The sequence below is a fragment of the Aythya ferina genome (genome assembly GCF_964211825.1).
Source record: "Aythya ferina genome assembly, chromosome: 1".
NCBI lineage: Eukaryota > Metazoa > Chordata > Aves > Anseriformes > Anatidae > Aythya > Aythya ferina.
Window position 1 is genome coordinate 181,755,591 of NC_140296.1, and position 72,089 is coordinate 181,827,679.

Genomic DNA, 72,089 nt, shown 5'->3' on the forward strand with positions numbered 1-72,089 from the left:
ACTAAGTTTTAGGGAGTTGACTTCAGCCCTGTCTTTATGTCCTTGCTCCTAAAGTTTTAGAAAATATGACAGATTTCAAAACAAGCTAAAAATGTTATTTTGTTTTGTTATACATTTGTTTTTTGTAGAGCTATTTTTGTACATGTAATGGATTTCATGAACATTTTTTGCATAATTGCAAAACTTCATCTTGTGTTGTATCTATTGAGGTGTTCAGCTGAGTGATAGCTAGATTTTGAAATATTTCTTATGGATATAATTGGACTCAGAAATGTGTAGCCAAAGCTATTGGAAAGTCTATCTACCTGCAAACTGAAATCTAAAATTATTTATTTCATATTTTTTTTCAGTGGGCAACTTGTACAAATAATAATAATAATAACAATAACAATAACAATAATAATAATAATAATAATAATCACACATGAAAAAATAAGAACCACATCTGCATTCATGATACAAGTATTTTTTGGGGAAGACAGGCAATTAGAAACTTGGAATGTATACTTTAATTTTGGAGATAAGCTGTAAGAAAAAATAAAACAAGAGGAGACTTATCAATGATAAATCTTGAAAGTTTCATTCTGCAAATGTAACTCAAATATAGAACTTAGAATGCAGGTACACTTGACGTGAGTAGAAGACACAAAAGGTCTGATTTCTTTTTCAAAAACTCCCTGCTAGATATATGATTTTACTTTTTACCTTAAATTTAGAGAAAAAAAAAAAATGTTGGATTTTTGTAATAAGCTCTCCGTAGTATGACAGAAAATATGATTATACTGCTGGATTTTAGACTTTAAACTTTGTGATGAGGAATTAATTTTGTTAAAAATGATTTTGCTCATTAGGACCTTGATTCTTCATTTACAAGCTCTAGCTATTACTACAATACAAACAAACAAACAAACAAAAACCAACAACAACAAAAGTCATAAAACTTCTTCTAATGCTCTTTCATAGTTATATAAAGGAAAACATAACATAGTAAAACAAGTTTATTCATTTTGGAATGTTGTTCAGTGGAAAAAATATTATTTTAAAATTAAAAGCTTTCTACACTATATTCTATTTAGCATTTTTTCCTTATTGTCTGCATATAGTATACGTTGAGGAGATTAAATGTCATCTGAAATCAGTGTTTTAAAAGGCTGCCTGGTGTTTCAAGATATTGCTTCCCTATGGAAAACAAACTAATACTCTCAAAACCAATTAAATTTATGACCTTGTTGTTGAAAAGATTTTTAAAAAGCTTTAAATGCTTTGTCTTTGCTTACAGATTTTTCATTTAGGACTGGGAAAATTGTGGTTGGTGCAACAATACCAAGTTCACTTATAGTAAACTTGCAGTGAGATTAATTTACATATTAAAACATATCGATGCATATGTCTGCATATAAATGTCTACATGTGAGCTACATGGCTTTTGCACTCCTTCAGTTTTGCTCCTCTATGCTAGTAGTGTTTAATTTGAAGTGTAGCTCATCAGGTGAAACTGCTGGTGTTGTTGGTAAAAAAGAGAACTGTAGGAATGAAAAGAATGTTTATGTTAAAGATTAGGTATTTAGTGAGTTTATGAAATTCTGTGATGAGCAACAGCTCAATAACTAGAAGTCTTTGCATCATAATTTAATGTTGAATCTTTCAAACAATAATTACAGTCTGTTTTGAATAAGTCTACCTTACGTCTTTTTCTTGGATTGTAAGACTGCCATTTTGCTAGGTAGCATTCTGAATATTTAAATAGAAATTATATTAAGAATGATTTCAAGTATTTTACATCATATTATGTTTTGTTATTCAGAATTTATCTATACATTTCTTCTGGTTTCATTCTTATCTGATCTTTAGTACATATTTTAACAATGTGACAGTAGGAGTACATAAAAATGTCACTAGTTGATCAGATCCAAAGCTTGTCTTAAGGTCTTCCTCCAGTCCAAGCTGCTATTTGGTGTTTTGGAAAGCAATGGCAACAATCTAGTAGAAACAGAAAAAATATACTTAGTTATACTAAATCCCAGTTATACTAAATCCCAGGTTCTGTCAATCAGCAAGTTAAGGATTTCTTGAGACAGATGTTCTCCTTCAAGAGTATGTGAAATGGTCATTGATGGTTCTTCAGATTTGTCTAATCTTTCTCTTAGGATCTTACTGTTAGATATGTTCATCTGATTCGTGTCAGTATGGAACAGTACTAGGGCCGCATGGTATGATGAATGTGGCCTTCCGTCTTACAGACCCTTGTATAACCACAAGTCTAAGAAAAACAGAGTGGTTAATGTATATAATTCTTGTATCTTGCAAAGGAATGTTTTAGCAATTCGTGTCAATGGAGAGCTTGAAGGGAAATGTATTTGTAGGTTTTTCCTGGAAGTCTCTGATATCTGGGGGGGTTCAGAATAACTGCTAACTATTATGACTATTGCATGGGACACTATGCAAGTCTCTGATATCTGGCCAGGAGATTAAGGAGATGGGGAGAGCTGAAGAACAATTAAAAGACAAAGCTTCCAGGGGATGTTGCACAAGTCTCTGACATACAGCCAAGTTGGACAAAGGAGAAAGACAAGAGGGAGGAAGACTATGAGCCTTCAGCACAAGAGATCCCCAGAGACTCCCAGAAGGACCACCGGAGACTGATACGCATGCTCCAGTAGGAGGGTTTGGATTCTGGATTATAATTATAATAATTATAATAACCCTGTTTTTATATGTTTTTTTTTTTTTTTTTATATAATTATAATAATCCTGTTTTTTTTTCAGAAGTAGTAATGAATATGTATCAGCCTAGGAGCATAAAAATCAGCTGCTTGATGTAACTGGTGTGCGTCTTGGTGGAGCAGAGACTCCTGGCGCACCCAGCACTGTTTGCTTACCTCAATTCCTTTAATAAATTGTAAACTTTGATTATAGTCCCATTTTGAAGACTGAGCCATTTATTACATTACTATTAAGGCAGAAAAAAATATTATTTTGTTCAGTGTATGCCCTTCTATAAGTTTTCTTAGGATGTGAACTTCAGTCAGATTTGACAGATCAACAAAAAGCCCATAGATTTATTTATTTATTTTTTAATATTCAATTTATAACGTATTATGGCTCTACATTTTCCTTGCATTCACTGAAGCCAAGGAAATGAAGTGAAGCAGCTTTCAGAATCCTAGTGGATTTTCAGTTAAATAAGTGTATGAAGACAAACTGTTGTCAAGGCCTAAAAGGCTAAGAATAAAATAACAAAAAAATCATATCTCATGAGATCCAATCTAAGTGGAGACAGCACTCTAAAAATTGTAACCTTCTGTCATGTTTTAGTCAAAGACTAAATTCAAAATATTTCTCTGCTTTTCATTAGTATTACTGGTTGTTTTTAAAAAATGAAATAAAGAAGTGAATATCCTTGACTGTGGTGTTATCATCTTTTAAGCAACCTAGAGGACAGATAAATTGAAGAAAATACAAGTGAAAACTAAGGAAAAGTATCTCAAGAAACAATATGAAAATGATCATGAAAAGATATGCTTACCTTTTCTGGATACTAGTCTTCATTCCAAAATAATTCTAATAATTTCCACTTTTAGTTTTAAAATAAAAAGGCAACTTACCTATTATATCTAAATAATAAAATGACATTCACACAAATAAATTATTTTATTGTTTTTCTCTTTGACTTGCAAGGGAAAATAATGATAAAAAGATGATTGTCATCAATTGCTAGTTTTTGTCGTAGATGAAACTGATGATTCTAGGTTGCAAATGCTTTGAATCGAAAAGTAAATAGGATATTGACTTCTTGTCACTGGATGGGTGACAGGTACCTTCCATAATGAAAGTCAGTTGTGCCTCTCTAAAGGTCAAATTTTTTTTTTTTACTGAAATGTAACTATAGATGTTTTGTTTGAGAAACTTTTCTGCTTTTAACAGTTCTCAAGGTCTCCTGAGCAATCTAGCTAAGACAAAGTAAGCCAATATAATTAAACTGGATATCGCTCTTTCATTGACAGTGAATGACAGTGTTAAAAATTACATGTTAAAAACCCAGATGATTTGGTGTCATCTGTGTTTGCATCACAGTCTGATCTATTAGTTGGCATGGAGGTAAGCTTTTCAGTCAGTTATACATAGGAAAGAAGCATTAGTATTATCACTGTACTAAGAATCTGACATATTGCCACCCTAGCAGTGTGTGAGCAAACAATATTCTGTCATGAAAAGCAAGTACACCTGAGAAATGGGTTGTGTTTTAACTGGAATAACTATCAGAGTGGAGGAAGATGGGGACAAAAATTTCACCTGAACTTAGTGGGTTGATAAAAATAGGTCTGATTTGTCTTCAGGTTGGGAGAGAGATTGTGGCAATTTAAAGTGGATACACAATTTCCATTATCATCAAAATGTGAGCTCCATGACTTAAAAATATAAAGCATCAAGAAACACTTATGAATGTTATAATTTTAGATTATTTGTGATTTAGGAATCTATTGCATTTCTAGCTAGAGAGATAAAAGAATCTAAGTGACTCTAGAATAGCAAGTAATAATTAGCTAGAAAACTGTTCTTCAGCACATAGGCTTTGTCTTTGTTTCTGAACATACAAAAAAATACTTTAGAGTGCTGCATACATAAATGGAGATATAAAGCATTAGGGATAATGTGATGAATTTGAAAGATGAGATACACTCTTTGTCTTCCCTTATTGCTTAACTGTTATCCTATTGCTTTGCTTCACTCCCCTTGCCAAATAGTAAGATGGACAAAGTTACATATCAGTTGATTTTCTGGTTGTCAGGACAGATGTCTTGAGAACAGGAAACATTGTAGTGCTCAAGGTGTTGCAGTATCATGAGACAGTTAACATTAAAGGTGTCAGAAGTATTGAAGAACATGCTTTTCATAGTTGTTCCAAAGAAAAGAGGAGAAGAGCATGGAAGAATCATCTTTGTTTCTACTAATTTTGATTTAAGTCAGTGACATCCCAAATCAAAAATGTTAATTGCAATTCATCCTGTCAGCCCTAGTAATATAGATATATATTTATATTTGTTTGATATCTACAATTATGAGTTTATCTACAGCTACTACAATTATAGTTTTAATCTATCTTTTGCCACAAAACAGTAGATTTGTGTGTTTCTAATTTGAAAATAGATTTGTCTACAAAATACAATGCTTTTGCCTCCTAGTTGTTGGTAGATGTGGCTAAGCTCTAGTGATAGCATTTACTATGTCACAGGATGAAACAGGGATGTTCAGGGCTGATTGTCCAGATCAATCACTATGTATGAAGTACTGAGATGTGAAGGAGATTAATAGAACCAGATCAAAAACAAAAAAAGGAATTTTATTGACTTTGTTCAGCTAAGCATTGCACAGCTGTTTGCTCAGTCCCTGAACACACAGCAGGATTGGGGAGGGAATTGGGGAAAAAAAAAGGGAAAACTCATGGATTGTGATAATGACAGTTTAATAGGATAGAAAATGAAAGGAAAATAATATTTATTATTATGATAAAGGAATATAAAAAGCAAGTGGTGCAGAATGCAATTGCTCACCACGTACTGACTGATGTTCAGCCAGACCCCAAGCAGTGGCACTCACCCCTCGGCCAGCTGCACCTTGTTTTATTGTTCTTCATGACATCATGTTGTGTGGGATATTCCTTCAGCCAGTTCGGGTCAGCTGTCCTGGCAGTGTCACTTGTGCATCCCCAGCTTCCACGCTGGCAAGGCAGCATGAGAAGCTGAAAACTCCTTGGTATGGCGTAAACACTGCTCAGCTAAGTCGTTAACATAGCACCAGACCAGCTACTAGCAAGAAAATCAACTCTGTCCTAGATGAAACCAGGGCAATATTCACACCTTATTCTATACCATGTATGCCCTGTGCAGGTCCCACACTTTCCAATAAATCCCAATGAGTGAGAACCTCTCCTGTCTTTTGATATACCCACACACAGATTTCATTCCCTTAGTCTATAGGCCATCCCTTTAAAATGCATCTTGATTTCATTTAGTCCATGACTTTGAGCTCAATCTGTCATAACAGTCCTTTAGGGCAGGAGAGATGGAGTGTGGTGTTGGATTGTTTCATGCTGAATCTATTCTGGTTCCATCAGTGCTTGTCTGGTTCTATCACTGCTGCACTTTGCTCAGTTATGTCAAAATTAATTTTTGATTAATCTGAATGATTCTTACTGTAATACCACTGAAATGTCATATAGCAATCATAGAAATGATGATATATGATATTATAAAATAATTAAGAAAATACAATTCAAATCATCAGTTATTCTCACCCAACATTAAAATTGTTTGAGGTATGCATCAGACTTTCCCATTACCCACCAAGTGTATCCTGGTACTTGAGCAAAAGTAATCCCACAGATGGGTTTGTCTTTTCCTGAGTAAGGAATATAACCCAAGCTGTCTTCCCCAGAATGTTCTTTATGTGCATTAATAGGGAGTTTATCCCCTTCTACAGTACATAAAAGATTTGATTGTGCAAGGTCAACCAATTGGCAGATCCTCTAGTACTGATTAACCAGGTGACTTTTGCTAAATGTATGTCCCAATGTTTGGGTATCCCAAAAGTTTAGAGTCATTGGACCTCTTGGGAAAGTTTCTCTACAGCTGAGACTCAGACCCATAGGGAAAAAGAGAGGCATTCTTTATTCTGCCAGAGCTGGCTAGTCAATTTATCCACCATGACTTCCTCTCGGTCTTTGCAGGTCATTACTACCAATGAGTTGGTATAGTGGTGCACTCCATACACACTTAGGTGTATGGAGTGTGTACGGAGTGCACAGCTGTCATCTGTTCTTGACTTCCTCTGCATCTTTGGATAGCTGTTTGTTCTCTAGGTCATCATAAATCAAATCCAGCACAGCTAATTCCCTCAGGTACAAATTTAGCTGCAGGGCTTGACTTCAGGGTTGGAGTAGCCACAGAGCTTGTTTCAGGATTAGAGTAGCTGCAAGTGCTGTCACAGGGGTTGGATCGGATTCAGAGATATTTTCCTTCTGCTAGAGGTGCTGAATAGTATTGAATAGTGTTCAATAATGCAGGTCACACCCCAGCACAGTGCGTCAAGCTGTAAATTTCTGGCATTGCCTAGATCAGGGCATAACTTTTTAAATTATTCTGTAAGTTTTTTAGGATTCTTCATTTCTTCTGGGAAAAAATTGAAAACCCTCAGAGTTGATAATCATGATAAATACCTTTCCATATCCCCCCACACACATTGCCATCCACAACCATCATGACTCAGGGCAACTCTCTGGGTGTATTTTTAAATAGTTATCTGACCATAGATTAAACTGGAAACACTTGTAGGAGATATAGCAATAAGATCGTGCTAATTTGAACATTCCAAGAATGTCCAGTTTTCAAAAACTATTTTAACTCACCTGGAGTAAAGAGTGTACTTGTTAGTAGTTTCCATAGTAAGGTTCCTGAAGTGCAAAAGTGAAGGTCATACTGAGTACAGATACTGGATTAAGTTTATGGCTGGGGTTATACGAGCACATGGAATATACAAACTGGCAAAACCATAAAGAAACAGACCAGTCCTCAGAGGTGATAAAAAAAAAAAAAAAAAAAAAAAAAAGAAATCAAGCAAAACAACCTCAAAAAAAGATGAAACCACATTGCGAATGACAAAATCAACAATAACCAACAACTATTACACTAATAGAGTGTTTATAACAAATCTCATTTTAACATGCTCTGGTCAGATCTGTCATTGTCACAACACTTTGTGTCCAAAATTGGGCACCAAAGGACTGTTGTGGTTTAACCTGGCAGGCAGCTAAGGACTACACAGCCATTCACTCACTCACCCCACCCACTGGGATGAGGGAGAGAATTGGAAAAAAAAAAGGCACAATTCACAGGTTGAGATAAAGACAGTTTAATGAAACAGAAAAGGAGGGGAAAATAATAATAATGATAATAACAATATATATATGTATACACAAAAGAGGTGATGCACAATGCAATTGTTAACTGGTTTCCTAAGAATGGTTCTTACATGTATGTCTTTTTTACCAGTGTATTGTTCTAAGCCATCTGGGACAGAGTTCAAAATTTATTCTTCACAATTATAATGAAAGCTGAACTTTAAAAATGTGTTGCCACTATGTTCTTTCCTTGCAATTATTGTTATTAAAATAAGCTCAAGGTGCAGTGTGTTATATTTCATCATTGCTGTAATCTTTATTATAAGAACGGAGTAGCGCAATTTTAATAAGTATTAAGGTATAGCAAATACTGTGGTCTAATGTACCTAATCACGTGTTTAGTTGTTCATATTTAGATAAGCTATGCATTCCACAGCCATCATTAGGTACATTTGCTTTGCAAAATGCATGAGGTATTAATTTCATTCCTTTTGTAAAGGATATAAGAACACAGCATGTCACAACGAGAATCTGTCCACATAAACTAACAGTCCTCAAGTCTCATCTTTTCTAAAGGTTTTGGTTTCACTACATTCTTGATTTATACTTCCCTCTTTTACAAATCAATCAATAAATAAAATTGTTGGAGCAACCCAGTTCTGCTCTGAAGTCATCTTCAGAGAATGGGAAACCATGATCAGACTCGCTCTGAACTTACTGTTCGTATTGAACACGAGGGATAGGTTACTTCTCCCTCTCTCAGGTTCTCCTCCTTTCCCATTTCTCCAGAAAACTGTCATTCTAATCACTATAATCTCATCGTTGTTAGACTTAAGATCAGTGGATGCAGTTAGTCTTTATATAAATGTGTATATATATATATAAAAAACTATGCATGTATGTGTATATTTAACAACTGGATGTATCAGTACAGGCTGGGGGATGACCTGTTGGAGAGGAGCTCTGAGGAGAAGAACCTGGGGGTCCTGGTGGATGACAGGTTGACCATGAGCCAGCAGTATGCCCTTGTGGCCAAGAGGGCCAATGGGATCTTGGTGTGCATTAAAGAGAGCATGGCCAGCAGCTCAAGGGAGGTGATCCTCCCCCTCTACTCTGCCCTGGTCAGGCCTCACCTGGAGTACTGTGTCCAGTTCTGGGTTCCCCGGTACAAAAAAGACAGGGATCTCCTGGAAAGAGCCCAGCAGAGGGCCACAAAGATGATATGGGGCCTGGAGCATCTTCCCTATGAAGAAAGGCTGAGAGACCTAGGTCTGTCCAGCCTGGAGAAAAGACTGAGAGGGGATCTCATCAATGTGTATAAATACCTGACGCATGGGAGACAGAGGGATTTGGCCAACCTCTTTTCAGTGGTTTGTGGGGACAGGACAAGGGGTAATGGCCACAAGGTAGAGAACAGGAAGTTCTGCACAAACATGAGAAAGTTCTGCACAAACATGAGAAAGAACTTCTTCATGGTGATAGTGACGGACCACTGGAACAGGCTGCCCAGGGAGGCTGTGGAGTCTCCTTCTCTGGAGATATTCAAGGGCCGTCTGGATGCCTACCTGGGCAACCTGCTCTAGGGAACCTGCTTTGGCCGGGGGTTGGACCCAATGATCTTTCGAGGTCCCTTCCAAGCCCTTCAATTCTGTAATTCTGTCATATATATCACAGAATCACAGAATTTCTAGGTTGGAAGAGACCTCAAGATCATCGAGTCCAACCTCTGACCTAACACTAACAAGTCCTCCACTAAACCATATCACTAAGCTCTACATCTAAGCGTTTTTTAAAGACCTCCAGGGATGGTGACTCCACCACTTCCCTGGGCAGCCCGTTCCAATGCCTAACAACCGTTTTGGTAAAGAAGTTCTTCCTAACATCCAACCTAAAACTTCCCTGGTGCAACTTTAGCCCATTCCCCCTCATCCTGTCACCAGGCACATGGGAGAACAGGCCAACCCCCACCTTGCTACAGCCTCCTTTAAGGTACCTGTAGATAGTGAAAAGGTTGCCCCTGAGCCTCGTCTTCTCCAGGCTGACCAAGCCCAGCTCCCTCAGCTGCTCCTCGTAAGACTTGTTCTCCAGAAAAATAAATGTATTATTCTCCTTTATCTTCTATATGCTGTTCTTTTTGTCCATCAGTACCTCTAGACATAGTTTATGATACTTTTTTTTTTTTAAATAATAAAAATAAAAATTAAAAAATGGAATTAAGCTTTGTGTGTGTGTGTATGTGTGTGCATCTATGTGTGTGTGTGATTGACACAGAGACAGGGAGGATCTGGCATCTCTTCTGGATCTGAATTAAAAAACAGAATAGAAGCTTTAGAATTAATAGATTCAGAATTAACAGAACAGAATAGAAGCTTTAGAATTTTTTTATTTGGTAGATGATAGAATTTTTTTTTGGTAGATGTTTCCTTTAGTATACCTTGATGGACCATGACCATGACCACAATCATTACTTCTTTTTATTTATTTATTTATTTATTTATTTATTTTTAATATTTCTTTTGATTGTATTATCCCTTCTTCTCTCTTCCCGCATGACTCTGCCTTTTTTTACATCCTTTTTGGTTCCTTTCAGCCACTCATGGCAACTATTGTATCTCTGTCAAACATTCATTTAGTTTATAGTTCTACTTTGTCTTATTCACCTTCCCTCTATAGTCACAGAAGGATATCATGCACACCTTATGCAAGGCCAAAGCTGAACATTTTCTAAAACTCTTCCTAATTTTCACCATATTGCTTGCTTTGACATATGTTGCCAAGATGACTTATCTTCAGTTATTATTATTAACGGGGACTGTGGTCCCCATTAGTAGCTCAGAAGTTATCCTGATTACCAGTGTAAGCATTTTAAAGGCTTAATAGAAAAATATTCTTTCACATTTATTTAATTCCATTGATTTTTAACTGTCTTGTGGAAGACCAAATGAAAGGAGGATTTGGGCAACTATTTTCATATACAATTTATAACTCCTTATAAATATATTTCCAAGTGAGTGAATTTTAACTATATATTTTGATTGCTTATTTTTATTTATTTACTGTATTCGTTTGCCACCAAGTATGGTAACAGAACTAATCTTACATTTATCAAGGAAAGACTCGTGGGATGCAAGCAATATGCCAACCTCAGGTTATATTTGAACAAGAAGCAAAACTACTGTCAAATTTTCAAGAATTATATGACAATAATATTTTGCTTAGTAACTATTCTGTACAAACTGAAAAAGATAGATCAACTGTTCTGAAACTGCAATGATAAACCCATAAACAATCTGCGCAATCAAAAGAAGACACAGACAAATGTTGAACAAAGCAAGTAAAATACTGCAATGTGTCTGTGATATTTCCTATTAAGTAGATGGATAATTTGGGGGGATTTCTCACACCTTCCTTTCACACAAGTCTTGCACTGTCAATATTCTATCAGCAAAATAACAGATATGTCTGTTATGTAACACTTAATCATATCTGAGATTATTTAAATATCTAAAGTTTGATTGGATCTTACCTTCTCTTTCTGTACCTTAGGGTACTTTCTTATCATCCCTTCATCTTAGTTAAGTGGCTTTCAGTCTTTCTTGCAACTATTTCTACTACACCTGTTATGTTGGTAAATTCATTAAAGCTTGTGAATTGTTTTGGTAACATGATAATGGCGGACAGTATCAGATACACAGCAACAATAGTTGTTTTCTGTATATTCAGCTCTGCCATTCATTTCTGTCTTTGTGCTTTGGCTTATCCTGGTTTTTAGACCAGAGGAATTTCTACCTCTCTTAACTTTTTGGGTGCATTTTCTCTCTTGTTTGAAGATGTAATACAAGAGTTGAAAAGGACTGAAGTTTCCATATTCATAGTGATACCCATCAAGCTGGATAGTAGGAAATTATTTCAGAACTCTGTTTAAAAAGTTCCCTTAGAAGCCACAAGAATTGAAGACAATCTCTGTTGAAGAATTTTTGAAACAGCAAGGAGGCCATGACTTGCTGCACCTGAGCAAACCAAGCTACCAAGACGACTACAAGTTCCCATGACAATGTTCCCACATTGACCGCTGAGGAATTCAGAAAAATATTGTTGCCAGTAGCTGGCTTCAAGGATGAGATCTACATGACTGCTAATCACAAGGGGGTTGTTTTCTTGCAGGTGGGGTTGTTTTCTTGCAGTTGTTTGAGTGCTTTCGACCAATAATCTTGTGTGAGACACTATCCACCCCTGTTAAATTTGCTATAAAAGTCAGGCTATTTGGGTAATATAGAGTGAGCATGATCTGACCATACTAGTGTCTGTCGTGTTTTTGGCCGTTCTTCCTGCAACATACCTCTGAAACTTTTTGATAATACTGGCATATAGTGGCATATACACTGTTCATGTAGAATGTTCAACACTGAACACATGGGATTATCATACCAGCACTGGAAAGTCTGGGCATGGAACAGGGGAGCCTAGGATTAAATCTGGACCAGCAAGGAAAATGTTTGTTATACACAAGAATTTGTACTCCTCTGAAATGAATGTAAAAAACTTCCACTAACTGCAGTGACCTTTGAAATCAGAGATATCAAAGGTAGACGAATGGTTTTCCTTAAGTCTACATGTATTTCTCCTCTCCCTGACGTACCATAATCCTCTGAATATATTGTAACTTTAACTAGTCTCTCACATGTATTCAAAACATTCTTATTATTCAGTGTGACACAGTAAATAATTTGATATTAAAAGAAAAATAAATCTACAAAGAGATATCCCATGGAAAATATAATAAAAATTAAATACAGAATGTTGTAGTGTAACTTCTCAATATATTCTAGAGAAACAATCTGCCTAAAATTAAGATTAATTCAGAAAAAAAGATTGAAAATAATGAAGTATTGCAATATGTATATCAGTGGAAAGTACTTAGCTACTATAGTGAGTTGGCAAATATTGAGAGATTTTTTATATTAGTTAAAGAATGGATACTTTTCATACCGTGCACAATTTATCTTTGCAAAATATATATAGACAAAACAAACAAACAAACAAACAAACAAAAAAAAAAACACAACTTAAATCTAATACAGAGCTTAGAAATTTAAAAATGTTAAATAATATTGTTTTTATTTTGTTAGAGCTTTTAACAAATAACCACAACAATTCTACCTACACAACTAATGGATTAAGATTTGTTTTGTCCACCATGTGAAATCAATTTATTTAGCACTTAAGAAGAAGTCTCTGAATAACAGGCAACGTGTTTCACACTCCTATGTCAGAACCACTTATGGGTATTGCTGTCCAGAGAATCATCTCCCAGCCAAAATTACAGCCAGCTATAGCATAGCTTTCTCATTTTGGCGGCCTTAACCTGACTTTACCCAGATACAAAATGTTTTCTACGAGAAGTCTTGTATTTTGCTTGTGTCCTTTAAGAGCTCCTTTCCCATATTACACATGCTAGCTGGAGTTTCGTTCTTTCTCTTTTCTCAGCTCTGACCCTAATCTGAAAATTATACTTTCCCTCTGAGTAAGATGCAACCATCTGTCGTGGAAGTGCTGAAGGAAACTTAGGGCTGCTGAAGTAACACTTACCCAAGGAAATTCAGCCTTTGAGAGGTTACCAGGAATACACATATAATTTATATGAGAGGTTTGTTTAGAGTTATGTTATGTTATGGATTAGAAGAATGCCTGGAGTTCAATATGGAGAAGGTCTGAAAAATTGCTGCCAAAGGAATTCTGCCCCAAGGAGTTCCCAATCTGGTTAAAGTCTGGGGTGCTCAAGAGGAAGCCCAGAGCTCCCTCTACAGGGAGAACAAGTCAGTGGACACAAACTGAAACACAGGAGGTTCTGGCTGAAACAGGAAACACTTCATTACTAGGAGCGTGACTAAGCACTAGTAACTACTTCCAAGAGAGACTTTGGAGTTTTTATTCTTGGAGATATCCAAAAGTTGTCTGGACATAGTCCTAGGCAATGTGCTCTAGCTGTCTTTGCATGAGCAGGAGGGTTGAACCAGGTTACCTCCAGAAGTCTCTTCCAACCTCAACAACTCTGTGCTTCTGTGACCCAGTGGGAGTAGACTGGAAAGAAGTTCTCTAGATAAGGTGAGTAATAAGAAAGTATTTTTGTTTGTTTGTTTGTTTTTCCTAAGGAATGTTTAATTGTTGAAAATTTCAGGCATACAGATCAGCCACATGTTAGCTTTTAATTAGGCCTAGGGTAATGATTATGACTATGGTTTGGGCAGTGAGAAAAATAAAGCCAGGAAATGAGGTTGGCTTTGGGCTGGAAATAGCTACCTAAGGGAACTGCGGGCTACAAGCTTTCTTTCCAAAGGATTCTTTATCTGTGAGAACTTGGTTATGACTTTTTTTTTTTTGATGCTCACCACAGAGCTGAAGATAGGATTACAATGGAGAGAAAGATCAAGGCCTGGGCTCCCATTGAAGAGCAACTGGAAGAATTCTAACATAGGTAAAACAAGACTGCCAGAACTTTCTCACCTGAAGACCTTTATTATTTAGAGGATCTGGGTTCACTTGGTCTGTGACTCAGCCAAGATTGTCCAGATTGAGTGGAGCTTGAAAGAAGCTAAGAAATTAAATTAAGGGCTGTCAAAAATTTCCTCCCAGCAATTCCTCATCTAAGCAAAGACTAATGTTGCTATGTATAAAGACCAGATTAGGTGATATATAGGTTTGAGGTTGTTTGAGGGAAAGTCAAAGCCCATTTATTCACTTGAAAGTGTCTGGAAAAGTGTTTGCTAAAGAAAAAAGCCTTAAGGCAGAGGATTCTCCTTTAGTGGAAAGTCTCTGGAAGGTCTCCAGTTTCTGGCTGTAGGACTTATTGTTGAGAAAGGCTGTAGCTGTACCTAAAAAGGGGCTGTAAATGGCCATTCAGATAAATGTAATGCTACCAGAAGATTTCTCTTCAGATCACTGTTTTCTCTGGGTCAGATCTAGGGTTTCATGTGCAAACTATGATTAGAGTCAAGGGCTAAGGCTGAGAGGATAAGAAAGCCCAGAGCAAAAGTTACAAGGGGGTGGAAAGCTGTTTCCAAAGAAAATGAGGGCTGATAATAATGAAGCCCTTCTGTCTTCTTTCAACCCTAAATCTTATTTTCACCCAGGTGCTGGGCTGAGCCTTATAGGTAATTCTCACTAGCAGATAATTCTCCAGGACACAGAATTTCTTCCACCATCCTCTCTGTAAACCCTCCCAGATTGCAGTTCCTGGCTTTATCTTCCATGCTGCCCAATTCAAGCAGATTGTTATGTAGAGTTGCTTTTTGGGACCTCTTGTTATTTGTGACCATTTTTCTCTGTCTGCAGATATATACACTGTTACTTTTGCAAAATAGTGGCAGCTGTTAGAATTCCAGATTGAGATGAATTTTTGATTAGCTTTATTTTCCTCTTTACATATGTGCCTATTTCCACTGATGCTGACCTCAGTTTATAACTGTCTTACTTTGAGTTGTCTGTGAAATAGAACAGAATGGCAGCAGGTGACAACCTGTGTGCTTTCTTTTGTCATTCTATAAATTAAAATTGCTAATGTGGACAGGTGTCTGAGTTCACTGGTTTTCCATATTACAACACTTATCTCATTCTTTATGTTATTTCCACAACCAATTATATTAGGTGTGACAAAGGCAAACACTGTGTTTTACTGAAGACTGTTTTATTCTTGTCCGTTAAACTATTGTGCGTGGTCAAACATAACTATATGTCATACACAGTGTCTGGCAACAATGAATTTTAGAAGCATGATTGCATACTTATTTATCTGTAAAGTTCTAATAAGAAAGAACACTATTGAAAAGCAATTGAAAATTTCACTCATAGATATATATGCAGAATTTGTTCCAGGGATATTTTTATTCTACTTTAGAAATATATAAATATGTATGGTAAATAGATATTAGTCATTAGCTGAGAACAATATGAAGCACCTCTTAATCTTTTTAGTTCTTCATTACCTTCCTAATTAACTTTCTAGAAATTTAAATGTAGTTATCTGTAACATATAAGAAATATTACCCAGATGCTTTTAATCAACATCCCATCTAATACTGAGACCACCATTTAAAATAATCGGATTTGGAATAATTCTGTCTTTGCTGCCATTCCCTAATATCAAAATTATTTTCTTTTAATATTTCTTTTCCAGTGTCTCTTGTGCTTTTCTCCAAGTTTGGACAGAATTGTTCAGCCATATTTTATTTGCTATTTAAGTGATATATATAAGATCCCTCTTCAGTTTTGCCAGTCTTCTAGTCTTTCTTATATAACTAATTGATAAAGTATACATTTATATCAGAAAATAAAATCCTGAAACCCTTGGGGAATGGAACAAGCTGTTCAGACACGCTGTGGAAATGCCAGCTCTGGAGATCTTCATGACTTGAGTAGAGAAAGCCATAACTGACCTCATCTAGTGCTGACAAAAATCCTGTTTTTAGTGGGACCTTCAACTAGATAACTCCTGGAAGGGGCTTCCAACAAATATTTCTGTTGTTGCATAGTTGTTCCTCTTGTCATAGTCCTTCAAGCTATTGATACTCAAACATCTTTTTGCCATATTCTGTTCTTATCAGAGTAAGCAACATTGCTCACATTTCTGTAATACTTTTCCATAGTTAATTTTCTCCGCCCATGTCAAGGTGAATTTAACTTACATTTCTCTCTCATATTTCCAGATAAGATTTCCTCTGCCATGGCTTCTAACACCACCAGTTTTCCTTTCACCATATTTTCATAGTGTGCGTTTTAGTTGTTTAGTAATCATCCAGAAACAAAGAGTTGAATTAAACTGCGCAAACTTAAAAGATGTACACTTCACGTATCTAAGTAATGAACTAGACACACACAGAATAAATGCATTGCATCTATTTTAGATAAGTATGTTACGATGAAATGAACCATGCCTAGAAGTGTCACTGTCTCTCTTCTCTCCAGTAACCTGAAAAAATATCTAGACAGCTAGTTCAGATGCAGACATGTAAATCTGATTACATGTTGCGTGTTGCATTTTGTTAATACTCTACTACATGGACTGTTTTTAGTTGCTGTGACATCATGCTATAAGCAATAATAGCAGAAGCTATGTGGCCTGATAATCATGAAACCTTAAGGTGAGGAAATTAACTGCTTTTTGATCAAGCTGTCTTCCTTAAGATTAGAGAAACATTTTGCATGTATGTTGAGAATTGGCACAAAGGGCATGGACATGAGTCCGTGGAACAATTGTTCGATCTGAGCTTGCTTTAAGCAACCAGGAGTAGGCCTTAGAAAATCTCATGGCCTGCTGTAGCTGAGCAAACCAAGCTACCAGGGCAACTATGAGAAGCTCCCACGACAGTGTTCCCACATCGCCCAATTGAGGAATTCAGAAAAATATTGTTACCAGCAGCTGGCCTCAAGGACAAGGTCTACGTGACTGCTAATCACAAGGGGGTTGTTTTCTTGCAGGTGGGGTTGTTTTCTTCTAGTTGTTTGTCTGAGTGCTTTTGACCAATAATCTTGTGTGAAACACTGTCTGCCCCTGTTAAGTTCACTATGTAAGTTAGGCTATCCAGATAATAAAGTTGAACTATGCTTTTCCACTCATATTGAGTCGGCTGCATTTGTTCCGTCTGCCACGCTCTAACACATGTAGCAACTAAAAGTGAGGGATAAACTATATGAACACAACTGATCATGGCAAGAAAAAAGGTATGTAGTCTCCACTGCCATGAAATGGCACAAGTGGTGTCCCGCAGGGCTCAGTATCAAGGCCGGTTCTCTTCAATATCATTTTATTAATTATTTGGATGAGGGGATCTAGTGCATCCTCAGTAAGTTTGCAGATTACACTAAGTTAGAGGTGAGTGTTGATCTGCTTGAGGGTAAGAAGGCTCTGCAGAGGTATATGAACAGACTGGATTAGTGCGCAGAGACCAACTGTATGAGGTTCAACAAGGCTAAGTGCTGGGACCTGCACTTGGGACACAACAACAAAATACAGCATTACAGGCTGGGAGAGGAGTGGCTGGAAAGCTACATGGTGGAAAGGGCTCTGGGGGTATTGGTGTGTAGCCAGCTGAATATGTGCCAGCAATATGCTCAGGTGGCCAAGAAGACCAGCAGCATCCTGGGTTGTATTGGAAATAGGGTGGCCAGTAGGACTAGGGAAGTGATTATCCCCCTTGATTCAGCTCTGGTGAGCAAACCAGAGGCCGCACCTCTAATACTGTGTTCAGTGTTGGGCCCCTCGCTACAAGAAGGACATTGAGGTGATGGAGCATGTCCAAAGAAGAGCAACGAAGCTGGTGAAGGGTTAGAGAACAAGTGTTATGAGGAACAGCTGAGGGAACTGGAATTTTTCAGCCTAGAGAAAAGGAAGCTCAGGGGAGACCTCATTGTGCTGTCTAATCACCATAAAGGAGGCTGTAATGAGGTGGGGATTGGTCTCTTCTCCCAAGAACCAAATGATGAGACAAGACGAAATGGCCTTAAGTTGTGCGAGGGGATGTTTAGGTTAGATATTAAGAAAAATTTATTCAGTGAAAGGTTTGTGAGAACAGTTCTGCCCAGGGAAGTAGTTGAGTCAATATCGCTGAAAGGTGTTCAAAAGATATGTAGATGTGGTGTTTAGGGACATAGTTTCATGGTAGACTTGGCAGTGTTAGGTTAATGGTTGGATGTGATGATCTTAGAGTTCTTCTCCAACCTGAATTATTATATAATGCTATGATTCTTTGAATTGTGGGGTCATGAAGCAGGGGTTACTGGCGTACTTTCTCTTTGGCAGACATTTTTGTGATGTGCACATTATGAGTAATCCATTAATTTATATTACTATACTCATGTATGTGGAATTCCTCTTTCCCTATCCAAAAAGTACACAAGAAAATTGTTTCCAAGGTTCCTTCAGAGAATAATCTATAAATGAATATACATTAGTGCCTGCTAAGAGCAAGTACTTTCTTTATCCACATATTTTTTTCCTTTTGAGTTGTTTATTTTCTATGTTCCATCCCCTATCCTGCTTCTTCTTTGTTGACATTAAAATCTTGGTGTCTCAATCTTCCTGACACCCTACCCTCCCCACCCTACCCGATTCCCCCATTATGACGTGAGCAGTTCTGGTCCTTGTAGTGGCTTCCATTTTTCCTTGTATCATTCTGTTCCTCACTGTCTATAAAATTCCTTTATCTTCTTTCCCTTATTCTCATAACTTGGATTTGCTATTTCACTTATTTTCTAAACACTTGGCATGCTCTGTCTTTCTTTTGTTTCACCTTGTCTTGCCTTGTTGTGGTTTAACTCGGCTGGCAGCTAAGCACCACACAGCTGTTTGCTCCCCCTTCCCCTCCCTTTCTGGGATGGGAGAGAGAATCAGGAAAATGAAGCCTGTGGGTTGAGACAGAGATAGTTTATTAAGACAGGAAAAAAAAAAAAAATGATAATAGTACTGCTACTACTAATGTGTACGGAATAAGTGATGCACAATGCAATTGCTCACTACCCGCTGACCGATGCCCAGCTTATCGCCGAGCAGACGGCCCCCCCATCCCAGCTAGCTACCCCTATCTACTGTTTAGCATGACATCAGAGGGTATGGCCCTTTGGCCAGTTTGGGTCACCTGTCCTGGGTTTGTCCCCTCCCAGCTCCTGCTGCACCAATAGCCTGCCCACTGGCAGGACAAATCGAGAAGTTGAAAAGTCCTTGGCTTAGTGTAAGCACTGCTCTGCAACAATTAAAACATCAGTGTGTTATCAACATTCTTCTCATCCTAAATACAAAACATAGCACCCTACCAGCTCCTAGGAGGAAAATTAACTCTATCCTAGCTGAAACGAGGACACTTGTCTACTTTGCCTTTTTTTTTTTTTTTTTTTCAGTTTGTGGTTCCCTTAGGTATCCACCTATAAAATACTTTCTCTCTTCTTTTCTTATTTTTTTTTCTCCTGTTTTTCTGCTTTAATATTTCTTTGATTTTTTTTCTTAGATTTTTTCTTTTTCTTAGATTTTCCTTTAGTATGTAAAATCTTTGGTCTTTTTCAATCTGGCTTTGTTCTGGTTATTCTCATGAGAGAGCCCTCACTAGTTATTTATTACTTGCTTGTGGCTTAACCCAAAAGTCATACTTAATTCTTATCTCACTTGACTTATTAAATGTTTTTGACATGGTGGATCATTCTTGTCCTTCATTGCCTCACCCCAATTTATGGATTTTCTGACTAGGAATTCTCAGGCACATTCATCATCTCAGACTGTGTGGTTTTATTTTCCCTTATAGACCCAATTATCTGTTATTGTTCTCACTTCTCATTTTAATTTCTATTCAGAAACATTTCTACTTATTATAATTTCTTTTAAAATGAAAGTTTTTTTTTTTTCTCAAACTTATGAAACACGTATTCATTGGTGAATAAGTCTGATGCATAAAGTCCAAAGGTCTATTGAATTCCGATGTTACTGCTTTATAGGTTAATGTTCTGACAACCTGATATATTTTTGGCATATCAAAAGGGCATATAAGAATGTTTGCAAAGCTTACATTTACTGCTATAAATTGAGTGTGAAAACTCGGATTTATTCATTCATATAGACATATACACTTTATTCATATCATCAAGACTGTGCAATAAGTGTACTTAATTTTAGGCTTAGGTACATAGCAGCACATAGGTAAACACTTGCAACTCAGAACAGATTTAGTAAAAAAAAAAAAAAAAAAGAGGGCCCTTCATTGTTCCTTAATTATGATTCTTTCCTCCTCTGACAATTAAAAAAAAATGTTTATTTTTTTTCAAATTCTAACAGATTAGATATTCTTTCCAACAGGTGAAAATACATCTGAAGGATAACTTTAAAAAACATTATTTATCACAAATAAACACACTGAATGCCAAAAATTTGCAAATGTATATTCTTATATCTCATTTTTTCCTCTGAATGCTGTTTCATTTGGACTCTAAATTTTTATGTCAAGGTCCATATCAGTGCCACAAGAGTTTCTTAGTAGTATACTGCAGTTTAATTAAGCCCCTAGCTCCATTCCCAAGTCTTAGACAGAAAGAATTTGAAATATATAAGAATATTGTACCTCTACAAGTTTAATTATTACAGTATTGATTTTCCCAGTATCTGGGAAAATCACACAGAGTTGTGATGCTACTTTTCCCTCAGCAGATCCTGTTTTCTCTCTGTCCCTCTAATGTTTCACTTGGTGACTTTGATCCCAAAGATGTGATATTTTTAATCATGCTGAGTAGTCTTCCATTGCACATTAAGATCTTCAGTGATTAAGAAAGTGAATAGTTTGGAATAAGACATTTACAGTGTCTCTCAATTATATAAATTGTAATCCAGGACAATTCACACTCGGAAAACTTTTTTTTTTTTTTTTAATTTATTTAAGTTGATCTTACACAATAATCAGAACACCATTTGTTTATTATAGCCATGTATAGTCAGGCATATGTATTATAGCCATGTATAGTCAGGCAATAAAATGCTACACCATTTCAGTTCTGAATACAACTAAATGTGTAAAATCAAAATCTGAACATCAAATTCCAAGTTATAGTTTCACCTTTTTTGGAGAAGGGAAATAATAGGTTTGGTCACATCTCATAGAGGTGTTTGTTTGTTCTCTCTTTTTTTTTTTTTTTTTTTTTAATAACCAACATCTATTTTAAAAGACAACTTCCAGTGATTAAAGCTTTAGGAAAAGTTGTGTTGTCATATATGAAACTATATATGACAAATACATCCCACGATGTTTCAGAAATGAGTCCCGTTGTCTGACTCAGTTCTTTATGGGGTGCCATGTTGCTATATGACTTACTTTTCAAGGCTCAGGATAGTTTTCTGGGTGGTGGTGTGGGGCACGGGATGTATTTCCAGCCATACAGTTGTTGCTTTCACCAGTGTAAGCCAATGACACTTAGTGTATTTGTAGGAGTGTGATATAATCAATTTGCCAGGCCTCCCTGTATTGATATTTCAGTCATCATCCTCCATACCAGAGAGGCTTTAACCAATTGGCTTGCTTGATTGCAGCACATTTCAAATTCATGGATCACCTGTGCAATATTGTCCGTGGCCAAGTTCACCACTTGATCGGGAGCCCATCTGTATGTAGCATCTCTTCTTTGATGGCCTGAAGTGTCATAATTCCACTGAGCTAAAAATAATTTACCCTTATGTTGCCAGTCCAGATACACCTGAGCCACTTCAGTCTTAGCAGTCTGATCCACCTGATGGTTGTTTTGTTGTTCTTCAGTGGCCTAGCTCCTGGGTACATGAGCATCTACATGAAATATTTTACAACCAACTTCTCTACGGAGGTAGCAATATCTTTCCACAATGTGTCAGATTTCACAGGTGGCTCAGATAGGTTTGCCTCTGTGCTACCAGTTGCTCTTCTTCCTTTGGGACTTGCCACTGTCCAGAGCTGAGCTGATAAGCGATGTTGTTTGCACCTCAGTGAGAACAAAGTTAAGAAAAAAAACTGTTGCACAGCAGCAGCTGGGAGAGCAAGGAGTGAGAAACAGCCTTGCAGACCCCAAGGTCAGTGCAGAAGGAGGGCAGGAGGTGCTCCAGACACGCAGCAGAAGTTCCTCTGCAGACTGTGAAGAGGCCCCTGGTGGAGCATGCTGTCCCCTTGCAGCCCATGGGTCTCACGGTGGAGCAGATCTTCATGCTGCAGCCCGTGGAGAAACCCATGGTGGAGCAGGTAGGTCTGAACTGAAGGAAACTGTGACTCATGGAGTGCCCCTGCCGGAGCAGGCCTCAGGCCAGAGCTGCAGCCTGTGGAGAGGAACCCATGCAGGAGCAGCAGATCTGGGGGGAGCTGCCACCCATGGAGGATCCACATTGGAGCAGTTCTTGAAAAGCTGCAGCCTGTGGGAAGTCTACGTAGAATCAGTTCAGGAAGGATGGCATCCCGTGGGAGGAAACCCATGCTTGTGCAGGGGAAGAGAGTCACCATGAAGGAGTGGCAGAAACAAAGTGTTAGATACTGACCACAACCCCCATTCCCCTGTTTCCCTCTTCCCCTCTGCCACTTGGCTCCCCAAGGAGGTGGAAGAGGGTAGATGGAAGATGGAAGGTGTCTTTAGTTTTTTTATTTGTTTGTTTGTTTTGTTTTGTTTTGTTTTGTTTTCCCACTGGTTTACCTTGTTACTAATAGGTAATAAATGTTATTAATCTCCCTACACTGAGTCTGTTTTTCCCATGACGATAATTGCCGAGTGATTTCTCTGTCCTTGTCTCAACTCTTGAGACCTTTCCTTGGTATTTTTTCCCATTTTCTTTGAGAGAGCAGTTGTGTTGGAGTTTGGCTGCCCATCTGAGTAAAACCACCACACTTGTGCATCTTCCCCTCTAGACCTTTCACAATCTTATGTTGCTTTCCATTGGGCAATCTCAAATGATTTCATGTACTTATATTTTGGCATCCAAAACTGTACTCTGTACTCAAGGCGAGGCCACACCTGCACAGAGTACAGTGGGACAATCCCTTTCCTTGACTGACCGGCAATGCTGTGTTTGATGCACCTAGTTATATGTTTAGCTCTTTTAGCTGTCAGTGCACACTGTTGACTCATTCAGCTTGCCATTAACCAGAACCCCACATCCCTTTCTGCAGGGCTGCTCATCCCCCACTCAGTGTTGCCCCCTCTCAGGTGCAGAATCAAGCACTTGCTCTACTTAAACTTGTTAAATGACTATATGTATAAAGGATTACTGACCGTTTGCACAGGACAAGGTTTATTTCTTCATGTTGGGCAACTTCATCTATAAGATATACAAATAAAAAATGGTTTATTTGTTTGTGTGTGTTTTTTTTTTTTTTTTTCTAATGAAAAAGATATGTAGAAATAGTAGCTTCAGAAAGAGTTGGAGATTTTTGGTCCTGGTAATTATTATGACATCACACTGTTCTGATGATTTATTTTATTTTATTTTATTTTATTTTATTTTATTTTATTTTATTTTATTTTATTTTATTTTATTTTATTTTATTTTATTTTATTTTATTTTATTTTATTTTATTTTCAAAAATGAAAGAGGCACCAGCATTCATTTGAACAAAATTGATGTCCTACTCTACTAGATTCCATGAATGGTGACACCCACTTCTAACAAAAGAGAGGTGTGACTGTGGTATAACTTTGTCATACTTAGCTCTGAATTATGCCATTTAGATCCATAACTCATTAAGATCATGAATTAATTTATTTTGTGGTGATCCAATTACTAGTAAGGAAGATATTTCTGGAAAAAAAGAGGGGCAGATAGATTTTGGAGACTTGAGTGTGCAATAGATCAGATCCTTGAGTGTGCAATATGGTTCAGCCTTACAAAAGTCAATAACATAGATTTCAAAACTTTCTCTGTTCTGCCAAATTGTTTTTTGTTAGTCAAAGTTAGAAGTTTGTAAATATATATATCTATATATCTATATAGATATATATCTATATAGATATATACCTATATATAGATATATATATATATAGATATATATATATAGATATATATCTATATAGATATATATCTATATAGATATATACACCATTTCTTGGTATCACTGTCTTTCAATTTAAAGATAGGCTTGGAGAAACACAATATATATTTCAAATTATCTTTTGATGCCTCTGCTATATTAATGGAATTGGAATAATACATTGATCTGCATTACTGTATTTCTTTAAGAAAAAAGAACAGTGTATAAAAAAAAAAATCTTGTGTGGATGACATTAAAGGCAAATTTATATAAGTCACTAAAATAAAACATAAGTGGGACAAAACCTGTGAGGACCACACGGTATATATGGATATATACGGATATCTATGGGGTATCTGTATGTTTTCACTAGAATTTGTAGAGTTGACTCACTTGTGTTCTGTGTCCTACCAGTTATCTTTGAATTTTGTAGCACTTTGTGTTCTGTAAGATAAAACATCTTCCTAGACATCTTCATCTTCTAGGTTGCTAGAAAAACATTTATCAAGTAGTGTGAGGATTTCAAATTATTTAAGAACTACTTTTTTCTTTGTTGATATATTTCTTTATATATTCATTTTATTACTGTGTTAGCTCCGTTTCCCAATGACCTCAATTTTACTTTCCAAAAATATTTTGAATATATTATATTACATATATAATTATAATATTTTAAAATATATTTAAAATAATATTTTAAAACATAATTAAATGAATCACTTTTATGCTATTTTGGTTCATCTCTCTGATTTCTCATATCCACTTCAAAGAAAGATATGCAAACAGCAGGTAAATTAGATTTTTAAAAACAGGATGCAATTTAGATAGTTACCTTCCTTTTATTATGTGTATGATATTTTTCTATGTTTACAGTAATACATCTCTAGAGTGATAATGCATCCCTTCACTGAGGTATGACTTGCTTCTAAATTTTTACTTATTAAAATGAGAGTCTAGTAGAAATTTGTCTTTACCACAGTAAAACAAATCAGTTCTGTGTATGCTTCGCTTACAGCTGTGTCCTCTTCATGGATATTTTTACACACTCATACCAGAGGTTTTTTAAGTCTAAGTACCAATCACTGTGCATGTAGAAGAATCAGACAGAAATCTGATTTGTCAGCAGTTGCCCACTCTTTCACAGAACACAAATCTCAGGCAGCTAGGTCCTCTCCATTTACATTAATACCAATGAGTTTGGACCCTGAATTTCTTATTCATCATGTTAGCAGTAAGTTCTATGGAAAAACATTCTACTTCTGTTTTCATGAATCTTTTAGTTTGTGCTGCAAGACAGTATAAAGCATAAAATGTGGTAGTTTCAGGGATCTCCTGAACGAGCACCATCTTCTTCACTGATTATATGTAGGATTGCAGGATAATAGAAGTTCAAAAGAACATTAGAAAGTCTCCAGGGCAGCAGTTTTCACTAAGCACTCTCATCTCTGAGGTTAGGCCAGGCTGCTCATGGCTTTATCTAGTCTACTCTTGGTAGCCTCCAAGGATTGAGCCTGCACAACTTTCTCGGCCAACCTGTTTCACTTATTGACCATCCTGATGGGAAAATGTGCCTATCAGCATGCAGTCAGAAACTCTCATTTCCCTATTTATGCTCCTTGCCCATCATATTTCCACCAAGCACTCCTGGAGGTGCTTGGCCTTGTCATCTTGACTTCTCCAGAAATATTGGGAGGCTACTGTCAGGTCCCCCTTAAGCCATGTTTTCTCCAGGCTGAAGAAGCCCAGTTCTCTCAGCCTATCTTCACAGGGCTACTGTTTCTTTCTCTGATCAGCTTGGTGGCCCTCCATGAAACTTCACCAGTTAATGGACTGGGAATCCCAGCTCCTCATGGGCTCTAGACATGTACTCTAGATGTAGTATCATGGACATTGAGATGTGGGGGAATCAGTTTCTTGAGCTACTGTCTATCTGGTAGCCCAGAAAAATGCTGACTCTTTATGAAACTCTTTTAGCATTAGCAGTCTTGCTAATGTATCAGGTAGACTGCAAGCCCTTGTAGTAGGATTTCCCAAGGATAGACCTCTTTTCTGTTTTTAATGTACTGAGATTTCTCTATTTGCTGCCTTCTAAATCCCTCTTAGCCTGCAACACTGAAATTGGCACAATACCTTTTGTGTCGGCAGTATGCGAAAGTAACAGATGGCCATACTAGTGGACAAGTTATTTGCATTAATTTTGGTTAGGATGGGCAGAAGTCCTGAAAAAGCCATCAGTGTAGAGATTTTCAGCTGGTTGTTACAGGCATAAGTCATCACTGCTGCTGCCCAGAGATGCAGCACGGAGTATCCCAGAATAGCTTGTGTCTCCTTATAACATGTTTCTGCTCAATTGGATTAGATTAATTTTGAGACAGAGCAATAATATTTAAAATTCTAAGTAAACTTCTCTCAGGTCATCATAGCTACCAGTAAATGCATTTCCCATGTAACCTGTAACTCCTTTGTGTCACATAAATTCTTAATATGTTTTTTTTTTTATTATTATTATTATTTTATTTTTTTTTCAAACAAGCAGTCTCCTAACAAGTGCAAGAATATATATATATATATGTATATATTTCTTTTTCACAGGCACATTTTCCAATGTAGATAGGTAGATAAGTGGTTAGATAGATTGAACCTTCTGTTTGAAAAATCTCAAAACACAATTCCTTGTATGAATTCCTTAAAACTTTTTGTATGCTTTACCTAAGTGGCTTTTATGCTTGAAAGTTTAATTTTATTTTCTTTTCCAATTGTAATGGAAACCAATAAAATTGTAATAAGAGTTTTTGAAATCAGGAATAAACAGGAAGTCTATTTTTGTTCTAAATTGTAAATGCGGGACCACTCTAAAAGTTATTGCCTATCGTGATTGTGTCTTCATTCAGAGATTTGTGCTTTTTGTGGCCCCACTTAGGGACAATACCTTCTGAGTTATTTTAAACTACGAAAGCTTATCTTGAACTGTCAAAATAAACTTCATTTTCTAAAAACAAGCTTTCATTACAATGTATTACACCTTGCATAAAGGTCTTATTTTTATGTCATTTTCACCTTTTTTCCCCCCTTTAAGTATAGTCTGTCCCAGCTATTTTATTTTTTTAAGAGTAAAAAAAAATTAAAAAAAAAAAAAGAGGAATATCTTTTGGAATGATTTGATCAAAAATGTAATTGAATGAATTCTGGGATCTTTGTAGATTTTGGGAAGTGAAACAGATAATAAGATTTATGTTCACAATGATCACATTATCTTTATCTCTAAATCCACTGTCTTTTTAGGTAACTTTATGGTATGGGTAAGTGTATTATCCTGATAGAGTACACAGCTATGGGACAGCATTGTTCTTTGTTTTACTGTAATATTTGAGAGCTTTTATCTAGCTGTGGATGCTGGCCAGTGAACAGTGAGGAGGGATCTTCTTTTTGAAGCTGATTACTGCTGCATTGTCAGTATGCATCAAAGTGATACATATCCCCAACAATATAATTGCCTTGAAAATGAACAGAACTCTTCAAAAAATGATCAGTGAAAGAGGATTGGAGGTTTTTCAGTCGAGGAAAAAAATAAAATAAAAGGAAAACTGAGACACCACATGGAAACCATCTTCAAAAAAATGTCAGGAAAAAAAGGATTAAAACATTTTTATATAATGGGTATAATGGATATAATGAAGAGTAATAGGCTTTAAGTGAAGCAAGGGGGAGGTAGGGGATTCACTAGAAGAAAGTATTTTAACAGTGAGGATGGTTGAACATTGGGATAGATTATCTGTGTGAGTTTTGCAGCATCCATCACTAGCGGATTTTTAATAAATGTTTAAGTTAATGAAATAGAGGTATGTCTAATGTTTCAGTTGGAGATGGATTACATTATCTGTCCAAGTTTATTCCAACCCTGCTTTTCAATTATTATTAAATACCTTATCCTCATATAGATTTCCAGTTTGTTTTTCTTCTTTAGCTTACAGTGATATATATTATGAGATGAAACACTCTAATTAAAGAAAAAATATTACTTTACATTGGTACAGAACATATATATTAAATGTATATAAACATGGGGGAATAAAAAACTCCTAATGCAATGTGTTACAAATTAGATTGTAGAAATCTGTTGTCTTTTTGCAATTTCACATAATAATACAACACCAACCATTTATTTTCAGATTGCAAAATATTCTGAGCATATCACTGCGTTGATATGAATTGGAAAAGATTAATCACAGAATCATGGAATCATTTAGGTTGAAAAAGACCTCTAGATGATCAAGTCCAACCTTAAACCGCACACTGCCAAGTCTACCATTAAGTCATGTCACTAAGTTATACATCTCCATGTTTTTTGAAGACTTACGGGGATGGTGTGGTGGTTTTACTCAGCTGGGAAGCCAAACTCCACCACAACTGCTCTCTCCCTCTCTTTAAAGGGGAGAGAAAAGGGGGGGAAGAAAATACAATGGAAGTGGCTGAAGGGTTGAGATAAGTAGAGGGAGATTACTCAGCAATTATCATCATGGGCAAAACAGACTCAGCATAGGGAGATTAATAAAATGTATTATCTGTTAGTAACAAGATAGAGGAGAGAGAAACAAACAAAAAAATGAACTGAAGACATCTTTCCCCTCCACGTTCCAACGCCTTCCCCCAAGCGGTAGAAGAGTACTGGGGAATGGGGGTTGCGGTTAGCCTGTAACACTTCGTCTCCACTGCTCCTTTACGGTCACTCTGTTCCCAGATTCAGAGTAGGGTAGAAGACAGTGTAGAAGATAAATTGGTCATTTTTGTTTCTTACATATCACCAAAATCCAAACATCACTTTACGAAAATGATATTATAGTCTACAGAACATCTATAGTGTCTCATAACTAGAGTGAGTGTACACTTCCTGAAAATGATTCAAACCAGAAATATTTGAGGTTACAATCTTTTTTAACTTTGTAGCTCCTGCTTTTTTTACCTATATAAGTATGAAATATTAACTTGTCCTTCTCAGTTTCAAAATGACTGATTAAAAATCAATGTTTGGTTGATTTTCTGAGCATTATGTTCTGTTTGTGACCAGGCAGTAGGAGTTACCATATACTTTGAAGAGCTTAGTCTAAAAAAAAAAAAAAAAACAAACATAGATAATAATAATAATAATAAATAATGAGATGTGATTGAAGACTGAATTTCAGTGTTACTCCAGTGTTACTTTTCTATAGGAGCAACAATTTCTATTGGCTTGCCAGAATAGATGTCAAGTGCAATTGAAGCTATGCCAAACTCACTGTTTTTGCCCTATGGGTGTGCAATAAGTATAGAAAAAATTGAAAAACTCATGAAATAGGACACTTGGGGATTTCGTCTCTGGAATGTCTCATTCAACTGATCCCCAGCTTGAATCACCAGACTTTCTTTAAAAACCACAATGCAGAGTTAAAGTTCTAGAAAATTTGAGTGTACACAAAGGTTTTAGATCACATAAAAGATTCATCTCTACTTAGAGATGAATCTAGACTTGTCAGTAATGACCTTGGAGCTCCATTGTAATATTGCTTAAGATTAATCAGTTGTATTTACTGTGTTACCATGATCTTCTGCAAAAAGTTATTCTAGAAAAGAAGTCTTATTATGAACATATGGGGGATGAAAGGAAAGGGCTTTCCACATTCCTCTGTAACACAGAGGATGCGTAATATGTCTAATCAGGAGATATAGGTCTCTTCCAAGGGGCAAGTTTCCCCAGAACTGAACTCTCAAGAGTTGCAGAGACAGCAGTATATAAATAGACAGGAAAATAGATACTTGATTCCAGCACACGTGGATGAGAGGAAGGAAATTTGAGAGCTCACTCAAAATTGGTGTCCCATCTCCTCATGTTCAAGTCCCTCACCCCCTCATTCTTATATATTTCCCAAATTATTTTTCCATTTCTGATAAATACGGTTCCCACGAGTTTCCCTGCTATTCTATTCTCTCTTCCATTTATCCCATAATCATAGATTCAAACTTCATGTTTCTTCCCAGCATTTTGCTTACACTGCACAGTAAATGTTTGTCTCTGATTTTTTTTTTGTGCACCTCATAAATTATTGTCTTCCCAATAATTAATTTTCTTACTCTAAACTTGCTTTTCCACAGAGTTGATCATAGTAATACATATATGCACTTTCCTCGCTTTCTTCAAAAGTCAAGATCAAACTTATGATCTTATATTGCTTATGAACTTATATTGCTAGGAAGCAATACCAACATAGTCATAACATCATGGCCCTCAGGTTATTTATGAAGCACTTCAAAACAAATTTTTTGCATATATGTAATTTGGAATGTGTAAAGCCCAGGAAAATGTGAATACAAGCAAATAAACCAAGTACAATTGCAGAACTAAGTGAAATTGAAGAAGTTAATCCAATAAGGTATCAGAACTGTCGTCTGTACATCAGTGGTGTGAATACATACACACAATAAAGTAGATGATACCAGGTACAATGGATTTTTTTTTCCCTGTCTTTCAGACATGTGGTTCCCAATACCATATTTAGATGATTGATGGTATTTCTTACCAGCATAATGTGCAACAGGTGTCAAAGCAATTCATATAATTGCATACAATAGTAGGCTTTTTCTTGTGTTGAAGGCTTCATAGTCTTCCTGTCAGCTGTTGTTCCACTATAAAAAACTTCTTCACTGTGTCTGGTAGAAACAGGAGGTGGCTTTAAACAAGTTTAATTATCCTTTTTCAGATTAGTATGACTTGGGAGTTATTATTAAAGATTGTCAGAGGTATGCTGGCAAGCCACTGTGTGTAATGAGAACTGTCAGAGTATTTCCTCCACAACCTTTTTCAGGCTGTTTGGAAATCTGTTAGAGGAAGTTGTGGTGGCAATCATCAACTATGCCTGAATGCTGACCGTGGGACAAGAGCACAGACTGGGTGGAGAACTCATTGACAGCAACCTAGCAGAGAAGGACTTGAGGGTTCTGGAGAATGAAAAACTTGACATGAGGTAGCAGTGCAAACTTGCAACTGAAAAGGACAACTGCATCCTGGGCTGCATCAACAGAGATGTGGCCAGCAGGTCAAGGGACATGATAATCCCCCTCCACTCTGCCTTTGTGAGGCCACACTTGGAGTACTGCATCCAGGTCTGGGGCCCCTAGCACAAGGGGACCTACCTGTGGACCTACTTGTTAAATCAGGTGCAGAGGAGAGCCAGGAAGATCAGAGGGCTGGAGCACCTCTCCTGTTGAGAAAGCCCGAGAGAAATGGGGCTCTTCAGCCTAAAGAAAATAAAGCTCTTCTGTGACCTTATTGCAGCTTTTCAATACTTAAAGAGGGCTTATAAAAAAGATGGAAAATAACTTTTTGCTGGGGCAGACAGTGACAGGACAAGAGGGAATGGTTTTAAACTGGAAGAGGGGAGGTTTAGATTAGAGGCTAGGACGAAATTCTTTACTCAGAGGGTAGTGAGGAACTGAAACAGTTGCCCAGAGAGGTTGTGGATGCCCCATCCCTGAAGGTGTTCAAGGCCAGGCTGAATGAGGCCCTAGGAAACCAGATCTAGTGGGTGGCATCCCTGCCCAAGGCAAGGGATGGCAAGGGGAGTAGAACTAGATCTTTAAGGTCCTTTCCAACCCAAGCCATTCTATGGTTTTCATGGTGTTACAGAGTTGTTTTTTGTTGTCATTGTTGTTGTTTTTATTATCTAGAGTTTCTTCTCTTTCAGGTTAGCTTTTAACACTAACAGATCCTCACCATATTACTGTGATAGGACTGAATTCTGTGTTAAGTATCATTCTTGTAAAAAGACTAGATTCTATACAAAGTTAATTTTTATGTTTTTATGTTTTTGTTTGTTTTATTTTTTTATTATATATATATATATATTTTTTACTATTCCAATGCTGAGATATTTAAAATGGGACCATATGAGTAACACAGAAAAAATTACGAATAATGGGTATAGTGAAATAGTAATGGGTAAATGTAAATGGGTAAAGTGAATAGTCTTGGTAACACTTCTGTTTCAAGAATAGTCATTGCCATGCATTTTAAGAGATGCTCAGGAAGAATTTTAACTAGAGCAGACGATGAGCAACTGACATTGTCTACCTGGACTTGTGCAAAGCATTTGATAGCATCCTGCACAACATCCTTGTCTCTAAATTCGAGAGACATGGATTTGGCAGATGGACTGCTTGGTCAATATCAAGTTGGCTGGATGGTATCACTTAAAGGGTTGTATTCAACAGCTTGATGTCCAGGTGGAGACCAGTGACAAGTGCTGTTCCTCGGGGCTTGGTATTGGGACTGATCTGATACTATTTGACATCTTTGTCAGTGACATGGACAGTGAAATTGAGTGCACCCTCAGCAAGTTTGCAAGTGACACCAAACTGTGTGGTGCAGTCAACAGACTGGATGGAAGGGATGCCATCCAGGGGGACCTTGACAGGCTTGAGAGGTGGGCCTCATGAAGTTCAACAAGGCCAAATTAAAGATCCTGCACCTGCGTCTGGGCAATCCCAAACATGAATACAAACTAGGCAATGAGAGAATCCCTGTGGTGAAGGACTTAGGGAAATTATAAAGGAAAAAATGAATGTCAATCAATGCAAGCAATGTCTGCTTGCAACTCAGAAAGCCAGCCATATCCTGGGCTGCATCAAAAGAAGAATGACCAACTCGTCAAGATTCTTTCTTTCTACTCTGCTTTTATGAGACCCCACATAGATTATTATGTTCTGCTCAGGGCCCCCCCAGCGTAAGAAAAGTCCAGAAGAGGGCCTTGAAGATGATCAGAGAGATGGATCAACTCTTCTGTGAAGAAAGTTGGGGCTTTTCAGTTTAGAGCAGAGAAAGATCCAGAAAGATCTTATGGCAGCCTTCCAGTACTTAAAGGAGGCCTATCGGAAACATGGGGAGAGACACTTTATCAGGGACTGTAGTGATTGGACAAGGGGTAATGGTCTTAAACTAAAAGACATTTAGAATAGATATAAAGAAGAAATTCTTTACTCAGATGGTGGTGAGGCACCGGAACAGGTCACCCAGGGGAACCTCTGAATGCCCCATCCCTGGAAGTTTTCAAGGCCAGGTTGAATGGAGCTTTGAGCAAGTGGAAGGTGTCCCCGCTCATGGCAAGGAAGGTTAGAACAAGACAATCTTTAAGCTCCCTTCCAACTCAAACCATTCTATGATTCTATGATATTTTGGAGGAGAAGTGAAAAAAATATAAAATCAGAATAAGATAATTTAATTTTAACCCTCTGTCTTTTTAATTATTCATTCATGAAGCAGAAACAATGCTTGCAACTTGGGTGACTACTGATAATAGAAATTAAAAAAAAAATCGATGAATAAGATTTTTGCCATTGAGTATTATTTTATTTCATCAAAACATTTTCAATTAGATTCTTTAAAAGAACTGTTTTTGTTTGTTTGTTTGTTTGTTTTCCCCCCAAAAAACTACAGTGTTATGACTATGCTCTGCTGTAATGAATCAGTCACAGGCATTAGTAGTGCATTTAAAAACTGTTTTCATAAATTGGTGGCCAGCACCAAGTCTGATTCTTCAAAAAACAAAGTGATTCCAAAATATTTTGAGAGAAGATAGTGGTGTTATCACTGAGGTGATGTATTACTCAATGTAAATGAAACTGGTACTGTGTGAAAACTGGCAAATACAAATGAGTCAAAACAGTGCTTAGAGAAATGTCAGATTAGCCAGAAAGGGAAAACAAACAAACAAACTTTTTTTTTGCAAATTTATGAAAATAATTTGTTGTATGATTCTACTCATCCCATTTAATGCAGGTGGTTGTGAATACGGATTTCTAGGTGTGAAACCATTCAGTGCTGCTTTCTGTCATAGGATTTTTTTGTCTTCTGCATTTATGGTGCTGCGAAGAAAAAACCAACTTCATAGAATCATGGACTGGTAGGGATAAACAACTGTAGAGATTAAAGTCTTATGCAGCTGAGATTCATGGGGTTCACAGGACATATTATTTGTAGCACCACATGCCATCAACCCCAAAACTCTTCCTAATAGTTTCCAACAAACAAACAAAAACTATTGTGTCATTTGCAAGGACTGGGCAAAAACAAAACTGCTGCAATTAAGTGAAAAATACAAGTGTGAAATTTGCAGTTCCAGAAATTTAGCTTTAAAGAACTAAACATGACATGAACATTTAGGGCTCCTAAAAAGTCTGCTGGAGAAACAGAAAAGCAAGATAATCTGTTCTGTTAAAGCTGAGCTAAATACATATATACATGTATATACATATATATATGTCACAGCTCTGAGCTGTTTAAAGAGAAAGAATTTTCTGCTTATTTTCACTGATTTTATCACCAATAAAAGATTTCTATGAATCTTTCATATGCTGCCTGAATCTTGGCTTATTAACTGCATAGTTGTGTATTGATCAGTCTTTGCAAAGGTCAGTAGCACTGAGAAATTTAAAATTCTTTTAAGAACTGGATGGATTAGAATTCTCTGTGGGATGCAATAGTGGATGTCTCTTCATAAATAATATACAGACAATCTTACCTGAGTTTCCATATATTCTCTACTATTTAGGCAAAAATTATATTTATCAGAGCCACGGGAAGTGTTTTACTTTTGATAAAGACATCCAGTCTCTCTCTATGCACTTATTTTCCACACAGTTGGACAAATTCAGCCAATTTAGAAAACAAAACAAAACCCAAACATCTATCTGCAAGAAGGCGAAAAGTGTTATTTCCTTTCTATATCAGCTGGGAGGTTAAACTTAAATTTGCATATCTTAATAAACACATCCAGCTGTCTTCTATTTTTTTTTTCTACCACATACTGAATGATGTAATTATAGTGTGCACAAGAAAGTATAAAAACTCCACAAGACTAAAAAGCCTTTGTTTAAACTGTAAGGCAAAAAGAAACAAACTCAACCCTTTGTTTTCCTACTTGAAAATATATTCACACAATCATCTTCATAATGACTTTTACTATAGATAGTCTGTATAAGGCTGTGGCACCATAGCCATACTTATAATTAATTGAAGCAGTAAAGAAATGACCCCACTTTGCTTTCAACGATGAAGGCTTCTTGAACAAGAAATAAAATAGAAATAAAATCACTGAACTAACCTCTGGGACTGTAGACAAGCCAAAGTGAAATAAGACCATACCGAATGAGTGCACCAGCAAACAAGATATAATGAATTCAACAACAACAAAAAAATGATGTGAGCTCTAGATTTTAAAGGAACAAGAAAAAATATTTCAATTTGAAAATTTGCATTCCTCTAAGGGCCTCTGAAAAAATGAGAGACAGATTTATTACACTTAAAGATGGTTCTGCAGCTGAAGATGTCTTATGCATTCCACTTCACGAAAGTAAAGTTATCTGGCTGTGCTACGAGAATTATATTAAATGCACACTTGCTGTGTTTATCAACAAAACTTGATTTTTTCCCCTCCCGTTTTCTACCTAGATTGTATTGTTCATAAAATCAGTTACATGTCAGATAAACCCAGGCAGACATAAGCAGCCTGGGCAGGTACACACTTTGAATGTGGCTCAGGAATTCACTATAACTCTGTACTGTGCATTTGTACCATATTGCATAAGAGTCAGACCATATCCAACACTGAAAGGGTGGATACCTTCCAAATTTTCCTCTGGCACAAGGGCTATTTCCTTACAAAACACATAACAGATAGTAGTACAGTATAGTCATGGATGGCTGTAAGTGGTAAGAAAAAACAAACCATACCACATGAACATAGTGCATGTTTTGACATCTTTTTATCTACATTTGTTGCGGACTGTATTCTCTTTTATACTTTCCCTAGTCTGCACTTGAGTCAGGTAATAAAAGTGTTGTTGCCCTATTTCCTGAACTGACATTTTACATTCTTGTCTTGAGGATTTTTTCTTTTCCTACACAGCTTCTGATAATTCAGAATGCATAATAATCACCATTCCAAACCATCTTCTTTTGCAAATGCTATTAGCAAAACAATTACAGCAAAAAGTTCAGAACTCCTAATTACAATGCAAAATTTAATATATTCTGCCACACTGACTGGGAAGGAATACTTGGCATTTTCTAAATCTCATAATTACTGGACTAAACAAATGGACAGAATCTATAATAACAATACTATTAAATTCTGAAAAGGGACTCTGGAAAAAAAAAATATTAATATGTTTCATTAGTGGCATAGATTCTACCTCAAACGGTGTTTTTTTTTTGTTGTTGTTGTTTGTTTGTTTGTTTTTGTTTGCTTTGTTTGTTTACTTTTCCAGGATACCTTCCTTATCTGAATCTATTCCAGTCAGTACAAAAGCATTATTTCAAAAGAGAAAATAGTATGATTGCTTGACTCCTATTAAAACAAAACAAAACAAAACAAAACAAAACAAAACTTTCTTTTTTCCAGCAATCTCTACTTCAGTTCTGAAGACAGACATTCAATTTACATTGTACAATTGACTCTTTCTTGTCCTACTCAAATCCAGAAATGTTGAGAATGAACAGTTACTTCTTCCCATCTCCATTGCTTGATACAACCAGGTAGTGACCCAGGTGGTATTGAGCAACCTGGGTCGAATTAACTCAACTTTATGAGGTCTACTTCATGGAACTCAAAATCTAAAACTAAATTTAATGCCAACCTCATTTGTGCTAGCCTCTCTGATAAGAAATCCATTCATTCAGTAAGTTATTCTACCTTATCACTGCTAAGGTCACTAGTACACCATCACAATGTAACAGTGATCTAGAAATAGATCTAGAAATAGCACAATATCTTTGGATATTTGCAAACAAACTGAAACCCTTAAGGTAATTAAGAGGAAGGATTGGATAACATATATATATATATATATATATATAATATATTATATACTATATATTATATATTTTATATTTATTTTATTTATATTTTATTTATTTATTTATATATTGTATTTATTATAATTATATTAGATATTATATTATATTTATTTATATGATATTTTATATTATATGATATATAGTGTCTAATATTATATATTATAATATAATAAATATTATACTATATATTACCCCCCAAAAATGAAATATATATATATCTATTTGCTATATATATACACATAAATGTTATATATGTGAAATATCTATAATTAAATATATATATAAATTATATGTATATGTATATATATATAACGAAATATATATATTTCAAATAAATTTATATATTTTAAATTTTTATTTTTTTAAATTTAAATTTATATATTTAAAATAAACTAAGACAATGGATATGATGTGTGCTTTTAAGATTGGAATTTGACCTTCTATGTAACCAGTCACTTTGTTAAGAAACTGCCCTTTTATTTAATCCATGCGCAACAAATGAACATACCATTGTATCACCAGTAAGAAGGCTACAGATAGATGGCATACCTTCAAAGATCTCATTTGGCCTATTTAAAGAAAATTTCTTTTTTTTACAATAAAGAGTGTAAAGTGATAGAGATTTAAATAACTTGAAAGCAGTAAAAGGAATTTCCACATTATGACAGGAACTCAATTGCAAAGTAATAACCTCTGAAGTATGCAGTTCTGGAGGATTTTCAGTTATTTACTTCATCCCTTCAGAATAACAGAAATGTGAATTATGCCAGGACTCCATCTTGCAGTGCATCTGTTTGTCTGTCCATCCTTCTTTCTCTTACAAACACATAATCACTTAGAAAATCAGAACAATAGGACAAATATGTATTTGCTGCTGAATTTGTAAACTACAGCTAAACTTGTTTTTGTGATATCAGTAAAACATTTTTTTTTTCAATTAGAAAAACAATATAAAAAAGAAATACCAAAGTAGGGATACAACAATGGTTAGAATCATAGAATAATAGAATCACAGAATCATGAAGGTTGGAAAAGACCTCCAAGGTCATGTGGTCCAACCATCCCCCTACCACCAATATCACCCACTAAACCATGTCCCTAAGGGACATGGTGCTACATGCTCCTTTATTTACATTTACATGTTCTTTTACTGCCCTCAATACTCAATCTTTGTCTTTTCTGCCATACATCTTCCAATCCTGGACATTTCTTGGGTAGTTTTATATTATTTTTCCTAACCAATATTCATAACCAATATTATTTTATTGTTTAAATGCAATCTCTTTTTTTTTTTTTTAATTGTAATATAACAAAAAATCTCCCTTCTTGCTCTATGTCAGAATAAAAAAGTTACAAAATGTCTAATATGATTAAAAAAATGTATAGAAGATATTAGAATGATATTAAAAAATGCCTACTGTAGGTTAATGTTTACAGTATGCTAGAGGTATAAATGATGTATTTGTACAAAATCTCATGTTATTTATGTTTTCTGGAACAGCCTCTTAAGCAACTTTTCAGTGTGAAGACTGAAGTGAAAAAAGATACTTGAAAAATCAAGTGATGCTGATACTGGTGTTATTTCTAGGGAAACTTAAACAGGAAAAGCTATCTACTTCACATGCTGAGCTAGAAAAAATAAAATACTGACCAATTTTGCACAAACAACTCTGAGATTAAAAAGATTAGATTGTTTTACATTTCTCCCCTCATCAAATGTAATGAGCGTTATATGGTTACTGCCTTTGTTTGCTTTTATTTATTAATTTATCAGGTTTATCTATAATTGATGTAATCAAATAATATTCAAATATTTTCTAATAACATTTTTAAAGCCACCACATATTGATTTTAGTGTAGAGATTGCATTTGTGTTCGTATATACTCATGTTATGATCTTTGATCCTCTTTGATCCAAATGATTAATTACTTGAACTACATAAATACTTGCTCAGTGACCTTCAGATTTATGTTGGCATTCTAAACATGAAATATGCTTTGACAATACCCACAGTCTGTGTGAAATTGTTCCCTTTGCAGGAGGTTCCATAGCTGTGCCAGATTACAGCCTGAAGCTTATGCATGATAAGGGAATGGTAATCTCTGTGATGTATGTACACCTCCAAGCGTGTACATACTATGGGTCCCGTCACATAACAAGAACTAGTCATGATTTCTGCTAATAAATTCAGAATCCAATCAGAACAGTGAGCTGGCTTTTTTGTCTTCAAATTATCAGAAATTATTGTAAAAAAAAAAAAAAAAAAAAAAAAAAAAAAAAGTTTATAAAGGCTAAAAGCTAAGGATGAGCAATTTTGATTAAAAAAAAAAAAAAAAAAACACGCATCAGGAAAAGCAGTAAAATGTTCCTGTTTTTATATTATACATTTAAGGTTATTGTATATTTTCAACAGAGATCCCAGAAGGAATACATTGATTTTTTCCCTTCAAATTTTCCTCCTTTTCCTCCTTCCTTCCTTAATTTTCAATTACTCTTTAAATGATTTAACTTCTTCAAAAGCTACTTATGATCCAAATTCCACTATAGATTCCTGGATTTGCTCCTCCTATGAATGTCTCACAGAATAATTGTTCATATTATTTTTGTTCAGGATTCTGTAAATAATCTGTGTTGGGATTTTTCCAAATCTGAGAGAGATTTATTTCCTGAGAACCCCTTATTGCGTTTGTCTCCCATTAACATCTACCTCCCTATGTATTTGAACTGGTCCTCAAAGCATCATATTTCCAAGCTCTCTCCCACAGTCATTATTCTGCCTTCTGCAAAATGGGTCTGGCTAAATTTTCTTATAATACTCTTTTCAATTATCTACCCACATTTTGAGCAATGGAAGATTTTTCTGGGAAGATGGGATAGCTGTTGAAGCAAGGCTGTTCCCATATGATTCACCATTGCTCCTTCAGCCACAGTTTGGACAGGAAGCAGCCATGAAGACTGGTCATAAATAACCAGGATATAGTTCATTCACTTTCCAGAGTTGGAGCAGTCAGCAGCAGTTTGCTTCTAACTATGGGGATGGTTACAAAGAGATGGGATAAAAAATTGCCTGCATCAGCAAGGAAGAGATTTTCTTGGGCCAAGACAGAGTAACATATACTGCCTTGTTTAAAACTTCCAACAATATTAATACATACTTGAAACAAGGTATTACAAAAGGGAAATACTTCAGTACAGTGGAGGTAGGCCATATTTCAGCAAAAAATGATGCCAGGAGAATGTGACTTTCAGCAGCTTGTCCTCTTTTCTCCTTCAACCCTCACCTGTTTGCTTGTTTGCTTATTTGACTTTTGACTACTCATTTATAAGGTAAAGTCACTTTGATGTTGGGCTGTTAGATTAAATGAAACAATAAATTCCCTATGTGCTAATATCTACACCCTGAGTCAACAAGGATGCCTTTTGTCAGGAAGACAGATAATTAAAATACCCTTTCCCCAAGTAAACAGAGTTTTGATCAAGAGATGCTTTCTTTACAGATTTTGAAATGAGTAGTGCATTGTCCCCTACTAAACTGTCACTGTCTTTAATGAATTCACATCTTAAAGTGACTTTCTGGTGTAGTTAATTTAGCTTACTATTAAGGATGGATTTATGGAGGACTGTTTATTGAAGATAGGAAAGTTTATCATAATAAAGAGACTCAGCATTAGTTATATCTTTTTTATTTTTAAAAAAGTTTTGAGTGATTTAATGTTAATTAGAGATGACAGATTACAACAATAGAGATTGAATTCTTCTCTTAAAAGAACAACAAATAACTAGCAATGTTCCTCAGTCTTTGTCAGAGCAAAGCTGGAGCACATCTAGGGACAAAATGTTAAATTCTAGCCTAATTTACTCCAGTACATTGTGAAGAGCAGTGATGAAATTGCTTGTTTCTAAAGTAATATTTTTTATCTGAACATGTGGATGAAATTGAGTGATTAATTTTCCAAAATGCCAAAGGGTGATAATATGACTTGAGAATGGATACTGGCATTAAAAACTTTGTAAAATGCTACCTCAGGGAAGTAAATGTATTAAAATCACTTGTTACTTTCTCTCCAGAAGAATGGTTAGGGGTACAATTCTGTTCTGTAATTCTAAAGGAAACTTCTCTTTTGGAGACAAGGAATCAGCCCATATGTAGATAAAGGTTATTGTAGTCCTCCTGGATTTCTGAAAGGCTTTTAACTAATTCCCTTACCTTTGGAAGTTAAGGAAAAGGCGTTGGAAGTTAAGCCACAGTGAGATAAATTGGGAGAGCCTTTTTCTATGCATAAATAGTTAGCTGAACGATGATTGATAAACGGTGGGGGTGTGTGGACTTATGATGTTCCTGCAGTGGAGTGACCATGACAGTTCTGGAACAAAAAACCTGAAAAAAGGGTGGGGATAGAGAGTGGAGAGGGTAGTGAAGTGAAGCATGTAATGGTAATAACACATTTTTCACATTAAGAAGTGAAGGAAAACTGTGAAATCTTGCAGAAGAACTCTGTGATACTAAGTGAAAGGTCAATAAAGTACCATCTGAATTCAGGGTAGAGAAATGTAAAGTAATGCATATTGGAAAAAAAAATGTAGTTTGACATAAATTACATATTCTGTGTTGACCATTATGGATGGGAAAATTTTTAGAAGTCATGATAGGTATTTCCATAGTGTATATTATTCAGCCAAAACATACAAACAAACAAAAACATTAAATATTAAAAATTCTTAGGAAAGGGATAAAGAGCAAATATACATTTATGCCATTGTATAAATCCATTGTTCATTCACACTTTGAATGTCCTATGCAATTCTGATATCAACTCAAAAAGGAAATGATTCAGAGAAGGGCAACAACAATTAGGAGCATGCAACAGGTCTTTAAAGAAAGCTTAGGCAGAGAGGTCTTGTCAGCCTGGAAAAAGGACAGCCTTGTACCATGTGATTGAAGTCTGTAAAATCTTTACTGGCATGAAGTGGGAAAAACGGTCTCTTTTACTTAAAAAATGTAGAAGCTATCAAAGGTAATTTGTAGGAGTCAGGTTTAAAGTGAACAAAAAAACTGACAAAGTGTAGAGCCGTGGTACTCCATATCAAAGAACAGTGTGTCTACAAAGGGTGTGTAGGTCATGGGAAGATTGGGAAATAACTGGAAAAGTGATAAAATGAGGGTTAGAAAGGAGGCAAATCACAAGGCTCAGGGCAATCACAGCTCAGCCCCTGAGCTAAAAGACCAAAGAGTGACTAGAAGAGTATTTGAGGGAAATATCATATATAGATACACTGTTCTTGTTTTCTTCCAGAAGTCCATTTATGACTACTAAGTAGAGTTGGAATGGACTGACTGGACACTAAAAAATATTGCAGATAGGTCCACTATGTGATTACTGGTGTCCAGTCTTCTATTTTTGTATGTTGTTTGTTAGAATCTAAATTCCTAGTTTTATATAGTATATGATATGGTATGATGAGGATTTCTTTTATAATGTGTTCCATTATAAATAGATATGCCTCAAACACTAGAAGGAAAAAGGAAAGCTGCACCTGAAATTTTAGGTAGTATTAATTGAACATTATGAGATCATATGAAAGATATGTGTATGTAGTATGCATCAGTCATGATAACAAATTGGACCATAAAAGCAAACCAAGTTAAACACCTAACAAAGAGTACTCTGGACAACAGCTACAGAATTTCCTAAAAATTTTGTATCAAAATATATATATGAAAACATAAATAATTATATCTGGGCTTCCAGCTGGACTTTTACATCACACTTGTACATGTATTTATTTTTATTTTTTTCTCTTGAATGAGTAAACCTCTTTTTAAAGTTTAAAATAAGTTTATGCTCTATATTATATGCAGATACTCTAAATCTCACTTGTGCACACCAACGGTCCTGAAGTACAGAACATTCTCAAATCTCAGCAGAAGATAACAAAACAGGATGACCAAAGTAAGAAGAAATTAAAGTAAATGAGAAATAAATGAGCTGATTTAAATGAACTGAGTTTCTCTACAGTATTTTGTTGATTCATGTAAATAATTACAGTGCTGTCAAGGTTGATTATCCAGGGAAAAATGAGTGCGCTCGTGTTAAGCAATAGAAATTCGCAGCAGTAGGCTGTTCTTAGAATCATAGAATCATAGAGTGCCCTGGGTTGGAAGACACCTTAAAGACCACCTAGTTCCAACCCCCCTGCCATGGGGGACACCTTCCACTAGACCAGGTTGCTCAAAGCCCCATCTAACATGGCCTTAAATATGTCCAGGGATGGGGCATCCACAGTTTCTCGGTGCAGCCTGTTTCAGAGCCTCACCACCTTCTGAGTAAAAAAATTTCTTCCTTATATCTAATCTAAATCTACCCTTTTAGTTTAAAATCATTACTTCATAAAGGGAAAAAAATAAATAAAAATAAAAGTAAACAAACAACAAACTAGCATGACAGATAAATGAGCAAGGAGTAGGTATAGAAATCAAAAACAAAAACAAAAAAAATAAGATAAAATGATTGTGAAAGATGTAGGTAAAAAGGAATGGAACCAATAACAAGATAAAATAGCCTGCTTTGCTGGCTCTGCAGCCCATCCTGATAGTTAAGTCTCTTGCTGTCTTTATCAGTAAACTTTTCTTTAAATGGAAGAATTTTCCTGGCTCCTGGCTTTCCTTCCTCTTCCCTCAGCATTTTGAGTATTAAACCGGAATTCTGTGTTCACACAAATGTTGGGAGAGAATACCCCCCATAAGACCTTTCTTTCTCTCCTGTTATTTTTCTGCAGATAAAGAGCGGAGAGAAAGTATTGGCTTCAAATAGATACAACTCCAGGGTTTCTGTATACAATTCATCTGAGATTTAAAATATGTTACATTTTGAACCACCAATCTAATCAGTGTTGACTGTTCTTTATCTTTTACCAACCAAAAAATAATGTTAAGATCACTTTACTCAGTTCTTTATTGGGAAGATGCAGGTGAGCAGATTTTCTTAACCATCACGTCAAGTTCTTACACAAACATTTCTTATAATATATCCCTTAACTTGTCCTGTCTCACTTTCAAACTAGCCAGATTTGTTCTGTAAGATTTTCCAGAGCCTCACTCATTCTTCCAGTTTCCAGCCTAAGTTTTCACATTTATACCCATTTGTTCTTGTGTCAACCTTGTCTTTTAGTTTAAATAGCTTTCTTCTTCTTTAGCATTTATCTACCTCTGAAGTATTTATAGAGCGCAATGATATACCCTATCAGACTCCATTAAGTTATTTTAGACTCCTTTTACAAGATAAGCTCTTTTTCTTCCTGATCATCTTAGCAGCCATTCTCTGCAACTATTGCAGTTTAATTAATCTTTCTTAAATACAGGCTATCAGAACAGTGTATGCAATATTCCAGAGAAAATCTTACCAGTGCCTTGTTTAATTGCATGAATGCTTCCTTATCTCTAACAGTAATACTTTTCTTCACATGTTCTAGGATTTCATTTGCTTTCTCATGAGCACACATTCTTGTTTTATACCTATATTCTGTCTGATTAACCATACATATGAAAATACACATCAAAGTACAACTGTAACTATTTGTTCTCTATACTTTCATCTCTGTTTTAGGTATAAACAAAATTAAACCAAACTACAGAACAACAAAGTGGGCAACAAAGTGAACAAAAAGAAAAATATTGTCCTTAATTGTCAATGTTCAGTGTTCTATGTCTACCCTATACCTGTTTCCATTTTATGAAGTTTATTTTCTAACCCACTTTCCACATGCTGGAACTTCTCTTCAATTGTCTTGAATATTTCCAAGGACAGCAACAACAGAAAGTTTCAGTGCTTTTACGATGATTAGAGAAAACAATTACTTGCATAGATTTGCTGATAGCATGTTTGGCATTAAGGGTATGATTCAGCAAGTTATTCAAATATGTGTTCAGTATTAAAATAAAATAAAAATAAAATCTTAAGTGGCCTTAGTTGTCCCAGAAACAGAGGTCTGAAACAAAATAACCAGCAAAATAACCAGCAAATTATGTGCTTTCAGTCGTGATTTACAAATTAATATGAAAACAATATTTTTGCAAGAGGGTCATTAAGGTAGCAGACAGCAAAGCAGATACACCATTCAGCTTCTTTTACAGTCATGGCTCAATTAAATTTTGTACATACGAAGATATCTGACCATGTAAACCTGGATGTCTGAGAAGTACTATTGACACAAGCCATTACTCCTAATTATCCTGATGCTCAATTTTTAGCTATCATGACAGATATGAAATAAAACAATCAGAAGTGCATATGGTGTCAGAAGTTCATGATATGCCTGTTGTCTCTACGCTTACCATTAAAGTTACCATGATGAAATTGGTTTCCCATGACTTGATTTCATAGTTTACAAGAACTTGCTTACAAATTTATTCACAAATGCTACATAGCATTTCTGTAGTATTCTGTAACATTTCTATATAGTATTATCTTCAGTTAGATCTGTCAGAACAAGAGACTCATAAACTGACCTATTTACACAGCACACATACAAGTAGAGGACTCTTTCACTTCTAGAATTTGGACTAGGCTGATAATGAGAGGAAAGTTGGGTTTTGCAGTTTATGACTGCAGTAGCCCTTTGTAAAATCCATGAACTGCTTCATATTTATGTTGTGGGCTTGCATAAGCCTCATGACTGGTCTAGCAACCTTGGTTGTGCTCACATGACCTAACTACAGTAATGCTCTGCACATGCCTGAAGCTTCTATTCAGTAGGTAGAATACTGAAGTAGATTGATCTCAAAGGCTATGTGTAGTGACAAATGGTGCCAGGTGCCCATTATTATCTGCTCTGACTTAGGAGCCTCCGTGGCACCACTTTGGGCTATACAACCAACTGCTCCCCCATATAAGGCCAAGCACAGCATTAACCATATACCTAGCAATGTGTACATGTGAAAAGAGAGCTTGAGTATGTGGATGTGTGCCATATTGTATCATTTGGCTGCATCACAAAAGAATGACATCTGGCTTGTTTTATTTTGTAGTTGTAATGTAGCCTAAGATTACTTCAGTTGTTTGTTTGCTTGTTTTGGTTTGGCTTTGGCGGATAGCATAAAAAAAAAACAAAACACACCATGTCTTTGAAAAAATAGATTAAATTTTTATTTGAAGTAAAGTGTCAGAGAATTCTGACAGCCATGGGGCAATGGGTAAAAGTAACAGATAACAGAGAGAAGAATCATTGAACGATGTCCACTGCAAATTCCTTCACAACTGTCTCTGGCATCCAAAATGTCTCTTTTTTAGGCTGGAGCCTGGAGGTAAACAGGCAAACTGTTTTTTCCTTTTCTACAAATAGCTTTTACAGATGACTACTTGGAGTGGAAATATTGGCAAACCAAGTAAAGCTGTTATAATTAAACATTTTATACATATAAAAAAAAAAAAAGTTAAAAAATATGAAAATTACGTGGCAAAGTGAATAGTACAGATAAAGAAAAGGGAAAATTGTTATCAAAAAAAGAGGGTGGGGTGGGGGGAAGCAAGATATAATGACAGAATATACCTATGCCAGGTAATAAAAGAGCTTAGGCAACTGATTGTTCTGTTCAAGTCAGAAACATTAGTACATCAGTGATGAGCTTGTCTTGTCCCTGCTATGTTAGTAAGCATCACAGAACATCAAAATGTTCTGTATTTTCAGTTTTTAAATAAATCAAGCTTTATGCCTCTCTTTTTGTTTCCTAATTTAAATTGCCAGAAAATTTTCTTTACAGCAACAGCTACTTTGAAAAGGATCTGAGGTCTAAGTACAGATTTAGAATAAAATTCAGCATATTACAGCTGACATCTGGGTAATGTTTATAATAGAACAATTACATGCATGACTATGAATAGCAATATAAAGATAAGCATACACTTTAGAAGATAAAAAAGGACAAGTAGAAAGAAACTTAACAAAACTAAGCTAAAACATTCTAACTGGAGGCAGAAGTTGAAATATTTCTAATAAAAATCAGCAAAAAAGAAGCCTACAGAGATATTCTTACAGGTGGTAGTGTACATTTCTATCTTTTAGCAAGATAGAAATGTACTTTTATGTGTTTTGCTGAAAAAACGGAAAAAAAAAAACAAGAAGTCCTACAAAGGAGAAAACAGAAGAGAGGTATTTAATCTGGAGAGGCCAGATACGTGCAACTTTGGACACTAAATATATGAAAAAAAAAAAACAAAGGGAGTGTTCTATTTGTTTACTGGTAAGAACATGTGGTAAAAGGCTTAAAGAACACCTGGGGAGATTTGAGTTCTGCACAAGCTAAGTTTTGCAAAGGAGAGGACAGATAATCTAGTAAACTAGTTAGTCTGAGAATGTATCTCAGGAAGTTTTTAAGGAGAGCAGAGATGTATGTGATGATTAGGGTGCCTTTCTTTAGTCAACTTTAAGGGAGAGGATAGACGAGAAAATTTCTGAAGGTTCTGTGGTCTCTTAGATCTATGTGTAGACTTTTGAGAAGTGTTACTGAAATCACTTCCTCCCCTTGTTTGATCACAGTATAACGTTTCCTTGAGTTCCTGCAAGAGGAGGTCATTTATAAATTGCAAGTTGTAAATTCTTTCAATATTGTTGAGATTTACTTGTCATTTTTATGCTTTGGAGTTAGCTGATAGTATTTGCTGTAAGATCTGGACTATATTATATTCTTCATTGTATGAATTCTGCTACTTGTCCCTGAGTATGGATAACTGAACTGGGACCTCAGAGAAATAGGCACATCGACAGCAACTTCCACAGTGATGTGGAAGGGATGGAAAGTTACTGTTTTTTTCCAAGGCATCCTGTCAAATTGTCTGGCTGATTAATAATGAGAAGTCTTTCAAGACAAATAGAAGAACCTTTGCCTTCAAACTTGTAAGAGGAGAGTTGTTCATTGCAGCCAAGAGTAGAGCTGTATATATATCCTGAAAAAATATTATGCAATTCTGGGGTAGAGAGCAGTTGTATTAATACTAGAGATGCTATACATTTCATGAATGATGTATCTGTCATTTCTGGTTCTGAATTGGGCCTAGGAGAAATACTGACTGGATGAGTTACTGGAAGACAATGACAGAGGAAGAGTCTTGTTTCTTTGCTCGTTTTATTTGTCTTTTAAATACAACATAGATTTTCAAAGATTGAACAAGCACTCATAGAATAAACTGGGACTGAATGTATCCTTTAATTCCTAAGAACTAAAAAGCCGGACTCTTCTCATCCATTTCAAAAGAGGAGCCTAGGTTACTTAATTTGTCACAGAAGAAAGTGCAGCTGAAGCCAGGTGTAATGTAGGAAGCTGTTATTTGAGGTAATTTTGTGCAATTACTTGTATATGGCAATAAGTAGGCCTAAAAAGACAGAAATAACTGACTTAGACACTGAATTTTTGCTGACTATTTTAACAACTTTTGTTTAAACTCCTTAGAATGGAATAAATTATTCTTTTTTAAGTATGTAGTCTAACATTTTTGTTTGTATGTTTGAGAATAAAATTAAATAAAACAACATTTAGTGCTTGCTTTCATCAATCTACATAATGTCCTTTATCGTGAGTCACAGATGATCTCTACATATGATCAAGTGGATGCATGAGCTCAATTATGACTATGCATTATAGGCATCTGGTTTCGACTCAACGCTTGTAACAGAGTAGAGGAAATATAAATACATATTTCAAGATAGGATGTAAAGTAAAATGCTTATTACTTGGAAAGAAACATCCAGGTTCACTAAAAAGGAAAAAGAGTGATGATAAAGACAAACGTCATTCTTACCAGGATTTTTTTTTTTTTTTTTTTTCTGCACCAGGTCCTAAACATTGCAATAATTTTAATGCACATTTCACAGAATCACAGAATTTCTAGGTTGGAAGAGACCTCAAGATCATCGAGTCCAACCTCTGACCTAACACTAACAAGTCCTCCACTAAACCATATCACTAAGCTCTACATCTAAACATATTTCATAACATTTCATTTTACCTGCATAAGTCATAATTTCTCCTTATAAATTAACATATAATTTTGAGCTTGCAAATAAATGATCAATAGCAAAATGACAAAATCAAATCTTCTGTCAAAGAACTCATCAGGCAGCAGGCATGAATGTGGCCAGATGGATAGGCTCTCTGTCAATAGTAATATATTCCTGCCATTTGCTGAATAGCAGCCAGTAAAAATTAGCTGCCTTTATGTGACAGGGAGGCTTCACTTTATTTCTAGTTTCCGATTAATACTCTGTGAATACTTTTTGGCCAATGTGTGATTTGTGACCATGAGGATTCAAGCCTTTGATCAACCTGTATAACTCATTAGGGACTAGAAAAAGTATTTGCAAAATGCAGAAGAAAATAAAATGCCTCAAATCAAAAGGTATATATTTTTAAAACTTTAACAGCAGAGACAATTAGGAAACAGGCCCAATACTGAGCATGTAGTCAGATGCTTAGCTTCACTTCTAGTCAGGCAAAACATTTGATAAGCAATGAAAATTAGAGCTTCAGGTAGCTAGACATAGTCTATTGCTATAAAAAAATTAGCATTCCACACTTTGGCATATGGATCATCTAATTGCCAAGTACACCTCCTGTCTGGCTTTGGTGCAAAAACATATGATGGGAAGGACAGAGAACTTGCTGAAGTACACCAGAAAGAGGAAGAGGTGATAAACATTTGGTAGCAAAATTAACTCCAAATACCACTGTGCACAGTAATCATATTGACCTTTAAGAAAAACAAATAATGTATTATTGGTAACACAATTTTTATTTGACTTTGTATTTATAGTGGTATAAGAAATTTGGGCAGAAGCTCAAATTTTTCCTTTTCTCTTCTCTTCTCTTCTCTTCTCTTCTCTTCTCTTCTCTTCTCTTCTCTTCTCTTCTCTTCTCTTCTCTTCTCTTCTCTTCTCTTCTCTTCTCTCTTCTCTTCTCTTCTCTTCTCTTCTCTTCTCTTCTCTTCTCTTCTCTTCTCTTCTCTTCTCTTCTCTTCTCTTCTCTTCTCTTCTCTTCTCTTCTCTTCTCTTCTCTTCTCTTCTCTTCTCTTCTCTTCTCTTCTCTTCTCTTCTCTTCTCTTCTCTTCTCTTCCTTCCCTTCTCTTCCCTTCTCTTCCCTTCTCTTCCCTTCCCTTCTCTTCCCTTCTCTTCCCTTCTCTTCCCTTCTCTTCCCTTCTCTTCCCTTCTCTTCCCTTCTCTTCCCTTCTCTTCCCTTCTCTTCCCTTCTCTTCCCTTCTCTTCCCTTCTCTTCTCTTCTCTTCTCTTCTCTTCTCTTCTCTTCTCTTCTCTTCTCTTCTCTTCTCTTCTCTTCTCTTCTCTTCTCTTCTCTTCTCTTCTCTTCTCTTCTCTTCTCTTCTCTTCTCTTCTCTTCTCTTCTCTTCTCTTCTCTTCTCTTCTCTTCTCTTCTCTTCTCTTCTCTTCTCTTCTCTTCTCTTCTCTTCTCTTCTCTTCTCTTCTCTTCTCTTCTCTTTGCTCTTCTCTTCTCTTCTCTTTGCTCTGCTCTGCTCTGCTCTGCTCTGCTCTCCTCTCCTCTCCTCTCCTCTCCTCTCCTCTCCTCTCCTCTCCTCTCCTCTCCTCTCCTCTCCTCTCCTCTCCTCTCCTCTCCTCTCCTCTCCTCTCCTCTCCTCTCCTCTCCTCTCCTCTCCTCTCCTCTCCTCTCCTCTCCTCTCCTCTCCTCTCCTCTCCTCTCCTCTCCTCTCCTCTCCTCTCTTCTTTTTCCCCCCTCACAGGACTTTTAGCACATTTGTATTTGTGAAGGAAACAGTAATAGATTCTTCAGGTAATACATGAAGAAACCTTTACAAAGACAGAAAACTAAATTATTCTAGAATTTAGGATTTTCACAGAAACTATAATCAGAATATTTTTTTTCTATTATCATGTTTAATGCCATCCATCTAAAAATATTTCTTTTTTGTGAGGGAAAGAAATCAGTGTAAATAATGAAATGATCAATGCATGTTACTGTTTCTGTAATTCAAAATATATTATTTTATTATTTCACCATTTGTATGCATATTTTTTTCTGGTATTTATAGAGGTTTTGGCAGAGCATCAACATCTTGAATTAGAGTCATACAAAGTCTGAAGTGCCAGAAGGAAACTCATCTTAGCGGTCTATATTTACGAAGTGCTAATGAGCATGTTGCTTTTGAATTTCATACGTCAGGTTATTTTATGCTGATGAATTAAAGTTGCTGGTTGCATTTGCAGATGCTGAATGAATTGTAGCTGCTGCAATAGCCAGCAGAAAAGAAGCTGACATGAAGTGCTTGAATATGCATTTTAGGTATTCAGATATAAATCTCTCAGCCAGGGCTCCTGTAGAATAAGGCTGTCTCACACCTTGCAGGAGAAACAGAATACCTCTAGCTGCATTCCTTGGTGTGGTGCTGGATCACAGAACAGAAATATCTGCTCTTCATTTAAAACACAGGTCCATACTTTCATTCACACTGAGGCTTGTTTCTTGTCCTTGGATGAAGATCAGAGGCAGGTTTGAAGACACTTCCAGGGAATTCTGGGGGAGAAAAATTGGACCTCATGTGCTTGTCAGTGTGGATCCAGCTTGTCTGCATGGAGTATAGGCCAGCCAAAACACAGCATATCTCATCTGTCTTGGTACAGATGTCAGGTGAGGACACGTGATGTTGTTCAAAGCACTAGCAGATGGACGATGTACCTTCCTTAAAATTTTCCTGCTTTTCTGCTTCATAGGCAGCTGCATCTGAAATGGAAGCACCTTACAGGTAGTGATATGGATGCAATCAGAGCAGTCAGGAAGCCCACCTTAATGTCTGGCCAAGACTCAAAAAAAAAATAAATAATAATGCACATGAATCCAATTATTCAAAACTTAAATAAGAATATATTTTGTGTACTTAACTTCTGTCTATAAAAGAATGTTGTCATTAAAAAATGGGATCGTTGAATTTAGATAGTGAGAATTGTTTACCAAAGATCCTCAATTAATGTTATAGAGCACTATGGACTCAGCCTTTGCATACATTTATGTAAAGCACATCTGTGAGAGAAAAAACTATAAGATACTTTAAAAAGTGAAACTGAATTGTATTATTTGGTCCATTAACAGAAACATTAACATTAACATTAACAGAACATTAACAGAAGTTGGAAGAATCTTGCATCTGAACTTAATTATTTTAGTGCTAGGAGAATACGCTAGTCACACATTGTCAGGAAGGATCAGGAGAAGGAGGAGGAGATGGCATGATAATTTATTTCTGCTGTCATAGGTTTTTGACAGCATTTCTTTTTATTCTTGCAGCAATATATATATTTTTAAATAAAATTAGTATATTTTTAAGTATATACCTGTCTGTACGTATATCTATATGTATGATAAATCACAAGGGTGTAAATATGCGTGTGGTAGTTTCACCTTGCTAGGCAGCTAACTCCACCACAAAGACTCTCTTACTCCCCCTCCTAAGAAGAGGAGGGGAAGAAGAAAGTATGCTGGAAAGAATAAAAAACAATTCACAGGTTGAGATAAGAAAAATGTAGTTAAAGGGAAAATAATTATTAAGGAAAAATAATGATTAAGGAAAAATTATATGATTTAACTAAAGAAAAAGAAAGCAAAGACCATGTGGAAGCACAGAAAGAGAGGAAAGATATTACTCTCTACTTCCCATCAATGAGCAATGCTTGACCACGTCCCTGAGGCAGAGCATCAATACACATAGCATTGTTCAGGAGGACAGACATTTTCATAACAAGAACCTGCCCCTCCCTCCCCTTCTTTTCCACCTTTTATTGCTGAGTGTGACATCATATGGTATGATATTGCTGAGTGTGACACATATGGTCAGCTATCCTGGTGATGTCCCTTCACCACCTTTTACCCACCCCCAGCCTGCTGGCTCTTGTCGAGGTTGGAGGGAGTCCTGGTGCTGTGCCAGCATTGCTCAGGAATAGTCACAACAGTGGTGTGATACCAGGGCTGTTCTAGCTACAAGTGCAGAGCACAGCACTGCATGGGCTGCTGCAGGGAAAGTTAACTCCATCCCAGCCAGACCCAGTACAATGTGCACACACACATTTATGATTTACTCACACAATGTTGCTTCATTTATGATTTACTCAGAAAATATCTATTCAGAATGTTTACATGTTGATGGTTTATTAATACTAATGCATTCCAATTGCTTTCAATTACGCTGTTTCTTGAAAAATAAGAAAAAAAAATAATCCAGTTCTCTAAGGATAAATGAGAAATGATTGTAACTATTATAAATGAAAACTTGTGAAATGCCCAAAGGTAAGTGTTTTGCATAAAGAAGATATCATACACCTGTATTATTTGATGACGTGCAACAATCTTGTTACTTACATTAAGCATGCTAATCTTACCTAAGACCAAATATGAATCAACTTGGGTCATATATAATGACCCAATTATATTAATATATATTATATATATATATTTATAATTATATATATATAATTATATATTAATTATATTAATATATAATTAAGATAAGGTCATTAATTATATTAATGACCTTATCTTAATTATACCAAATTATTTAAAACCCCATATGTGTCAAGAAAATATACTAAAATATTCATCCAAAGACAGTAAAATGAGAAATATTAGCAATCTCTGAATTCCTTCAAGATATCTAGTGAATTGACTTTTTATCATTTAAATATATATTAGTTAAAAATGGGATCAGAATTTTTTCTGTGTTTACTCATTTATTTTTTATGTATTTTATATATTTAATATGAAATAACCAGATTCAGTGAAATAAATGTAGCCTGTAAGTACATTAACAGCTTGCACAGGTATTTTGCTAACATAAAATGTATGTAGATATTTATGGCAATGAAGGGTTTTCTCCAAAGAAGGTGACAGACCTTTGAGCTTTTTGATAAACTCTTTGCCAAATCCAAATCAACTTGAGCTCTTCTACTGCCTTCAGGCTCTTCAGTAGCCTTCAGTAGGATTGGCACTTCATTTGTGCACTTCACTTTAAAGAGTAAAACACCTGATGTTGTAGGCAAAAGTGGATAAAGAAGATGAGTAATGTCTATAATTAAAGTCACATCATGAAAACTAGCTTATCTTCTTGGAATATTAAGACAGGAAAGTAGAATGCACCTGAAACAGCTGAGGTTGAAACAGATTAAATGCTGTGTGACTCAACATACATGGGAGTATTCTTGGAACATTTAGAAAGGGAGTGTTACAGAAGGCTTAATACTCTATTGGCTTTCTATATATCTTATGCCTGGATAGAATTGCACAGAAGGAATTATCACATTATTTTGTTCTTAAGAGACATATTACAAAAACAAATTTAAAAAAATAAAAATGAATAGAATAAAATAGAATACAAAAGTAAAATAAAATAAAATAAAATAAAATATAAAATAAAATAAAATAAAAATTAGGTGATTTCTTAAGAAGCCCTACTACTAAAGAAATATATGCATGAGCATCTCATATGTTGATTTGGGATGTACTGCCAGTATGAATGAGAGAAGTTATTCAGGATGCTCTTATTAGATATATAGATATCTATTAGTTGCACGTAATTTCTCATCAATTCCTCTCACTTTACTAGATATTTTTCTGTCTATAAATTAAGAGCAATAAAGGATATAAATTCATCTCATTAGATATTTCATAGCAAGACTTGAGTTGAAATGTTTCACAGAAGGGGTATATTTTGAGGAGAGACATAAATAAGAGTAGATGCTTGTGATCTGATCTAAAAGTAGAGATTTTATTAAGTAATACCTGGACATGTCTTTGAATCCAAGAGAAATTTCAAAGAATGACAGTGATAAATAGGGACATAATAAACAAAATTTAAAATAATGAAAAGTGTAGGAGACTTGACATTGACACTTGACAAACTTGTAATACAGTTTGATTTTTTAAATTTTGATTCCTTGTTCATAACAATATGCAAATAAGGCCAAAACTTTAAATTGAAAAACTGTCCTTTTTCTGATTGACAAATTTTAGACACTCAGCAGGAAAAATACTTTTACTATTGCATATTAATTGGATTTGTCTCTCAGAAAATGCAGCAGAACACATTTGCCTAGAAATAAAGTATATTTTTCTCTGTAAGATTTATTTTTCTTTCACAGCACAGTCCCAGGTATAGGCAATTAATATGCATAATTTTTGACTTTCACTCCCCAGTGTTATTGAAAAATATATCTCTCAAAAATAGTTCAAGTTTTCTGTTCAAGTTTCAAGTTTTTTAAGATTCTGGACCAGACCAAGTAAGAAATAATGGAAAAAATCCATTTTATATTTTGTGCTTGTAGTTTAGCTACAACTGCAATGTAATTAACTACATTGTACTTCACTACAATGTAGTTAATTCATCTGTTCAGATGAAGAAAGTAAAAAGATGTCTGCCTGGAACCTTTCTTTCCTCATTTGTGCTCTCATAAATTGTGTTAAATGACTTCTCTGAACCATAAGACTAATTTATATCTGATGTTCATTCAAATTGTTCTAAAAACAATTCTCTATCACATTGATATATTGAGCTTAAATTTGTTTACAGAATATTATTAAAATAGTGATCATAATCAGAAAACCTAAATGTATTCCTTCCTCTGAGCTTCAGATGGCATTTTAGGCTTTCCAAATTCTTGTTTTTTTTTCCATAATTTTGAATAGAAACTACAATAGCAAGTCTAAAATTAAAACCTTCAGAGATCTGGCACTACTGGTGTTTGAGGTATTTTTCATTCTTTGAAGATTTGAATCTCCTTCTCATTTTCTCTTCTTTATGCTTCTTTAAAAAGTTAAAAATTGAAGAGACCTATAAGACCATACATTAAACCAAGAAGCAAGTCAGCACCACTATCCACAAGGTGAACACAACCTGATCTGGTAAACGTTTGCATAAAAGGCTCTGCTATTTGCTATCAATGTCAGAAATTAATATAGCAATGTAATTTACTGTATTTGTATTCTCTGCTTGGGTTACAGAATGGAGTTGTTAAAATAGCAGTCTCTGTTTTTCATCATCTTGTATGAAAAACAAAACAACAACAACAACAACAAAGACGTGCTTCAGGTTACAAATCTGCATATAAATTCTGTGGTCCACAATGTTTTTCCTTAGGTCAGCATGAAAGATTGCAAATTTGAAAAACAGTTTTTAAAACAAACAACTAAAAAACAAAACAAAACAAAACAAACAAACAAAACAAAACAAAACCACAAACAAAGAAAAAACAAAACAACAAAAACACAATCAGTATTCAATGTGTTATTTAAGTAATCCAGGAAATTAAATAATTCAGATAAACATTTTTCCTTTCTTAGTATTCATAAGTTCGTATCTGTTCAAATATATTATGTACATAGCAATCATTTACACCTGCATGGTCTTATTCCTGTTTAATAGTTCTAATTTTTTATTTTTTCAAGAGAGGCAGCTTTGTAATATTACAAATTCCTACCTGAAAGTTGATGCAGACTCTTATGCAGTGTTTTGCACAGAGGCTGATTATCATAAGAATTTTGTAAATATAATCACTGGAATGCTAGATAGCTTATTTAAATTATTTAATTATACGTGAATATATATTTATAACTTCAATGATTCTATGAAGTGTAAGAGTTTCAAACCAGATATTGCCCCTTCTGCTATTGCATCATAATTTAGGCCGCATGTTGAAACAATTATTATTATTGTTTCATTTACCCCACTGCCCTACTTTCTGCTTTTTCAACCTGATAAATCAATAAAGCTTCATGAAGACAAAACAGCTTGTAGCATTAGTACTAGAGCAGTGCATGAATGTATGTTTCCAGTAATCTATCCACCCTAGTTTTAACTGATTCACATGTATTTGAGATTACACAATAAGTAAAATTAACCAAGAAAACCTTTAATACATTTCCATCGTTGTTCTGGAAATAAGAGTTTTGACCAATTCAAGGGGTTTTATTAGATTTACTTGACTACAAAAAAAAACAAACAAACCCTAGATCCTTAAATGAACTCTTCTTTCATAGTCTCACTTCAGTGAATGAAGCCATGAGGAACTTGTGCAAAATGGGCTCAAACTATAGAATAATTATACTGCAAGTAAGAAAGAAATGTCTTGTTTTAATCCCCAGAAATAAGATCGATCGATCGATCGATTGATCGATCTATCTATCTATATATTTTTTAAGCCAGCAAATAACTCAGGCCCAACTGAGGACATAGATACCAGTAAGGACAAGTAAGATATCAGCAGCATACAAAATAAAATTTCTACTAAACTTTCAACTCAGAAACAGAGTTAACTAGTAAATTTGAGCATCACCTGGAGTCAGAAGTTAATGAATGGTAATGTTTTTAATTGTAATTCTGTATACGAAGATAGGAATCAGCTCTTACATTAAGACATGTCAGCTTAGCTGTCTGTATTTGTATGTAACTGTCCTCCTGCATGATTATGGGAGTCTGAAAAGTGATTCAGATGTGTGAATTTACATATCTGGTTCAGAGACAACTGAATAGCTCTCTGGACATTGTTGTCTGTATGCTATCCCTTAACTGTAATGGGAACAATGATTCTGGCTTACAAATTGTCAAGAAGTTAAGGTAGCTTTTTCTTGAAAATGAATGACACAGAGGTTGTTGCAGTGGGTTTATGTGGCAAGGTTTTAGTAGCAGGGGTCTGCAGGGGTGGCTTCTGTGAGAAGAATCCAGAATCTCACCCATGTTAGATAAGGGCCACTTTCAGCTGGCTCCAAAGGGACCAGCTGCAACCCGGAGCTGGATCAATAAGCAATGCTGTTTGCACCTCTATGAAAACATATTTAAGACGGGAAAAAAAGATAAAGAGGGAAGGGAAGGGAAGGGAAGGGAAGGGAAGGGAAGGGAAGGGAAGGGAAGGGAAGGGAAGGGAAGGGAAGGGAAGGGAAGGGAAGGGAAGGGAAGGGAAGGGAAGGGAAGGGAAGGGAAGGGAAGGGAAGGGAAGGGAAGGGAAGGGAAGGGAAGGGAAGGGAAGGGAAGGGAAGGGAAGGGAAGGGAAGGGAAGGGAAGGGAAGGGAAGGGAAGGGAAGGGAAGGGAAGGGAAAAAAGAAAGGATAAAAGGAGAAAAATAAAGAAAAGAAAAGAAAAGAAAAGAAAAGAAAAGAAAAGAAAAGAAAAGAAAAGAAAAGAAAAGAAAAGAAAAGAGAAGAGAAGAGAAGAGAAGAGAAGAGAAGAGAAGAGAAGAGAAGAGAAGAGAAGAGAAGAGAAGAGAAGAGAAGAGAAGAGAAGAGAAGAGAAGAGAAGAGAAGAGAAGAGAAGAGAAGAGAAGAGAAGAGAAGAGAAGAGAAAAGAAAAGAAAAGAAAAGAAAAGAAAAGAAAAGAAAAGAAAAGAAAAGAAAAGAAAAGAAAAGAAAAGAAAAAAGAAAAGAAAAGAAAAGAAAAAAAGGATAAGCTGCACAAAAGCACCTGGTATAGTGAGGAGTGAGAAACAGGCTAGCAGGGTCAGTACAGAAGGAGGGCAGGAGGTGCACCAGGCACACAGCTGAAGTTTCCCTGTGGACTGGAGAAAGGACCATGCTGGAACAGGCTGGCCCTCTGCAGCCCATGGGTCCCACATGTATCTCCATGCTGCAGCCCATGGAGGAGCCCCCAGTGGAGCAGGTGGACATGGCCTGAAGGAGGCTGCGCCCTATGGAGAACCCCCATAGGCTCAGATTCTGTGCTGGATCTGTTGCCCATGGAGATGGGACCATGCAGGAGCAGGTGACCTGGCAGGAGCTGCTGCCTGTGGGGGACATGTATTGGAGCAGTTTGTTCCTGATGGATGGACCCCATGGTATAGACCCATATTTGGAGCAGTTCTTGAAGAGCTGCTGCCTGTATGAAGTCCACACAGGATTAATTTGAGGAGGATAGCATCCTGTGGGAGGGACGCAATATGGAGCAGGGGAAGAGAGTGACCATGAAGGAGCAACAGAAATGAAGCACTATAGACTGACCACAACTCCCATTCTCCCATTTCCCTATGCTGCTTGGAAGGAGAAGATGAACATTTATTTTCTTTGTTCCTCCCTTGTTTAGCTTGTTAGTAATAGGCAATTATTATTATTAATCTCTCTATGTTGAGTCTGTTTTGCCAATGACAATAATTGCTGAGTGATCTCCCTGTTGTTATCTCAACCTTTGAGCCATTTTCATTTTCAGTTTTCTCCCATTTCCCTTTGAGGAGGGTGGAGTGAGAGAGAATTGATGGTAGACCTCAGCTGCCCACCTGAGTAAAACCACCACAATTGTCTAATTTTTCCCTTTCTCCTGTGCACTGTGTCCAACTGGAATGGAATTATAGCAGCCTCTATTTTGCTGGTTTTGATTTGTGACTAAAACAGTGTCGATAACACACCAGTGATTTGGCTGTTGCTGAAGAGTCCTTGCATATGTTAAGGCTTTCTCCGTTTCTCACTTTACCCCTACAATGAGCAGGCTGGGGATGAACAAGAGAGTGGGAGGGTTCACAGCCAGGACAGCTTATCCCAATTGAACAAAGGGACATCCCATTCCATATATCATCATTTTCAGTAATAAAAGCTTGGGGGTACATCACTAAGGTATTTCAATACATAAAGGGGGATTATAAGAAAGATGGGGAAAAACTTTTTTTGTAATGGTTTTAAACTGAAAGAGGGCAGATTTAGATCATATGTAAGGAAGAACTTTTTTATTAAGCTGGTGGTAAGACACTGGGAAAAGGTTACCCAGAGAAGTGTCATGGGAAGTGTTCGAAGTCAAGCTAGATGGGGCTTTGTACAACTTGATATAGTGAAAAATGTCCCTGCCCATGGCAAGGGAATTGGACTAGATGATCTTTAGAGGTTCCTTCCAACCATTCTATGGTTCTATGATTGTACATAACCACTGCCCTGTTGCAGCAAGCCATAAGATGAGCCCTACATTGCAAAATTATTAATTATATGTGGATTTTATTATGAGAGCACCTTCAATAATATCTTCAAGACCTCAAAGTTTTCAACCCACAAAGATGATAACTCACTCACTGTGTACACTGTTCATCTAGTGGAGAAGGTGTGCTGAAGTCTGATTAAAGACAAATCAGCTGGCATAGTGGGAAGCCAGTAAATAGTCTGGCAATAAAAAAGAAACTGAGAGAGTTGTAAGGATGTTGAGGAGAGGGACAATGCTACACCTCATGTTGTTCTTTTCCAACAGAGTGTGCTTGGGCCCTCATGATGCTTGGACAGTTGTTTGACATGTGTGCAAATCTGCTGTATTCACCATTTAGCAGTGAGGGGCCTTTTGGTGGCCTAACTTTACTAAGAAATGTGCATAGGTTATTTTCAGACTCCTGGTGTTCCACTAATTTTTAGAGGATGCAATGCCTAGATAAACATGAAAACCTAAACATAAGTATTAAGAGAGTATAAGAAAACTATATTAAAGGTATGTTGATTGTGTGAATTAGTGACATTTATTAAAGGCCAGAAAATGTATGCATCCATTTCTTTTAGTCCTTTTGTGACTCTTCAAAGGGGAAATTTTAATGTCTATTTCTAAATGGATCAACTTTTGGAGCTATTAAAGCAATAACATCAAGGAGGATTAATCAACAATGATTTTTTTAATTACTTTTTCAGGCAGGGTATTTAGTCTTACTGGTCACACAACACAGCTTACTCCTTTTCATTATCTGTACCAGTTTGTTTTATTCAAGTCATCTATGAACTTGATTTCTTGTAATAACTATAGCACTATATTGTGGTAAAAGACTTATTTCAAACTGTCTTTAGAGGTCATTTTTTTGTTGCAGTTTTTCTGACAAAAAGAAACATCAAATTTAATAGACAAATACAACATCTATTTACAATAGACATGTAAATAATTAAAGTCTCACAAATACGACAGAAAAAATAGTATCTTGTGTAATGATGTGACTGTTAAAGATTAGAAAATATGATAACTAACAATTAAGTCTTTTTAAATAAAGTTCAATTGTAGTTTTGGTCTACAGTTATTCTAATGTAAATTCCATTGGAGCAAGGACAAATTTTTGAATATTTTTATATCAGTTGCATTTTTTTTTTTTTCTTCCAGCTTTAGATGATTGTTGCTTTTATATAATATTAAACATCTGGTCCAGGTTATTGTGGACTTAAGTTTAAATTAGGGTCAAACACATGGTCAAAAAGGTTCCTGGTAAGGTTTAAGTGCTTGCTTCAAGTTCAAACAGTGTATGCACTGATGTAGCTGTGTTTTCAAGGATACCACACTGACTGTGATTAAACAAAAAGTACCTTTTTGATAACAGGATGTCCTCCAGAGTTATACACATCAGATGGTGTCACTGGACATTGAAGCTGGACATCAGGAAAAGATTGCTACCCATACAGAACTAAAGTAAAATGACAATTCTTCCTTAATTTTTAATTAAGGGCTGTTAAGAGTCACATTTTATTTATACATGGACTCCCTCAGTGAGCAAATTAGAGCCCTCCCATCATGTAAGTTTTACTTTTAAAAAGTGAAATACAGACAACCTATGTCACTTTACTAGTAATGTTGTGTGACGGGTGAATAAAATATCCTGAATAGGTTAAATTTTTTAAATTGCCCAGGAAACAACTTTTTAATCACAACTTAGAAAAACCAAACAAATGATGCAACACTTACAAATGCAGGATTTTTCTGACTTGAGAACAAAATGTAAATGTACATCAGAATATAAAGCTCTTGAAAATAGACTCAACAGAAAAAGAAGTGTTCAGATAATTTAGTACCACTTGTAGCTAGATCTCCTGCTCTGGAGTTTTCTCCTTTGTGTAGACTTTCATATTATTTAGACACTTTTTCAGGGTTTGAAATCATATACATTAGTACATAATAGAGGAATGCAACTAAAACCACATTAAACCACATTAAAAATGTAGTCTAGGAGGATTCATATCATTTATTTATTAAAAATAAAAACAACAACAAACAAACAAACAAACAAAATCTTAAAGCAAAGACTGTCTATGGTGATTAAATTTTGACTTTTAATTAAATGTAAAAACAAATAAATAAAACTCCTATTTTTGTCTTAGAAATCTCTTGATTTTCTGGATGTCATTTAACTGCTAACCTAAAAGACGCTTTGATTTTCACCTGTTTGTTTTCTGGATCCATAAAGAGAACTGAAGAGTTTGGCACCTAGCCCAGAACTAACAATCCATACATTAGGCAATTTTCTGCCTAACGTGAGGGAAGCTTGATTGGAACTGAAAAGTCTGAATAAAACTGTGCTCCTGCCTGCCAGAGTGGATTCAAGTGAACATCACTTCTGGGGTGTTTTACAGCTGAAATGAAGGCTCGGTTACCAGTAATCACATAAAAGCTCACTGGTAAAAGATTCCTTTGAGGATATTGGAAACTGTGTTTGGATTTTTGTTTCTGGTTTGATTCAGATATACCTTTATGGAGTAAATAACAACCATGATAATATAAGCTTTTCTGAAATGTTGATATGGGCTAGCTCTCTCTTTAAAACAATTCTGTTTTTCAGAGAATGTTATTCCAAACTCCGTAATCAAGACCAATTCTTATCTAAGACTAAGAAAGAAACAACAAACCTAGCTTGACTAAGTGGTTCTACGGATAGAATCTCATTAAGATTTTTTTCTTGGGCACCCCTCCTTCCATTAAAGATTTGATAAATCTGGGGAAAAAAAAAAAAAAAAAGAAAGAAGAAGTAGAAGCAGAAAATGAAAAAGATAGAAGAAGCAGAAGCAGAAGAAGCAGATGCAGAAGAAGAAGCAGAAGAAGCAGCAGAAGAAGAAGCAGAAGAAGCAGCAGAAGAAGCAACAGAAGCAGAAGAAGAGGAAGAAGCAGAAGCAGAAGAAGAGGAAGAAGCAGAAGCAGAAGCAGCAGAAGCAGAAGTAGAAGCAGAAGAAGAAGCAGCAGAAGAAGCAGAAGCAGAAGAAGAAGAAGAAGAAAACGCAGAAGAAGAAGAAGAAGAAGAAGAAGAAGAAGAAGAAAACGCAGAAGACGCAGAAGAAGAAGAAGCAGAAGCAGAAGTAGAAGCAGAAGAAGAAGCAGAAGAAGAAAAGAAGAAGAAGAAGAAGAAGAAGAAGAAGAAGAAGAAGAAGAAGAAGAAGAAGAAGAAGAAGAAGAAGAAAAGTGTGGAGAGATATTCTCATGCTCCATTTTTTTTTTTTTTTTTCAGCTGGTTAATTCAATAATTTACTTCTCTGCCCCTCTCCCCCAACTTCAGCTTCATTTTAGCTTGCTAGTTTATTCTTATGTTCTCTTAAGGGATGATAGATAATTTAGCCTCTGGATTTCACTGTGGAGCTCCTGGAAGTTGGATTCTCAGCTCTGCTATCCCTTGTCTTGCCCAAATTTATATTTAGATCCGGCTTTTTATTTTGCTCTTCTGTATCACTCTTTTATATGAATAATATTTATTCAATCACCATTTAATTCAGAATGCAATGATTTTCATTAAAAAATGTCTCACACTTTGACAGAGAATTTGGAGGGGGTTTATAGTATGGGTCATGGGTTATTTGTTAAGAAAAAAAAAAAAAAAAAAAAAAACAGAGAGAAAACAAAACAAAACAAAACGTTATTAAAACATTATTAATAATAATGGGATCTCTTCAAAGTGCTAACTAGGTCCTGGAATGATTTTAAATTTAAACTATCTAGGATAGATATTTACATTTCTCTAAAAAGGCATGAATCTGTTAGTTTCTGAGACACTTCAGATAAGTTATGTGTAACAGAAGAGGAAACATTTCAGCAGATTCTAGGTACAGATCCGCAAATATCTGGCTCTTAAAGCTCCCATTTACTTCAGTGGCTAATCTGAACTGGTAATGTTAGTAAAATCAAGCACACATAATAAATAAAAATATTTATTTTTAAGGGAATGATTTTTGTTAACTTCATTTAAATGTCAAGGTGAAATAAATAAAAGACAGAGAAATAAAATGTAGGAACCAGAAAAATCATAGGCATGAGAACACTGGATGTGCTACATATTAAGGACTACCATAATGATTTAATTATGTGAAAAGATGCTCAGAAGTCACTTTGACAGTGTCTAAAAAATGACAGTAAGGAAAGGGAAAAAGGAAACAGAGAATTATTAAAGTGATATTGACGAAGATGAGACTTGGCCAGGGACAATGTCTCTGTGTTAATTCCTTTGTAAATCAATTCAAACTCTTGTTTTCTATACATCTTTGTAGCCTTCAAGGTTATTTTAAGGACTAAACTAAACATTTTGAAACGGACAGAAGAGAAAGCTAGAAAGGGGAGAAGACAAAAGAGACAAACTTTGAGAGAAGAATAATGAGATCTTTTGTTTCCTGCAAATTAATCAAGCAACACTATCTAAGCAGTAGAAATATAACAATTTCTGTCATCTTTGTTTGTCATCAGCCACTGCCTTCTTGAGAAGTTTATAAATGAATAAAATAGCTAGGGAAACCTCACCTAGGTTATATGTAGAATACTAAACTCAGATATATGAACTATGTATGAAAATAACGTTGGGGCTCAGAATCACTGTCAGGCCTAAATTATTCTTCCACAAACTAAAACCAACATTTGCACAGAAGTAAACAGTGAAAGCTATGGAAATGTGCATGAAAATATCATCTAGAGAAAAATCCAGAATTACAATAATCATAAATTAACATATTAAATAAAAAGAATGGATTAATTTGGTTTAAGGAACATCTGTTAGCTCTGGTGCAAAATTCTCAGCCATTTCTTGCCTGATGTAAATCTGTGGATTTGATTTTTTTCATGTCTATGCGGATTTGCAGTTCCTAAAGTTGCTTTGGAATTTGCAATTGAATGAACTCAAAATTAAGCTTACTTCTTTTAAATGTAAATTACTGAATGACAGTAGGAGTCTGGGCAAGTGCAACTCTAGCCTGACTTATGCAGAGCAGATTGAGAAATGATACCATATTGCTCACAAATGTTTGTAAACTATGAATTTTTATTAGGTGAAGAAAAAAGTACTAGACTAGGAGGGGTAACAACAGTGTAAGGCAAGGCATAAATTTACATTTCAGCCATACACACGCTGATAGGCTGTGCATTCCATTCTGTGGAAATGACTTCTTTTGAATTTTGCTATTATATAAGGGATATGTAGAAGCTGCATCCACCCAGGATCATCAGTCTAGCAGGGCTGGCAAAATTTCTTTGCAATTTTCTTCTGCAAGGTAGCAGCTCCTCGTTTTCTCTGATATCTTACTGCAAACACACACATCTGGTACACTGTTAACTGTATAGATCATGTTGAAAGTGAGATCATTTTGGAAGCTTTTGTGAGAAGCAGTTGGAAAGGGTCTGTATTATTGAAAAAGTAATTATAGGATTGCTTCTAATTAGATTACACAGTTCTCTGAGGAAACACAAAGATGTTGTGGTTCGATATTTTGGCCCCATACACTGCCATGCAACCATGTTTAGAAAAAATAAATTTCAGCAGGGTGAATAAGACAGATCTCAGAAAGAATTAATGTAGAGAAATGTGGATTAATCTTCACTAAAGCTGGGTTTTCAATTGGAAGATGTGACTCAGAACTTCAAAGCCCCGTAAAAAAGGCTTATTATTTAATTCAAAAATGAACACTGAAATTGTAGGCTTTTATTTTGTAATGAAAAGGTTTTAATGAAAAAATGGGTGTATATATATTTTTTTAGCTTTTCAATATTGTTAGTATAGTGTTCTTTAACTGATGCTAACTCTCTTGATATTTTATAATTCATTTGTGTGGATTGCAGTGGTATTTAATGAGACATGCAGTGCTGATCATTTTGGTTTTATCCTCTTTTGTTACAACATACAAGGCAGAAATTCTCAATGATCAATCACTGCCAATTTTGTAGAATTAGTTTGGCAGTTTCTGCAACCTGAATGCTTGGTATTATCTGGAAATAATCCCACAGAAAACAGAAGTAGGATATAAGCATTACTAAAGTGGCTGTCCTTTCCTTTCCTTTCCTTTCCTTTCCTTTCCTTTCCTTTCCTTTCCTTTCCTTTCCTTTCCTTTCCTTTCCTTTCCTTTCCTTTCCTTTCCTTTCCTTTCCTTTCCTTTCCTTTCCTTTCCTTTCCTTTCCTTTCCTTTCCTTTCCTTTCCTTTCCTTTCCTTTCCTTTCCTTTCCTTTCCTTTCCTTTCCTTTCCTTTCCTTTCCTTTCCTTTAACTGCTCCCCTTGAATCAAATAAAATGATAACAGTTAGCAGGCATAGTCAATTAGATTAGCATACCCTGACCTTGGAAAAAAAAACACAATGGAGTATTTATGGAGTTATGTGATAAAAATGAAAGTCTTACAATGAGGTTCTGGAATTTCCAAGATTTAGACATTTATAAGTCTTTCTCCATGAGCTATCCTTTTAAAGACTGGGAATATCTGAACTGGCATCTTCAGTGTTAAAAACAGTCAGTTCATCAATCACTGATATAGTGGGTCACATTGTTCTGCTGTCCTGTTCTGTACCAGTATTTGCAACAGTTCCATAAGTAAATGGAAGGTCAAATACACTGATCACCACAATAATGATTTTTCCTAATATAGGAAAGTGTTTTTGTATTACATAGATACCCGTTGAAAGCTGCTTGGGAATCAGAATAAACTGATTAGGAAAATAACCATGGATATTTAGAAATATCTGAATACAATGAAAATAGAAGTCCTATTTCCAAAAGTAAGATATATATATAAATTCATTATATATATATATATATATATATATATGATCGATTTTCAAATCAAGAGAACTCATCAGTTACTTCTGTTTTCTTGATAAAGTAAAAATCACAGGACAACTCTTGAGTCTAGGTTTAAGTAACAGACAGAAAATGGTAGTGAATACTCTGCAAAAACAATATTGACCTCATGTTGCGTTAAGGGGTGTAGCTGATTAACCGTTATGGGCCCGGTCAGATTCAGAGTACTGAACCAGTCGGACGTTCACCAAAAACACGTTAACCGTCTGGGGGTCCCATCAGACATTCACCATCAATGTATTAATGGTCTGGGTGTCCGTTCAGACATTCACCAAAAACACATTAACCGTCTGGGGGTCTGGTTAAATTCAGAATACTGAACTATCATGGATAACCACATGGATTACCACCCTCACCCTAGTTGCACTTAATGAAAGCTATCACAGTGCAATCAAATATGGTTATTACAGCAACAGATAATCAGGTTCTTTTGGATTGCCAGTGATAGTGACTGTCTGCAAAAGCAAGCTAGTATGCATGAAATACACAGGTGTTATAGGTGTTACAGGTGTTACAGATATTACAGGTGTTACAGGCGTTACAGGTGTTACAAATGTTATAGATGTTACAGATGTTATAGATGTTACAGGTATTACAGGTGCGCAGCCTAGAAATAAACACGTTAAAAGGATCAAAGACTCTATAGAGATTTATAAGCAATATTCAGATCTCACCCAAAGGCGTCCCAATGGGGGGGGGGAAGAGAGGCTCAGCCCGTCGACTGATCCCAGGAGTCAGGAGGTCCTAAGGATGTTGTATTTCCTCGGGATGGTATCTCCCCTGACGGTGGCATCTTCCCTGACATCCCCTTTCTCTTGGGCCAATTTATATTATTTTCTATCTTTTAGGTGGAGCTTGAGTAGCTCTAGTCAAGCATATATTAGTTATGATTGGTGTAAAGTTTTCCTGTCTCCGTTTAAAGTAATAGGCTCCGAGAAATTCAGGGCGCATGCTCAGTGAGGGGTGGTCGCACCTTGGAGGCGGGTAGCTTTTGGGATGGAGGTGTGTTTTGGTATTATAATGATATTATAATGAGCAAAAAGTACACTAGGGTACAGCATTTGTCAAAACATGACAGGTCTTTGGCTCAGGGTGGCAAAAAGTGCAGCTTTGTGCACAAGAACAATCGAGGCCCCACCTGATTACAGAGCCTAGCTGTGGTGTCTCCACTCCACTCTATGCTCCATGCTGTTCCTTAGAGCTAGCACACCAAGTTTCCCCAGCGCGATAGCATCTAAGGTTGGGAGCCTAGGGAACGCTCAGATAATGCAGTTATTCCCTACCCTGAAAGCCTCTTCAATGCTATACCTTTTCCTTAAAAATGTGAATGTTAGTTTTATTTTCCTAGTTACTTCAGGCAATTACACCACACCTCATCATAATAAAAGTGAAAATTCCACAGAACTTTCCATATATAGAATTCCATAGAACTTTCCATATATACAGAATTCCGAAAAATATCCCATAAGGACAAACTTTACCCTTTAGATCTCATAATTTTCAAAAACAAGTGTTGGTTTATGATGAAGTTTAGAAGAATATGGGTTTTATTTAAACACCCCAAATGTGATTAGAGGATTTCACAGAATCACAGAATGGCTGAGGTTGGAAGGTACCTCTGAAGATCATGCAGTCCAACCCTCCTTCCGAACGGGATCACCTAGAGCACATTGCTCAGGATAGTATCCAGACAGGTTCTGGATATCTCCACAGAATGAGATTCCACAACCTCTTTGGGCAACCTGTTCCAGTGCTCTGTCACCCTCACAGTAAAGTGCCCTCTCATATTCAACTGGAACCTCCTGTGCTTCAGTTTGTGCCTGTTGCCTCTTGTCCTGTCACTGGGCACAACTGAAAAGAGTCTAGCTTCATGCTCTCCACACCCTCCCCTCAGATAGATATTTATACACATCGTTCAGGTCTCCTCTCAGTCTTCTCTTTGCCAGGCCAAACAGGTCCAGCTCTCTCAGCCTGTCCTCGTACAAAAGGTGCTCCAGTCCTCTGATCATCTTTGTAGCCCTCCTCTGAATATGCTCCAGTAGTTCTATGTCCCTCTTATACTGGGGAGCCCAGAACTGGACACAGTAGTTAAGATGTGGCCTCCCCAGGGCTGAGCAGAGGGGAAGGATCACCTCCCTTGACCTGCTGGCAACACTCTTTCTTCTTGGCCTTCCTGGCCACAGGGGCACATTGCTTACGTATTACATTACATATTACATTACATATTGCTTACATTATAGTTACATATATTCATGGTCAGCCTGCTGTCCACCAGGACTCCCAGGTCCTTCTCTGAAGTGCTGCTTTCCAGCAGATCAGCCCCCAGCTTGTAGTGGTGCTTGGAGTTATCCCTCTGTAGGTGCAGGACTCTGCACTTGTGACTTCCATCACCTTACATGTCACTGAAGTCCATTTGTGAACATTTGTAGCCGTTTATTTCTATTTTGATCAGAACAGTTTTGAGATATAACCCATAGAGTCACTTTAGTGAATAGAGACAACACTTGTTTCTGGAATTGCTAGATATAGCAAGATATTAGTAGAAAGCTGGGGAAGGCTGGCTGATTGTTTCTAACCAACTGTGATTTTATGCCATTAATTTATCATTGAGTTTTTACTAGATATTAATACCCGGAAATTATGAATATGTACTTACAGCTTAGGCATTTTTTATTGTTCATAATTACATATATGTAATTATATAAGTTCATAATTACATATATGCATTCATTAAGCTGTTCTTTGGTGTCCTGGTTTCAGTTAGAACAGAATTAATTTTCTTCCTAGTAGCTGGTGGAATGCTGTGTTTTGGCTTAGGATGAGAAGAGTGCTGATAACACCCCGATGTTTTAATTGTTGCAGAGCAGTGCTTATACCAAGCCAAGGACATCTCAGCCTTTCGCTCTGTCCTGCCAACAGGCAGGCTGGGGGTGCAGTAAGAGCTGGGAGGGGACAGACCCAGGACAGGTGACCCAAACTAGCCAAAGGGGTATTCCATACCATCTGACGTCATGCTAAACAATATATAGGGGTGGCTAGTCGGGGGGAGGGGGCCGGACTGCTCGGGGTTAGGCTGGGCATCGGTCAGTGGGTGGTGAGCAATTGCATTGTGCATCACTTGTTTGTACATATTATTATTACTTTCCTATTATCACCATTGTATCATTATTATTATTATTGTTATTATTATTTTGTTATTATTATTTTCCTGTCTTATTAAACTGTCTTTATCTCAACTCACGGGCTTCACTTTCCATTTCTCTCCCCCGTCCCAGAGAGGGAGGGGGGAGGGTGAGCGAACAGCTGCGTGGTGTTTAGCTGTCGGCCGGGTTAAACCATGACATTTGGGTTAAGACAAGAAAAATAAATGTCTGAATACAATAATTTCAAAAAGGAATAGACTGAGCCTGAAGTGACTGGTGTGATGGCTGAAGCCCCCCAAAACCATTTTTCTCTCTCTCAAGAAGGAATGAAACAAAGAACTGAGAAGAAAGTAAGTCTCAGCTACTGGTGTTATCTTTAAAAACAGAATTGAGAAGCTGAAGGAACTCACAGGGTAACACAAAGAAGCTTTCTGAGTAAAGATGTAGCTTAAGCAGAAATTGATTTACACACATTAGTTATTTTGTCCGTCTCACTCCTTTCTTCTATCTGAGACAGGTACTAGTCTCCTCTCACAATCCTGTTGATCAAATTCATACTTGTAATATTCCAGGAAGGGAATATCTTGTGAAAGCCACACCTTCTCCTGAAACCAGGGCTATATTCACCTTTAAAAAATAAATGCAACTAATTATATGAGAAACAAAGGCTATATCTGTACTAGGGAACAAGATGAGACTTACTGCCATGGGACAATATTTTTTATTTTTTATTTTTTTATATATATTTTTTATATATTTATTTTTATTTTTTATTTATTTTTTTCACTATTAAGCTTATTTACCCTGCTGGAAAAAGTCTTTGCCATATTTTGGCTCCCAAACTATGTCTGGGAATTGCTTAGGAAAGTATAAGTTGTTACATATATATAAAAATATAAATGACACTTTTCTAATAATTTAACAATACAAATGAGTGTATTCCAGTTGTGTTTAAGTCTTCCAGTCACTGGTTAGTTTACTGGTAAAGGCATTACTAGAACATGAACAGATTAATAATTACAAATGGATTGGCTGTTTCAGGAAGTAAATAAGACTGAAACAGTTATATATGTATTCATGATGATTCATGATTCATGATTTACTGCCAACCCAAACCCCCAAATAGATAGATAGATAGATAGAAAGATAGATAGAAAGATAGATAGATAGATAGATAGATATGTAGATAGATAGAAAGAAGATAACATTTTTTACTCTTACCCTCAAGATTTTGAAGGCAAAATCTTGAAAGAATTGTCTTATGACTAATATATTTCTATGGTAGATATACTAGAAAGCTGATGTTAGTAGATGACTTTAGAAAAAGGGAGTACAAAATTCAGCATCTGTTTAGGGAGTCACACTTTATGAAAACCATCAGCTGATGTATAGTAAGAAGCCAGAATGTTATGCTGAAAAACATAATAGATTTGTAATAGTATTAAGCATACTAAGATATAAATAGTTCCTTTTTAAATGTGTGGAAAAAGAACAGAAGAACATGACTAGAAGACCTACAGAACATTGGAATGAACTCAGCTGACAAGCTTAATCTTAATAAGCAGAAAATTCCAAAAAATGGGAATAAACTATTTATGAAAGAAAGAAATATAGCAAAATGTTTAGATCACTTTAGATATGACTGTAGTACTCTGCTAAACTCCTCTGCTTCTATAGTTGTTCCTGTAAATGAGACTTAGAATCACAGCCCTCTTTCATATCTGTACCACAGTCCTACTGGCTGCCTCTGGAACATTCCACTCATCCCCACCCAGTACCCCATGCTGGAGTGTCCCTCCAGAACTCTCACATGACAAAGCCACCCTTCTTTGGTCTGCCTAGCTTCTCTGCACCAGTCGTGTCCCTTC

At 36.0% G+C, this 72,089-nt stretch overlaps 1 long non-coding RNA gene across 1 annotated transcript; it reads left to right on the plus strand.

Annotated features, from left to right (window-relative positions):
• Positions 1–13,759: 13,759 nt before the first annotated feature.
• On the plus strand, positions 13,760–43,287 carry LOC311430337. Its single transcript, XR_014688708.1, has 3 exons — positions 13,760–14,002; positions 14,292–14,372; positions 43,147–43,287. It is a non-coding gene; the product is annotated as an uncharacterized lncRNA (long non-coding RNA).
• Positions 43,288–72,089: the final 28,802 nt, after the last annotated feature.